The following is a 72,089-nucleotide window of genomic DNA, read 5'->3' on the forward strand; positions in this document are numbered from 1 at the left end:
GATTGGTGGACACGCATATTTATGAATGTCAAACAATCATGAAACACAGAAGATATTATGGTGATTATATCATACAACTAGTTTCAAAATATTTTCTCGAAAAAAATGTTGCACGCCAAGATAGTTTAATCAATATGTCTACGATAAGCATTTCCTTTTGTATAGAATACGTTTTACGAATCAATATAAATATTATATAAATTCATAAATTAACTGTACAAAGGACATGTACCATATAATATGAGCTTTAGTTTAGAGCAAAATATTATTAGGCTAGCTGCCCTATTGTTTATATTTAACAGACTATTATATAGATATGTAAATTTTATGTGGATTGATATTATTTTTGGATATGTACTAATATAATTGTTTCGGGATATTTATAAAGATATGCGTTGTTTACGTATTTCAAAAGACTCAGTCAACTGTTTTTAGAAGAAACATGATGTAATTTGGATCGAAAGGAATGGTCAGAAATGGCCTTGGAAAAATATATCCACAGACGAGTGTTTTAAAAGAAAGCAATGAAAAATTAACTTTAAATTTTTATTGTTAAGACAACGCGTAATTATGCTGCCGATTTTTATAGAAAAAAGGTCTGCCTTTAAATTGTTAAGAAAAAGCAATTATCAAAATCATGAATATTGACTGAAGATAATATTACAATATTGTCAGTTAATAATAGGTTTGGTTGACATTTAAATGAGTTCTACTATAGACAAACGTTCAGGAAAAATACATTATTCTTACATACAAATAAAAATTTAACTTTTTAATCACAAAATACAAGTTGCTGTTAAATCATCACAGATAGTTATAGGCCTAATGCAAAATTGCAATATGCATAAATTTATAACTTTCTTCCAGATTAACTGTCCAGTTTTTATAAAGATTAAAATGTTTGAAAATCATTTACCTTTAAAAGATAACAAAATCGCATGTACATTTTGTACAACAGTCCTTCTACTTCGATGATTCTGGCCAGTTAATTAGCAGTATTCATGAGTTACAATTTATTGTGTCAGGTTATGCCAGACGTTTACAAAGAAGCCACCTTAAACCATACAAATTGGGACGCCTGACTATCGCCTCTTTACTGTTAATAATATTATTTAACATGTAAACTAGTAGCCACTTGCATTCATTAGTTCTTTCATCGGAAAATGTATATATTTAACAATGCATATATGTAACAACACATATATATTACAAAGACCATCCAAAAAATACAAACACAATGCATTGTGATAAAGGATTATTGAACCAATAAAACATTTCTTTAAACAATTGTAACCAATGTATTCAGATTTTTAAAGCTGCATGTGGCTTTTAAATTTTTTACACAATAATTGTATTATTTAATATAAAGAAATAGGACTATGAGACATCATTTTAACTGAAACATGTGATTGCTTTTTGTGTTCATGTACTATCTTTACAAACAACATTCTTGTTTAAACTTTTAAAATTCAAAGTTTATAACATTGTTTACATTAACTTTTGAAATTACGATGACGAATTTAGTTTCTGTTAGCAGAGAATACTTAATATTATAAAAGCAATGTTTAAAAAAATTTCAAACAGGTAATGCAATTGCGCCATATGTTCATCAATTTAAAATACATACATAGGGTGAATTACGCCAGGAAATTAAATAACACATTAACAATCCTAGGATGACACAGTTTCAATGAGATAGTACAAAAATTCGCAATAAAATATTTTTTAACATTTCCAAACATAAACACTGTTAATATTTTTAAATTAGTCGTGCGTTAATGCTATAAAATTAACTTAAAAGTACTTAATATGTGAGGGTTTGTTCATAAAATCATTCTTCTTATACTTCATTGAGGTGTTTTTAATGACAATACTCTAAATAAATTTTGAAGTTACATTTGATGAATTACCGACTACGTATTTATGCTGTCTTGTAGAGTAAGTGGTCGGTATCTAGTAAAATTAAATACTTTTACATGATATTAATTTTAATATCTAATGTTATTTCAAAATATACTTTATTCACGTAATAAATATATTCAATAAAACAATTATTTACGATTATAAGGATTACAGGGTGTTTTCGATAATTGGTTGCAACGTGCACATATAATCAACTCTACTATTAAACAGTCAAAATCACTTGATCAAGTCTTGCTCACGTCTAATATGAAAAACATTTATGCATGATTCTACGGTTTTCTGTATATAACACTGACATTTTAAAACTATGTTTCATAAAATTGTTTTCAAAGTTTCTTTTCGTAACAATCAGTCAGTATATCCTCGAATTCTACTGGAAAAGTTCTTCTTTCTGTTGATACAAGAACTTAGATAATATAATACGGTCTTTGAATGATAAAGGTAATATAAGTTAAGCGTTTACTCATGCAAACTAAATTTTATCTCTCACTTTTATCCTCACACTTAAAAAACATACAAATAAAAAATATTCTTGATTTTAAGTTCAAACCTTTCTCCATTTTCAAAGTTTAATTTAAATGAATAATAAATATGTATAAAAATTAACATTGCATAAAATTTCAAAACTCATTTTTAAAGAAATAAAACGCTGTGTGTAAGATGATGTTTGTTGAATTTGTGTTTGATAATTTACAAATGTTATTTTCAGACAGTTAGACCTATGTACCTAATGTGTTTTTTCTATTAGAACTTTAATGATATGATTAAGTTTTTGTGGAATATTGTACAAAGAATTTGTAAATTTTATTTAACTTTCATTAAAAATATTTTATTTCCATTTTATTTTATGTCATATTTATAAGGCAAACCCACACTTTAGTGCCTTTAACTATTACGAAACTTAAAAATACTCAGTAGATAAAACTAATATAAAACAATGTGATAATGTATCTTTTCATTTTATAGAAGTGACTTTCTTATCTATCAAATATAATAATACAAACACTTATTTATAAAACATATGAATAATAAAATAATTTTAAAATATGTTTGTATTTCTGTAGTTATTTTCTCTTACCGTTCGTGTTTACGATTTTTCATTGTAATGGTTTAGAACACTTTTACTCAACTTCCAGTTGTACTTGGTAGAGTACATGGAAATATTCTATTTTTTATCACAACAGACATTGTTTCTAAAATACAGCTAACATAATTAATACTTTTAACTTTCATATAGTTTACGCATGACATCTGCTATGAGAATCACTTATGATACAAATATAACATATTCAACATATACTTATTTATTTCCATAACAATAATTTGTCTTTCTATATGGCATTTCAGCATGGTTATTAAACCAACACTAATATTTAAAAAGCCACTAGTCTTTTTTAAAAATATATAGCTTCCCAGAACTACTTAAAATTATTGTCACATTAGTTTATGGAATTTTCGAAGTAATTATTGTTTATTATTCAAACGTTTTCTCATGTTATCATTTACAAACAAAATTATTATTTTATATTGAATTTGGTTTTGTATCTTTGTTGAAAAGAAGGCAATATAATGTTGATTTATTCATTGAAAAATTAAAGTATCTTCAATTTCGAATACTCTTAAAATTTCATAGCTCAAAACTAACCTTTATCGTAACTTTATTTGACCTATTTTAGCTACACTTAAAAGGTTAGTAAACAAAAATCTTCCTCTTTTTTACGGTAAAAGTGAAAGCTGAGACATCATATCATACATGTATGGAAAATTTTACTAAATATATTTGGAAGCTAAAAATAAAATATATATAAAATCACCAAATGTTTTACGTACAGTACCTTAGAGACAGTATATTAAAGCATTTTAAGATTCGGAATCAAGTTTGAAGGGTTAAATTCAAAATAGTACTCACCAGAACATAAGAAAAATGAATTCCAAATAGACTAGTTTTAAGTATGCATGTTCAGAGTATTCGTATGTAGATTACTTGACTAGACATAATTATAGCTATGACTAATGATGGCACTTTCTGACCACTTGTACGGTATGTATTGCTTTCATATTAGTATGATACACCTAGTCCGAACTAAGTCCTATATCTCACTGCTTAAAATATCAGGGCTTCAGGAGCTGTGCATAAATCACTTCAAATTTTGCATGAGCTCTTAATTCGTTACAGTAAGGTGCAAGTAAAACAAGCATTTACGCGTCTAAGGCTTTGTGTGACTTTTAGACGTCATTGATTTAGGATGCTGTTATTTTATTTAATATTTATAAAATATATTTTTGTGCATTTCAGTGCATAGGATGGCAACACAATTATTTCTAGGAATGGATTTTGAGTTTTAAAATCTCTTGATCGCAATGTAAAACAAATAATGATTTTATTATTATAAAACGGTTAAATTTTCGATTTCCAATTTTCAATTTCTTTTACTGATATCTTGACACATAACTTCATTTGTTAAGTTAGTTATTTAGGCTTATAATGATATCATTTGCTCTAGATATGCGGTGAATAAATATTTAAACCTTTAAAATTCATTTATAAAAATATGTTAACAAAAGTTTTTTGCACCTTGGCAGTAACAGTGTAGTCCAATTTCAGTGCAAACAAGGGACAAAGCGCGGATAACGAAGATGGGAGTTGTTTGTACAATTCTGTTTAAGATTCAGTCACAATTCGCTGCGCATCGCGCAAGAAGATCGTAGCAATTTATGGACGGCCCCTTCACAGAATACAGACGGCCCTTTGTATTAGGCCTACGAACTAATTTATAAACCAGTTCCATTCACTCTAGTATGTACATGGAACACTGAGAAAAAATAGCAGCGAAAGAGTTAATAGACGAGAGCAGCAACAGAATTTATATACCAAGAATAGAAAAATTAACGGTTGTGGTGAAGTCAGTTTGGATGGCGCCTGCAAAAGGCTAGATGCTGTACCTACATTAACTGTCTTGGAGAAAGGTGGGTACAAGAATTTAGCTTCTTTGACTGTTTAATTTTCTCAGTGAATATAAATGGATAATTTCATTCAGACACTTTGTTTTACAATGGCGTGTTCAGCATGTATTCCGGTCAGACCTATCCGCGGGAAGCGGAGGGGCCTTGCTCATCGCTGACCACAACATCGCGACCAAGACAAGCACCTTGCTGTCGACGAGAACATCGGCGCGGCGAGATGTTGCTGCGGCCTGCCGGGCCCCGCCGACGCGCGGCTACTGGCCCAGAGCGGAGCCGCAGGAGCCCGCCCACTAGGTGTCGTCGTCGTCCACGCCCCCGCTGGGGCAGCACAGCCCCTCGCTGCCGTCCTCGCGGATGCAGAACAGCAGCTTCTCGGCGGCCGTCACCTCGTGCGGCACGATGCCGTGGAACTCGCGCAGGTCGTCGGTGGGGAACCACGCCTTGTCGTTGTCGTCGATGATGACGAAGCCGCAGGCCCTGCGAACACCGGGGCACACGCACTCTCAGCCCCGCCATCACTGCCTCCACTCCCAGCGTCGACCAGCCACGAGTGGAGGGACAGCATCGATCACACCCCAGACGGGAAAAAAAATAACATTCCTCAAAAAGAATCTTTCTTAAGATCTGAGAAAGGGCTACACTATTTATTGGATGTGTGAAAATTAATGTAGTGCCAAATTAACATGCGAAATTATACGTTTTTATTGATTATAAGTACATGGTGGAAGTTGGGAGAGAAACCCTCATTGGCCAAATCAGCATGGAGTGATTTGGTATTCTTAGTCACAGAGCGCACAGACAGAGAGGGCGCTTGCTATAGGCCATCAAACGATTTCAATAGCGAACCAAAGTATAATAAGTCTAATTGAAGTCACTTGAAAGCTCAAATAAAGCCTTAGCTTACAAGCCATACATGAGTCAAATTAAAGTTTCTGCTAGGTTTGTTTTGGCTTTGAAGTTAAAAATCTTAAATCAAGGTAGAACTTCAAGATTTTCAGTGAGCCTAAATCAGATGACTATAAAAACTAAATGCTCTGCAACCTCGAATAAAGGTTGAAACGGTACGCCTGCCCAGTGAAGCTCGAGAGGGCAGGCCTAGTCGCTCCGGAGCCGGCAGGACGCGGCACGCACCTGCAGAGCGCCACCACCGGGATCCAAAGCACGGAGATGAGCACGAGGAAGGCTATGAGCACGAGCGCCCACACCGGCCACTCGTGGCGCTCCGTCTCGCCCTTGCTGGCCACCCAGGCGGGGTAGCCACTGCCCTCCATCGCGATCTCCACGAAGCTGGCCACCAGGATGGAGATCATCGCCAGCGGGGACAGGTACTTCCAGCAGATGAGCCAGTACAGGCCGGGCCTCTTGCCCGTCATCAGCTCGATGTCGTCGGCGAACCTGCGCACACCGTGCTGCGGTCAGCCGCTGTCCAGACCGCGTGCACCTCTCCCTCCATGTTGTGCAAGTCACTAGCACGCAACTCTCCATTCCCTCATGTTGGCTTTACTACAACTAGCCCATTCTAATAATCTTAGCTACTTCAATTATTTTACCATTAGTTAAATAAAATTTTCCTTCAATTAATTCACTGATACACCTTGGATTCTGTACTTCTCCTATCTGCTACTCGTTTCATTACAAACCTGCCCATAGAATTTCCAGCATTCGTCTTTGTCACATTTCAATAGCTTCTGTTCTTTTCTGATAATTGATTTGTTTATATTTTATTTTGGTGAAGAACTATAATCCATATAATTCTAAAAAAGATTTTATAATTCCAAGGTTTATGTTGGATTCTCTTTCTGTCAACTGACTTCAAATACTTTCGATTCATTATTTGTAAGGAATTATCTGAAATTATTTGTGTATTTAATCTATTAATCTCTAATGGGATTTTAACATCTTGTGAAATTTGGTAATAAGTCCTTTTTTATTTACTAATTTTTGGTTAATGTCTACAGAAATGTTAGATCTCGAAGTGATGTGTTTGAGTTCCATGTGATTAATTAAACTTTGGAATATGAGTAGTATATAATAGTTCCTCCTGCTATTGGTGCTGGTGCAAGGAGCGAGGAGCGAGTCAACGACTGACTGACCTGACGTCACGGTGGCCTTATTGGATAACCTTGACATTTTGATCTTGACCCCGGCGGCCATTTTGATCCGCCATTTTGTTTTCAGCTATATTGGTTTCTAGAACATTCCACCATCTTGGAATAGATACCCCCAATTTGCAACGGTATTCTTCACCTAATCGAGCGCATTACATATGTACTCAATGGCGTTGAGGTAAACCAGCCGAGAGATGTAGGCATAACATCTGCAATGAAACATTACCTTTCGCTGACGCCGAATGAACTATCTGCTGCAAAGATGGCTGGTTGGGGTCTCGAGGATGATTAAAAGATACCTGTTTATGCCGAAGGAAGATTCGAAGTTTGTATTTCTCTGTCCATGCTTCTTGGATTTGCTGAAAACTACAAACTAATCATTTATTCGAATGAAGAGCTCGTACTTCTTTTAACCAATACGCACATTAACGGTATTGTTGTTGCTGCATAAAACCCACAGGATGTCTCGCTAACACTACAGTCTATCGATTGGATGCTGCTTCACGTCAAAGTGAGTTAGATCGAACGTATAAAGATGCTGAAGACCGTAGAGGATGGAAAATCATTGACGTGCCATTCCGATCCTGAAGCATGGGAACGTATCCTGGCTCACCTGAAAGTTAGCGTATTAACTGAATAGTAAAGTCCAGCTTCGCTACAGAAAAACCCAAATACATCATGGTCTGGCTTCAGACTGGAAGACATCTCAATACAGGAGTTAACCACTCCATGTTCGTTAGCTGTCAAATATGTAATGTAAAAATATTTTTAAACAGCGAAAGATACCCGTATGTGGACATGAACACGGGCTTTGAAAACGGTTTATTTCTTCTCGCATATCAAACGTATGCAGAGTTTCAGCAAGCACACTATGGCCGCGGATAGTAGCCGATACTGAGTCCCGACAGTTTCAAGAACAATGCTCCGTTAATGGTTTTTGATGTTTCCAAACAGGACTTTCGAATAAATTCAAACATCATCGATTGTAGAATCGAGATATTAACTAGCAGAAATATTCCACGAAACACTTATGCTTTTTGTCTGATATTTCACCATCGACTTGCATTGTACAACTGCCGTAAACTATCTTGTGAAAATTCTCTTATAAATATTAGTGGAATTGGGAGATTAATTTAGTTACAGCCGAGCATTGCTAGCGTCAAGATGTACTGCAACATGCAAGGTTTTCAGAGGCAAAACGGATTCGTTCTAAAGGAGATTTCCGTCACGTACGATGATGACAGCAGGACTCGAACCCGAACCTTCCGGCCTCCGTATCCCTGGAAATTAATGGACAAAAAGTAAACCCTCTAATGGATGGCTATGCATATACTACCATGGCCTGGAGTGGAACGAAGATAAAGTTCAGTACCACCAAGTGAAAAACACTCTAGATGATTTGCTACTGCAAAATCTGTGTGGCGTCATTTATGTCACCGGACCTTAGCAAAAGAAATGGCTGAGTGAGTTGTGCAATGGAGCCATTAAAATTGTAGACCTGCAGAACGACTATGGCTATCCCTCCCTGCGCAAGCGTAGTGCAATGTATGGATAGCGTCCACACAACAAGTTTGAAAAAGTGTGTGCCTGTACAAACTCGCGACTAATGCGGAAATGGCACGCGCAGTGTGAGTAGAGCTTGAATATATAAAAAGTGTGCAACCATTTGTGCCTTCAGTTGTCGTCCGACCTGCAATTTGTACGTGATCGTAAGACCTAGCTTCAGCAGTGTCAAAAACAGCTACTGGGATGAAGTATATCTACGTACATATACGGAAACCTGTGATGGAGGCGTTCAGAACTGGCGGTTTTCACACGTTCCTGTGAGAATACGAACCGACTCCTGCTAGATTGCTGCGAACCTGGAAACTGTGCTGTATATCACACGAGACCACACACGATCCTTCCAGCCAGCATCGAAGAGGTAGTCGCTTTGTCTGCACATGCAACACCAAACTTGGACGTGTTGCTAACTGTTGCGACCTGCGATGCATCTACGCAGACGCCCAAACGACCTGCATCTTCGTCGTAGTTAAGTTAGCGATCCTCTCCTTATAAGCACCGAGTGAAAGCCAAGTCGCAGCCGTGGCCACAGACATAGTCGTCCATTTCTCACCAAAGCAGTCGTCGTCGAAAAAGATGACCAGTTGGATACCTGTGTACCTGAGCTTGAGACCAGCGAACCAGTTGGAACCGAAATCAATGACACAGTACCCAGAGTCGACGACTATGTTTGTTCTCGTAATAGAGTAACAATTATGTAATAAATTTTTTAAATGTAATGTTGTTTTTTCTCAAACCTTTCATATTTTGGTAATTTTAATTAAAGTATATTTTATTGCATTAAGCAAGTATCGAACAAAATATGAATATCGATTTAATAAATCATTATTTTAAATAGTGAATATTTTTATGATTTTTGGAATTTTTCCCAAATTTATAACTTCAAATTTACAGAATTCCAACATGGCAGTCAAGACGGTTGGCAAGATGACGGACACCACGTTAATAAGTACTACGGCACTCTATCGGGCAAAAATTAAACTAATATTGCGACAGTGCCCTCTAGCAGACGAAAATGACATGGCGACATCCACCAGATATCAACAATATGGCGGACACACGATGGCTGCCATGATGTCATACTGCCTTGGCATTAGTGGTGGAAGGTCAGTCTGCCGGTGGCTTCTGTGGAGGAAGGATCCGTCACAATTTTTAATCGAATGAACTCGTAGATTTGAACCAAGGACTATGGATTTGTATTAAAATTATTCAAATTAATTTTTTATGAATTTTAAAAATTTTTCCTGTTAAAATCGGATAAAAATTATGGAATTTTAAGATGGCGACCGTACCTAAAATTAAATGTTACAGAGTGGGGAGTTTGATTTCAAGATGGCGATTTTTATATTAATATTTTATTATTTAAATGTTTTAGTAATTTTTGATTTTTTCCCGATTTTCTATATTAAAATTATAGTATTTCATGATGGTGGCCATAACGAAAATTGCAACAATATAGATTAGGGTGTTCTATTCCAAGATGGCGGAATTTTTTATAAACCAAATTTATGGAAAACAAGATGGTGGGATCTAAGATGGCAGAAAAACTAAATGGTGGATCCAAAATGGATGCTGGGGCCAAGGTCAAATGCCAAGGTCAAAGGTCAAGGTCATGTTTGACTGGCAGTTGGTTATTGACCTGCTCCTCGCTTCTCGCAGCTCCACCAGTATCAGGAGGAAATAATGTGTTTTCTTTTTCTTTTTTGGTTGTTCTTTAGACTGTGAGAGAGGAAATTATGTGTTGGAGTTTGTGAACTGTGACATCAGTTAGAAGTTGGGATGCTAACCTCTTCAAGCCGTACACGTAAGCCACTCCCAGGCACTCGAAGAGAGCGATGATCAGCAGAGGAAAGTTGCCGCTGAAGTTGTCGAACAGGACGAACACATAGCTGCCAGCGCCGTGAGCAAACGCCATGGATATCGCGCAGCATATGAGGCAGAGCACACCTGTAGGGGAACAGGACACACATTCAGACTTATGACTGACTGGGACAAGCAATGTGTAGTGTATGGAGTCGCTGAATTTTAACTAAATATAGCGATCATTCTTTGATCTTTGGTACATGAGAACTATGAAGTCTGGATATGATTTAGACACTTATTTGTGAGAAAATTCACCAATTTAAACCGATCCTCTTGATTTGAAAATGATAGTTGTATAATGACAGAAAATTTTCATGTTTTTATCAAGCAAATGTAAGATTGTTTTAGTCCCAAAGTTGGTCCTTTATTTTTCTGGTGTACATATGTGGGAAAAATTTTGAAAAGGCTGGAATTTTGCATTTAAATTTATGGACAAAATTTTCTCCTAGATTTTGAAAGAAGATTTAAAATGTATAATTTAATTATAAATTCAAAATTATTTAAGTTAATTAATAAGAAAAAACTTAAAATTTGTGAAGCTGTAACTCTATATCAATGTCCAACCAGAATGTTGTTTAGTCCTTCTCAGGCTGAAAATTCTTGCACAAAGGCATACACATTTTTCGCAGAATCCAAATATTTTCACAAATTCGAGAACTATCGTATGCTCACCTGTAAGGATCTCCTTGCGCAGGTTGGGAAACAGCTTCATGTCGACGATGGAGGTGACGACACCTTCGAGCGTGCCGAACTGCGAGTCGATACCGAGCGTGAACAGCATCAGGAAGAAGAGGATGGACCAGAACTGCGCGCCGGGAAACTGGTTGATGGCCTCCGTGAAGATGATGAAGGCCAGCCCCGTGCCCGAGGCCGTCTGCGGAGTGACGCTCACATGTCAACTATGTCCATGCATAGTCACTTGTTCTTTAGTTTATACGTATCTAAAGACTAGAGGCAATGGCGTATTCGTTAGGTGGCAGGGTAGGGTGTGAATAATTATAACGTTTTCCTGAATACATCTTACTGTCTTATGTAAACTGTATAAGTATTGTATGAATGGAGTATAATGCATCAGGTATCTCCTGGAGTCAAGTTCCGGAAGACTTAACCAATAAATTTTAGTTCGGCCTTACATCTGCTCGAGGTGTCTGGTGGTGACTAGTGGTGACTATCTGTTCTGGACAAAGATCGGGTGTTCAGTTCTGGTGGATGTCTAGACAGTAGGGGCTTCTCTGAAGGTTTAATGTGCTGTTTAAAACCTCCCTTCCCACAGTTTTGAAAATAAACTATGTAAAGAGCCAAAACCAAGACTCGAGATGGGTCTACTGCGATGCCATTGTGCACCTCCAACAGTTTCTTGTTCGAGGCTAGACAGGGGACGCCTTAGACAGATGTATTGCGAGGATTTGAGGAAGCTATGGCTATCATGTCTCTGGAAGATAATGATAATGGCAAACACTGAGATATTTTTTTTATAAATGTAAAGCACTGTGAGAGTTTGCATTGGAATGCCATATCTCAGATTTCAACCACTTATGAGTGACTCGGACCCAAATCGTGGCCACTACAACATTTATTCACAGCAATGGCGAATCCAGAATGAGGCTCAGGGAGGGGTCAAATAATTTTTCTAATAAATTTTAGTTTATTTAGAATTGAAATACCGAACAGTAAGTTTAGTATGGTCTTAATTAGCTTGTTGCTCTATTTAACAGTGGGTTGGAAGCTGAATAATAGTTTTGTACATCTTATTTAGTCGTGTGCATTTGATTTCTGGTTCATAAACGATCTATTATATATAGCACTGCAGTAAAATAATACTTTAGTAATTTTGGTAAACTATGATTAGGAAAATCAGAAATTATTCAGGGTTCATGGGGGGGAGGGGGCATACAGCATCCATAAAGAATAAATTAAGAAGGATTCAGTAAAACCTTGCAATAACGAACTGGCTATAATTGTACACATATCATACATGTAAGCTTTTGCAGTACTGAGTGCTGAAGAAGATGTGCACGGTTAAGACACACACAATGTTTTACATGGAATGATTACACAAATAGGCCTAAGGACATGGGACTTCAGATGTCAAGTGGCCTTTAAACCACTTTCTTCAGACTCAGTTTTCATAAATTAATTAATACCAAGTGTTGTTCCCAAAACTTCTACCCTTGCCTCATGAGCATGAAACCTTAGCAATCTCGGCCACCGATGACCTCTAGGACGTACATAGTTCTTTATGTATATATTAGGTATGTAGGTAGCGAGTTTTTAGTCGCATCGTCCACGAAGTCGCTAGAGACTGACACAACATTGCAAGTCAGGGACGTTGTGGAGGAAATCGGCCAGGCAAAGAACTATCCCAAAATTTTCCTGGCGTAATTTTTGGAAACCATGGAAAACTGAAATCAGAATAGGGTGAAAATGATTCGAAACCATGCCCTAACGACTGCCAGCCCAACAACATTATACCGGTCAGTGGGCCATCAGATTTAACATTACTCGTCATATCCAAGATTTATCTCGCTATAGTGACGTGTCATAGTGAGCTCACGTTGTCCAGCTCCTTCTGCAGATCGCACTCGGGGATGGCGGGCATGACGATGGTCTCCAAGGAGCCGTAGGTGGTCGTCACGACGACGGTGCTGCCCTCCGGTGGCAGCGGTGTCGGCTCCGCCGCGCTGCCGAATATGGACGCCAGCGTTGCGTTCCGCTCCTCCAGGCAGCGATCGTAGATCATGGTGGCCTTGAATCCTGCGCACGGAACCAAACACCCAATCACTCCCCAGGAGCCAGTTGCTGAACGAGCGCTGCTAGTTGGGGATGTCTAGTTTTTTGTCGCGAGCTGACGACCAAAGCTGAACAGGGCAGGCTATAGGCGGGATGATTTTAAAGCGAATTATTTTTAGCAATGTTACATACCTCCTACAATTCTTTGCCCCTCTTTTTTTTCGTGAATGTAGCTGATATAATGAGAACTCATTTTAAATAAGAATACTTTAAAATGAGATACGAAACTTTATATAGCTTTATATATATTTTTTGCTTTATTTGGCTTTATATATCGTCAATAGAGAGACTGTTAAAGACAGAGCAATTGATTGTCATAAGTGATTGTTTGATTAAAATGTTTGATAGAAATCTATTTCGGAATGTTATTCACATATTCTTGAGGCAATGGACTTTCATGATGATGGTGGGCTACACACCACTTGAATACTGACTTGGTGCTCACCAAGTTGAGTCATGCCCTGTTTTTGAGACTGAATGCCCACCGACGATGGAGTCTAGAACTATAGTTTTAAATTTTTACTAGAAATGTGTGGCCACCTGGCCACATTAGTTATTTAATAGTTGGTAACTCTGACTGCCATAATATCTTTTTTACTTTAAAACTTTTGTTATTTTTTGAAATCTATTTTTAAAAATGCATTATCTATTTATTGTTTTTATGTTCTTTTGTTTGTATGTAAATTGTATTTAGTTTAATACTTTAGTGTTTAATTGATGATTTCTCGTGGAATCGATTGCGTTTTATGCCGGCCGTCTGCTGGGGCGCGACGATCGCTGGTCTGACGTCACGAGGCCGATAGCGGCCGAAGCGAGGACTAGTTCGCCGACTGCCGGCGCGAGGCGCTACGTCCACGACCGAGACACTTCCACACGGGGATGGACGACACCACGGCACGCAACAAACGCATCGAGGCGATACGTTTGTGTCTGGCACGCAGGGCGTGCGAATTCCTACTCCACAAAAACTCTGTTTGTAAAGCTTCGGCCTATGATAGCGTGTATGGCCAGAGCTAGAAGTTTGTTTTGAATTCAAACTTTTCGTACAAGAAACAGTGCTAAAATTTATGCCGTATATATTTTTTGGATTATGACACTAATACATGTTTGTGCAAACTATTTTTACGTAAGCGTGAGTATTGCCCCATGTCCGTTAACTACGTGACGCATTTACTGTCATAGTTTTTGTATGGGCACTGGAAATGAAGTACATTTGGTTGTAAGTATTTTCCGAGAAAAAGATTTTTTTTTTGATAACGAACTTTCTGTTGAGTTTTAAATACGTAGTTCATTCGCCGGCGTATTTTTAACGGACTTGATTGGAACAGTGGCGAGGCTCTGAGCCACTCCTAACACCCGTTACGACTGCATGATATCAACGAATTTTTTTACGTTAAGAAATATGGCCCCATCAGGACATTGTTTTTGCAAACGAGTTTTTATAAAGACTTAAAAATGTTTTTAAAATAGGTAGGCTTCTTGTGTATAAACTAGGCCTTTCTCAGGTATATAAGAAAGATTTTCACGAGAAGTACAATTTATTATGTACGTATTTTCTCACCTTATTATTTTATGATTTTTTCGAAAATTTATATTAAGTGTTCATGGTTCATGGTAGTATGTACCTGGCTGAGAAATATTGGTGCTGAGTAAAATAATGGCCCTCAGTGTGTTGGTAAATAGGAAATTTAGAGCCACCAATTCCTCCAAGGTGTTTTATATTATATTTCTATTTTTTTATAATATTTAGTAATTGGTATTTACGGAACCGTAGTTTAAGTAACTTCCAAAATCAAGCATGCGCTTGTTTGTAGACAATGTTAAATTTTGTATTACAGTTGATTTTCATGTCAGTAAAATTCATATATTAATTCTTGCGCGTTTTTCTTGTTTTTTTCGCCGAACTGCCAAAGCGAAGCCTTAATTTTTTGTACGCTGCTTTTGGAACTAACCTTCTTTTCCTCGACACCTCACGAGCGGGCAAATTTCGTGAAAAATGGTAATTTGATGTTTTTGCCAGTTTTGGTAACACTTTCCCAGAGGGCGTCCGGGGCGTGGTTCCTTTTGTTTGGTAGGAAAGGAGAGCGTCAAGTGGAACACGTCTTCTCTGAGATACAGCAGCTGATGAACTGCAGTCCTAACCAGTGTTGCCAGATTGTAAATGTCAATGTCTCGTACCAAGGAACGAAAATTCTCGTACGACACACGAAAAATCTCGTACACAATGGTATTGTAAAAGCAAAAGTTTAAATGTGTTTCTACAATATTTTTATATTCTTGACATTTGAGTTACAATCCTAACAAATCTAAACTAAACAATTATCACAATCCTATGATTACATAAGTAAAATATTATTAACAACAGTTTTCACAACAATACAATTATTCCTGCCATTCACTCTTTTTGCAATTTTTTTCCGTAAAAAATATCCAGTTTTTTTTATTTTCGTTAATTTAACATACAAAAATACTCTAAATTGTGTGTTAGGGGTTGTGCATTTAACAATAATACAATAATAAAAAACAAACACTATCTTTTAGTCGGCGTCGTCTGTGTTGCCAGCCAAAAAAAAAGTCAACACTGTTGGGCAGGAACTTCACTTAATGGTATTAAGTTACACAAGAAATGTTATAAACTTGTTTTGACAAAACGATACAATAAAACTAATATATCTTACTAGAACCCGGGTAAAAAAAAACCAACATTGATAGTGATCTTCAAAATTCTCGTACAAAAGCGTACGAGATCCAACTTTACCTCGTACAACGTACACAAGTTCTAAATTCACGTACAAATACGAGAATTCTCGTACGCCTGGCAACACTGGTCCTAACTGGTCGTAACGACAGCTCGGTGCGCGCGACTCACCGATGATGGAGAAGACCACGATGCCGGCGAACATGGAGGTGAAGCAGTTGGTGAGCGACACCATGATGGCGTCGCGGTAGCAGTTGTTGTTCACGGGGTTGTAGGAGGAGAAGGCGATGAGGCCGCCGAACGCCAGTCCCAGGCTGAAGAAGATCTGCGTGCCCGCCTCCAGCCACACCACCGGGTCGGCCAGCATCCACCACTGCGCATGCGCACCGCCCAGAGTGAGCGTGTTACCTTCGACCCGCGCTGTCACGTCACTCACCGCCGGTCCACGCACAGTGAGAGATCCTTAACCCAGCAGGTTCGGGGCTACGGCCTGCCGGGTGGAAGACCTGGCACTACACACAACATTGCGCGTTCCAGCGATTATGAATATTTTTTTAAATATATTTTAAGATAAATTGTATCAGTCAAGAAGGAATTAAAACAAAATATATTGTCTTACTGTTTTTTTTTTTTTTTCAGTTGAAACCGGTGCAAACAATGCTATGTTTCAGTTCAGTGTATTTGCTGGCAGGACTTTGTAGTTTTCCAAATTATCAGGTCAGCTAGAATTCACTATACACATTTTAAAAAAGACAAAAATAATGAATAAATGCTTGAATTGTATTTTAGCATTTTGGCGGGTGTCACTTACTGGCTAACGTTTTATTCCCTTTTTTTAAATCTAAATTTCTGAGATTTATCTCTTACGTTTCCTTTTACTAGTGTTTATTTGATACATGCTGTAATTTTAATTAATTTATTTGGTTTGATATTTAGTTTAAAATTTATCGTAAGAACCTGTCAGGTTGGCAACACGAGTGTTTAGTTCCAAAACAAACCATAAACTCTGAGACTTTGATTTGATTTTAATTTAAATTATTATTTACTGTATAAGTTTTATGTATTTTTGTATTTTATTTTAAGTGCACCGTAAAACAGACTTGTTGGGCGTGGTGTGTTGTTAAGGAACTAAAGCAGCGAGTAACGTCTTTGCGCGCGAACAGCGCGGTGGGCGTGGCCCGCGGCAGGAAGACAGTCGCCGGTCGGACGCGGACCTCGTGTGACGAGATCACGTGACTAGGACGGCCCGCAAATGTACAAGGAATCTATCGGGAGTGTAATGCGAACTGTCGCGATCTGGAGTGCTTTTATGTGTTTATGGCAGAAAACAAAACGATAAATTTACGAGCGAACGAAGCATTATTTTAACGGGCGTGCTACCTGACATCTAAGCGATTTTACGAATCCCAAGCTTGCTTGTAACGACTGCGGTTTTCGTCGTTAGTGACCTGGTATTAAGTCACGCTCCGAGATTCGTCATTGTTGGCAAGGCATTGCCGGGCACTTCTGCAGATAAAATTGCTTGGAGCGATTTTACGACCCTGTCTGATGCATCATCGACGGCCTGCACTTCAGACACGCTAGGAAGTCTCGGTCCAGTCCCTATAAGAATTTCGCAAGAATTTTACATCGATATTACGCCCTGAAGTTAATGTGAGTTTCACTGCGACATATTTATTCAGAAAAAATTGTCTCGGAGAGTGAGTAACTGTGTCGTCAGCCCCAGTAAAGTGCGAAGCATAAACAAATGATATTTTACCTTTTTTAAATTGGCCTAGCTAGCACACATTTTGAACTTGTTTTATTGCAGCCCACACCGATAAAGTGAATTTAGGACTTTTTTTAACAATAAAAAAGTTACGTCGTACAAATTTTGAGACACACAAATATATTATAGAATTTTTTTATTGTTTTAAATAACTTCTACCTTTTGATGTTAATTAATTCATTTGTTTAGGAGGTCATTTGATAACATATAGCATGCTACACTTTTTTCTTGGAGAGCCGTGCACGCGGTCATTTAGTGATTTATGACGATCGTAATATATATATATATATATATATATATATATATATATATATATATATATATAGGTGTTTAATTTGAGTATGTAGTTTGGTATATTCAAGTTGTGACATTTTTAAAGCTGAACCCAACTACGAGCCATGCAGCCACGGGAAAAGATATGCATTTGTCTTGATTTGGAGATTTACTCGCATTAAATGCGCCCGCAAGTTAACGATGGTTTTTTTTAATTCCAGCTAACACTCACGGAAATATTAGTGAGTATTGTGTTGATACTTTTTCTGATATTTTTTGAAGGGGGGGGGGGTTGGTTTTCGCGACCTTTATTAATATGAGCAGCTGTGGTAAATGTGGCAAATTGAGTTTAATTTGTTCAATTATTTTTATCTGGAATGTTAGTGATGCCACGTTTGAATCCTAGCAAGTCGTTCGGAAAGTCACTACCCTTTGTCAACATGAGGGTAAGTGACAACATCTCGTCTATGTCAGAGTCATTACATACGATGAGTAAAGAAGGTATGAGGATGGAGAAGCGACGGAATCAACTATAGGGAGGAGGGATGTTTGAGGATTGGAGATCACCGAGAAAAACCCATAGTGTCATGGCAATTTACGGCACGTTTGGCCCCGGGTTGGAATGAACCTGCATGGAATTGAACTCAGGACCATTAGTCCATGAGTCAGGAGTTCATACCAGACCAAACGGCCTGATACCATAATCATAGTCGAGATTTATTAAACTTTTACTTTTGTTTTAGATTAGATACTAGAATATCAAGAAACCTAATAGGCGATTCTATACGCCATGATAGGCTTTGAGTTTTAATATGAAATCTCCATAGTTTATCAGGGTAGGATACATTATAATGCAAGTTGAAGAAAGTATTAAAAAATACTTGACACATGTTTTTTTATTTGAGGACCCCATAAGTACAAGCATTCAAGTGCCTCGTCATCGATGGGACTTCCAGCAGCAGCCTATATTTTTATAATGCAACGTTGCAAGCAGCAAAGGTTTGTCATATCATTAAAAAAAACAGACACATAGACATACATATAGGTTAATTTGGTGTTTCCACATAGTAAGGAAGTCCCCCTTACAATACAGCCTTAATGAAAGGATCCTTAAATTTCAAGGCCGAATTCAAAGAGAAACTAGGAGTGAAAGCATTTCCGAATTCTTTTGACGATAATATGACCTGGTGTGTTACTATATATATATATATATATATATATATATATATATATATATATAGGCAATAATTGTTTTGCATTTACAAACTTTCCACACTTATTTTTAGGCATTTATATATTTTTACAAATAAAAGTAGTCATTTGACAGTCATAAATCTACATAACGAAGTCTTAGACAGTAGTCGACTGACTAAGAAACAGCCTATCGTCATGTTTTTCCTAAAAAAAAATAGCACCACTATCCCCTCGAAGGCCACAAGGGTGCATTAAAGCAACCGAGCGTCTCGAGATTTGACGAGAGGCTGTGAGAATCCTTGCAGCTGTTCGGAATGTCGACAAGATTACTGACATCTTTCAAGATCCTCTATTATTAAAGTATCCATTAGGCAAAAAAGTTATTTAAGGAGGTATTCTGAAACCTTATAAAGTTTATTAAATGCTATTCACAGCCAGGCCCAACATTAGGATGTCCAGATGTTATGGGCAGAGCCCAAAGCCCTTATTGCCCCAGACAGGTGGCCCTGGGAGACGAGAACTCTCCCGTCCGGGCGCGGGCGCCCTGACCTTGGGCGTGAAGAGGTGCAGCAGGCCGTCCGACATGCCCTTCAGGGTCACTCCCCTGAAGAAGAATATGATGAGCACGATGTACGGGAATGTGGCAGTCACGTACACCACCTGCAACAAAGTGGCCATCTTGTACACCACCTGAAACAACACCGGCGAGACATGTCTTCCCGGTAGCAAACACTACGTCCGATACCTGATACATACAACTATAAGGCTTCAAACATTTTCGCAGTAGCTTAAGAAGTTTATGTTTTAACGAAATAATATCACAGTTATCGTCGTTGCGGTGTCCAGAATAGTACCTGTTTTGTCACATCAACTGATTTCGCCTGTGCGTCTCTGTGTTGTCCAAATTATCTGTTTAATATTATCTTTGGGTTAGTACTTTTGTCACTGTGTTGCTCAATGTCATTTTTGCGTTTATTTACTGTCATTGTTGCTATTGTCTCGTTGTTTGCCGCCGCACCCGTCTCTGATGTTATAATTGTGACTAATTCCTTCCATGGAATTTTCTGAGCTGTTTATGTTTAAATTTTTGTACATCGGCTGATTTTGGCTTGTTTACTGTGTGTTTGCATGTTCATTTCTTTTTATATTCATATGTTATGTCCGTTATTGAGGTTTTCTTATAACTTACAAGATAAACGGCAATGACGTATGTCCGAAATAACATTTTAATCAATATCCCTCGTTGCAAGAACCATTCAAAGAACGCTTCTCTTATAACAGTTTGACCAAGCATGAACAATCATATTCCTTTTTACATAAACTTAATTGGATTAATCACAATGACAGTTATTTTTTTTTATGTACTGTTAGTATAACATTAAAATTCTGTAGTCTATCAATGTACTGTTAGTATACCATTAACATATTGTATACTAGAAATGTACTGTTAGTATACCATAAACATTTTGTATGCTATAAATAGACTTTTAGTATACCACCAACATTCGGTATACTAGAGATTTACAGTTAGTGTACTATTAACTTCCTGTATACCAGAAGTCACAGGAGAAGAACGGCCCGTGCTATTTCGTAGACTGGCCGAGATTATAGGGACAATGAAAGGTTTTAATCACATTTTCCTGCTGGTGTCAGGTACTGTTGTGGTAGTGGCTTGTGCAGAGAAGCGCTGGGCTTCAAGGCGGGGTAAGTAGGGAGGTGTCAGATGTGCGCAGCTTTATACAGCACGTAGTGTGGCCAACAGCTGTTGGATGTCTCGACCATCTTGGCTACCAGTTCTTGTAAGTGTGCTCGTGTCTTCCTCTTTTCTTGTGTCTCCAAGACACTTCCCATGATTTCAGCCCAAATTATAATTTTTTTTTGTTCTGACATTGTTAAATAAACGGATAATTCCATTTTTTGTGAATGTATTTTCTAGAATAATCAATTAAAAATTTAGTCTGTGTTACTTGATTATTTGTATTTTTTATTTATAAAATCATACTATGTTTACTTGTATTCATTCATGAAGAATATTGTTATTAATATTTGTAACAGCTTCGGGCTCAAAAGGAAACAATGCCTTTATACTCCGAGTAAAGAAAACCAAACCAGGAAAAGGGTACGGTAAGATGTAAGATTTTATAATGAGCTAAACAAATATTATTGAAGCTATCAAATATGATCAGTTTTTATGGTGCATTTTGTTCTTAATATATTTACAAAATGTTTTAACCATGCATTACACTATAATTAAACTTTATTTTTTTCTAAACTCCAAACAGCTGACAAGTAATTGGTGAAGTGCAGCCGACATTGCAGAAGTAATTTAGCTAATGGATGAAACCGAGATGAGAATAGAAGACTTGGATTGTGTTGGGAGGCGGATCGAAGCTGTGTTAGAAGAGGTTCATTTTGGCAATGGTTTGCATGTTTTGATTTCGAGTAAACAATACTGTTACGCAGTTCTGCTAATATAATTTGCTGTTTGCTTTATAACAAGCCGTTAATTAAATGTGTGTAAAATATATATGTGATCCAATATTGTTAATTATATTTTTCTGTTCACAGACCTAATGGAAACTTGCTGTAATCATCAAAATAAGAAATCAGAAGGTTGTCATATCTGATCATGCGTGTATTGAAGGATGTGATGTTATTACAAGTTTTGTTAATAAAAGCGCTTTTGTTTCACGAACTTTAGAACCACTTTCTGAGATTCTAACCCTTGTCCTCCCGCCCTTCCGGACTGGAGGTAACAATACTTAATATCTCTCTCAAATTAAATGCGCTTTTGACTTTATGATATTGCATTCACTGGAGTCCTGAGGGGGAGGGTGGAATGAGATGTGTTATGTAATGTGGGGAGCTTTATAAGTGGGTTTCCATTGCTGTTTAGTTACTTCATGGAAATGTTTGTATTACCATTAACAACCTGCATGTCTGTCATGGCTAGGAATTGTCTCCATTAAAGACATAACATTTTTTTTCACATCAGATGTATCACTAGTGCTGCATTTAATGTATGGACATTCAGGGCGTTAGTCGTAACAAATATGGCTCATTAATTTAATAGTAATTTTATGATTTAACTCTAGTTTAACTCATAATCATCACGTTATCTGAAAAAAGTTAAAATATTTGTTTAGCCATTTTGTCACAAACAAAATCGTAACTCTGTCGTTTAGTTGCTAAGCTGTCATTGAGCGGCCTGGAGGTTGAATGTCATGTAGTAGTTAGTGTCTCAAAGACACCAGCTTACCTTGCCCGACGACGCTATGCCCTTGATCATGCACATGTAGACGAGCACCCAGGCGATGACGAGTGCCAGTGCGATCTTCCAGTTGAAGGCGATGGGGGAGCCGATGTCCTCGGAGACCATGAGCGTGGTGCGGTACCAGAAGTACTGCGTGGGCGTGCTGGCCTGCGCACGCGGGTCCCAGCCCCCATTGACACGCGCGCCTGGCTCGAGTCGAGCCGACTGACTCCTTGTGAGCCCACAGAGCTTGCTGTGCCGAACTTGAATTATACTTTCATTCGTGTTTTCGATTTAAAAAATTTGCCTGAATGAAGCTCAATCTTATGCAACAATCTTTGGCGAATCATAAATGTTGGCACAAGGCTTGAAACAAGTCTGCGTCACAATTGACTTAGCAAATAATTCTGCCTGAGGTCACTCTGAAAACTGACTAAAATTGCAAAAAGTTATATGCAGGAATGCACTTGTCAGTAATACCCAAAAGCATTTTATACTGAGAATGAAGTATAACTTGATCGGATGGATGGTACTGTGTTTAAAGTGAACAATATAACATAATAATTTTCACTAAGATACACTTTTTAAAATTTTAAATTAAGAATGCGAACAGTATTGTTATTAGATATTTAATCAATTTTACTAACGCTAAATGTGGTTCTTGAACATATTTCGCCTGCCAATTTTTACATCACTTCTCTGTTCTTGGTTTCATCTTACTGATATTAAAATTATTTTATTAAAATACATTGATCTAATTATTTTGAAGCATTTTGTAGAGCCAACATATATTTGTTTAGTTATTAAAAACTCACCACACACTCTGGCTCCACTGCATATGATCCGTTTTCAAAATAAACATTTGGACACTTCGCCCATGGCAGTTCTGACTGAAAACTCTGAAAATAAAACAATACGAAAATAACACACTAGAAGTTTATTTGGGTGTAAAAAAAATTTATTTTATTTTTATGTATTCAAATTTTTATATTATGTTTTGTAATTCTGTAACAAAATTACTAAAAATACATGAAAATATATGTTTATATTTACAGCAGGGAACACAAGAGCATTTTAGTTGCGAAAATTCAGCCAATCAAAAGAAACCATCAGATCATATGTCTTATAGCTCCTAATCGATGAAATTGTGAAACTGATCACAGACTATTGCTGTGGTTGAATCGTAAAAAGTGTTAAGTCAATAGTAGAGTGCATATATATATATATATATATATATATATATATATATGCTACATAGAAAAATATTTTTCTCTATGAAATATGAAATTTAATGTTACCTATACATGATTGTTTATTTTCAAGGATTTGTTTAGTTTATTTTGACTAGTTGAATACATGTTTTAAATCTGTGATTTTAATAAAGTGGTTCAAAATAATTTATAACTATGTGGTTATTTAAAGAAAACCGTTTCAAGCAAAGCATAACTTTTGATTTTGTTTGATGTGAAAATTGAAGTTTGGTCGAGGTGAATAAACAAAAAAAAATTAGAAAAAGAACAGTCTGTATTGAACCATCTGAACCATCCTTGCAGCAAGAAGCTTTTCTACAAATGTGAATAGTTTAATATATAGTTATTAAAGGATGTGTGTTTGATTTGTTGATATTGTTTAAACTCTAATACTGTTATTCAAACCGTTGCATGTAAAGACTTAAAGATTTGACTTTATGATCTTAGAGTTTCTCACACATTTTATTTACTCACTTTTTGAGTTTAATTTAATCATGAATTTAAAGTTATTTAATCATAGAGGTCTAGCTCTTAAAACACTGAGATCAATTCCTGTACTTGCATATATTTGGTAGTGAATTAAATTTCCTACTAAGTCATTATTTTGAATATGACATTTTGAAGAATTATCGGATTTAATTAGTTTCTCTTGAGCTGATAGAATTGAGCAACGGTTAGGATCGTTAGTAACAAACTTAACTATATTTGAACCAAAAATGTATTTGTTCATATTTTCTAATGGTGAATTGTACTTGAACATTGATGCAAGGTACTGTACGTTGTTCTCGTAATATGATAAAGAAAATGTTTATCATTAAATTCAGTTTAATTTATTTGAGATTATTTTTCATTCTGTTATTTCATGTCACCCTTTTCGAGCTTACTTAAAAATGATATGTCAATTTCAAGAATTATTTTGTTAAAATTGATTTAATTACTATTTTAGGAGAAAACACTATCTATAGTTTTACCAATCATTATGATTGAAACGTCACATTAAAAAAATTAATTGTGTCATTACAATTTGTATTGTATAAGACGTGAAACTTTCAAAAATTCACACTGATATATATAGATATATATAATAAACACAAATATATATAGCACGTTTGGGTTTATGGGAAACATGCCACGATATATGTCACCAGTGTAAGCAAAAAGCAGTTTTTTATACATAGGTTGTTTGTAATATTTGAGTCCAAGTATGGAATTTAAGATATTTCCCAGTGGTACACAACTTGTTTTTACCAATGTTGTGTTTCGGTGGATATATTTTCTGATTGCGAAAATGAGATGAAGTTAAAAATTTAAAATGCTATTTTAATGTACAGGTTATGTTTAGTTATGGTTATGTTTACATGAAACAATATGTCGGTTTTCCATTGGGTTTTTCCAGCTTACATACTTGATCCTTACTGGTTAAGTGGCTTTGTCACATGTTTGTAGGCACAGTAGATTTTTGCCTCGCCCACGCTTCGCCACTGTATCGACTGCATGTAGCCTGGAAAGCTAGTAGAGGTGGATAGGGCTCGGTAAGATCTCAGGCACTTTGGGTTTTCTGAGGGGTCTTAGAGATGTGATAAACGGATAGGATGGGGTTCTCATTTGAGTCAACCACAGGTATGCTGAATGGGATAAGGGAGATGGTTGCAATGATAATAAGATGGGTTGCCCCAGCCTCTTGTATCAGGTCTTTGCATAAACACCTCCGGTCGCGATAGAATGGTGTATCCATTTCCCAGGGCCAGGTGGCCACGCACATCCATTCTGCCTCTAGTGGGGAGTATAAACTCGTCCGGCAGGGGATCATGATTGGCATTGTTATAAATGATGTGAATGATGCCCTGCGAGGCACGCCACACCTGCACGAAGTAGAAGAGGCACCACGCGATGATCGTGTTGTAGTAGAGCGCCACGTTGAAGGACACGACGGCGCTGCTGATGCCGATGCCGCCCAGGTAGGGCGACACCTGGTTCCACACGCCGATGGCGCCCTTGCGCAGCCGCTGGCCGATCGCCAGCTCCAGGTAGAAGATGGGGATGCCCTCGATGGCCAGCATCACGAAGTAGGGGATCAGGAAGGCGCCTGTGAACACATTCCAGCTGTCCACGTGCCTCGGTGGACATCGGAAGGGGAACACAGTGGACATGCAGTGGGTAGCGAAACAAAAAATTGTATCGAAGCGTGTAAGGTGATGAACTAAAAATTTAGCACTGAAACGGACCTATAGCAACATCCACTAGAAACATACAAATAACTAGCACCTAGACAATGGCTGACATGTTTGAAATTTGCTGTAGACAGGTAGGCTGTTAGTGTCGGGGTCTCACATTGGTCAGCACGCGCCGTGTGTGAATGCTGTATCCCCTACCATGGATTTACCGGTTTCCCAGGCTGATTTGACTTTGCGTGGTTTGACATTGTGTTTCCCAGTAGCTAGAAGAAGGGACTGCACAACACCCAGTCCTGAACCCAGAAGTAAATTTTGCCAAAAATAAAAATCCACGATCTGATCGGAAATCGAGCCCAAAACACTTGGTTCACCAACTAGATGCTTTTACCGTTGAGATAACAGGTTGCACTTTTCCACACAACTCAGAACACAAGCTGCGCAGTAACACATTTGATTCCTTAAGGGGCCCGTCTAAGCGGGGTGTATGTGTGTTAATGAGCGGAATAATGAGCGCGAAACTCGCTGGTGCTTCTAGCGCGGTGTCACCTCAAAGCGTAAGGCTGTGAACTGATGCGCAGTCTTCTCGTCGTCCAAAGAACAGCTGTGTATTTGAGTGGTGACTGTAATATTATATGGCATAGATATAAAGTTAAAGGCGTAATGCAATTCCCTTTAAGTGCTTTCAAGGACGTGTACCGGTTATTTTACGCCTAAAAATTACTTCGAACACACCCCTTTTGAGCTATTTAACACTTCTAAAAATACAATTTAAAAATTTAATCCGGAATCAAAACATACTTTTGGACCCTCAGCGAATTCTTAAATGTTTTTCGTAAATAGACCACTCGTATATTTTGAGTAGTTTGGAAATCGCAGCGTTTTCCCTGAAGCTCTGCGCACCGTATTTGTGCCCAGGCAGACGGCGCCCTTGAAACTAAACCAGTATTTGTCAAAACAGAATATAAAAAAAACATTGCAGTGGATGAGAGTAGTATGATTTAGTATGTTCGGGGACAATGTTATTCTTATGGGACTATGGCTCGGTGGCTTACTCAGTTGTAGCTTACCAATCGTTAGGAATCAGCCGTGTTCGGGCGTGTCAGCCGCTCGTTGACTATGATCAGGACCTAGGTGGCCATCTTAGATGACGCCACATCTGCCATCTTGCAGTCCAATATTTCTGAAAATCTGTAATTATTTAGCTAGAAATTCAGAAAAAAATTCTAAAAATCCTCAAAAAAAATGCTTGTGTATATAATTATTATTGATTATATTGATTTTTGTATTTGTTTCGATCCTTGACTGATGCAAAAAAATATCTTTTTTCAGGCCAAAAAAAATTTCAATAAAATATAGTTATAAATCTTTAAAAAATGCTTAAATGCCTCATCCACCAGCCATCAGTAAGCTACCAATGCCATCTTGATAGCCATCTTGGAAATTCAATTTATTAACCTAAAAAGTCGAGACAAATTCCAAATATCATCAAAAAATCGTTTTTTAAATAATGATAAAAACGATTAATATCCGTCATTATTTTGTTTCTTACTATATGCAAAAAAATACATAATTAAATCAAAACTACTAAAAAGAAGTGACTGTTTCGAGAAATAAAACAACAAAATTACAAATAAAAATGTATTGTGTAGTTTCAATAAGAACAAAAAAAATACTAGCATATCTCGAGTCCTGCTAATTTTTAGAAACCGAAGCAAGCAAGCATGTCTTGCAATCTGTTTTCAGGCCATATCTAAATGACAGACGATTAAACTGGCACGTCCAAACAGTGGCCAGGCACATCCAGTCGGTGCCCAGTCACAACCAGTTGGTTGTCTAGGAAAGTCAGATTAGTTGGACAAACACATCAGTCGGTTGATCAGGCTAACATGTCAAGTTTATGGCTAGGTACGCTCAGTCGGTAGCCAGACACTCTATTAAATAGCCAGAAACGCAAGTCCATTGCATAGCAAGACGCATCCCGTTGGTAGTTAGGCATGTATATTCAGTAGCCAGATAAGTAATCGGCGGTCAGATACATTCAATTTGTAGACAACATGTCTAGTTTAAAGCTAGGCAAGTCCAATCAGCTACCCGACACGATCAGTTTTTGGCTAGACACATCAAGTTAATAGCAAGGTACTACCAGTCTGTGGCCAAGCACATCTATTCAGTGGACAAGAACGCAGCACGTCCTGTAGGTGGCAAGTCGCATCCAGTTGGTGAACAGACACGTATTCGGCGGTCAAGCACATCCAGTAGGAGGCTACGTACGCCCATTCGATGGCCAGGCTCATAATCGGCGGCCAGGTACATTCAGTTTGTGATCAGCAAGGCATGTCCAGTCAGCGACCAGACACTTCCAACTGTTTACAAGACACATCAAATTGGTGGCATGATACTTCTAGTCGGTGGCCAGGCCTGTCTATTCAGTAACCAAGAACGCATGTCCAGTAGGTGGAAAACTCATCCAGTTGGTATCTAAGGATGTACATATTCAGTAGCCAGGCACGTAATCAGCAGACAGGTTCATTGAGTTCATGGCCTACATGTCCAGTTATCAGCTAGAGATGATCAGTCAGCGACCAGGCACGACCCGTTGTTGGCTATACACAGCCAGTTGTTGGACCGGTACGTTTCGATGGTCAGTCACATCCAGTAGATGGCAAGAGCATCCAGTAGGTAGCCAGTCATGTATTCGGCGGTCAGGCGCATCCAGTAGGTGGCCAGGCGCGCCCATTCTGTAGTTAGGCATGTCAATTCATCGACAGGCACGACCAATAGGTGGCAAGGCTCGCCCATCCTGTAGCCTGGCATGTCTATTCATTGGTAGACACATATTTAGTGTTCAGGCACAATCAGTAGGTGGCAAGGCACGTTCATTTGTTGGTTAGGAACTTCCAGTCTGTGGTCAGGCTACACGATCTGTTGGTGCCAGGCACGTATATTAGTGACCAGTAACGCACGTCCAGTAGGCGGCAAGGCGCATCCAGTTGGTGACCAGGCATTTTAACGATGTCAGGCACGTACAGTAGGTGTCAATGCATATCCAGTCGGTTGCCAGGCATGTATATTCAATAGTCAGGCATGTATTTAGTTGTCAGACACCTTCATTTTGTTGTCTATACAAGTCCTGTTAGAGGTTTCAGTCTGTGTTCAGGCTAACACGATTTTTTGGTGGCCAGGTACATACAGTATAGATGTTGTTTAGACACCTCCCGTCTGTGTCCAAGAACGTCAGATAGGTTGGATGGACACATCAGTTGGTTGGTCAGACTAACAAGACATATCCAATTGGTGGCCAGCCGCATCAATTTGTCGGCTAGACACCTCAATTCCGTGGCCAACCACGTCGGGATAGGTTGGACAGACATGTCCATTTGGTGGTCAGGCACACACAGTCAGTAGCCAGAGGTGTAATATTTCTTTACATGATTGGCCTCGTGGTTCAGAGATACCTGGTATATAAGCCTGACATTGAACATGGCCTATTAAAAATGTTCGCAGAGTATCGATGGAAAATACCACTTGATTCCGAGACACTTGCCCTATACATCTGACACTGTACATGACTTGTTTGAAAGGTATAACAAGTATCGAAATATTACACCTCTTGGCTACTAACTGTATATGCCGGACCACCGAATGGACATGTCTGTCCAACCTATCTGATGTGGCTGGCTACAGAATGGAGGTGTCTAACCAACAACTGGACGTGTGTGTCTACCGAATGGATGTGTCTCGTTAGTCTGACCAACCAACAAATATGTCTGTTCAACCTATCTGACGTACCTGGCCACCGACTGGAGGTGCTAAACAACAACTGCATGTGCCTGGCCACCAACAGATCGTGTTAGCCTAACCAAAGACTGGAAGTTCCTAACCACCAATTAGATGCGCCTCGCCATCTTACTGGTCGTGCGTTCCTGGCCACTGAATTGACGTGTCTGACCACCGACTGACGATCCTTGCCACCAACTTGATGGTTCTAGCCAAACACTGGTCGTACCTGGTCTCACCTGGTCGCTGACTGGACACTGGACATTTCGGCAATAAACTGAATGTACCTGGCTGCTGATTACGTAATTGTCTACTGAATATATATGTACATGCCTAGCTGCAGACTATATGCATCTTGCTACCTACTTGACGTGTGTACCTGGTCACTGAATAAACATGTCTGGCCACTGACTGGACGTACCTTAACACCAACTTGATGTGTCTAGCCAACAACTGTTTATGTCTGGTCGCTGTTTGTACATGCCTAACTGATAAATGGACATACTGGCCACAAAATGAATGTATTTGACCTTCAATTACATTCCTGGCTACTTAATAGATATGCCTAGCTACCATGTGGTTTTCGTCTTACCACTTGCTGGATTTGCCTGACCACCGAATACCTACTGGCTGTGACTTGCCACTTACTGAAAGCGCAGTCCTATCCACCTAACAGATGTGCCTAGCCACCGACTGGGCGTACCTTGCCACCATCTTGATGTGTCTAGCAGACAAATAGTCGTGTCTGATCGTTGACTGGACATGTCGGCCACAAACTGAATGTACCTGACTACCGATTACGTGCCTGGCTACTGAATAGACATACTTGACCACCGACTGGGCGCACCTTGTCACCTACTGGACGTACCTGACCACCTAATACATGCCTGGCCACCAACTGGACGTATCTTTCCACCAAATTGATGTTTTAGCTAACAACTGGACGTGCCTGGTCGCTGACTTTACATGCCTATGATAACTGGACATGTCGGCCAAAAGCTGAATGTCCCTAGCAGCCGATTATGTGCCTGGCTACTGAATATTTATGCCTTACCACCGAATGGTTGTGCCTTGCCACCTACTAGACTAGACTGGCCACCAACTGGATGCGGCTTGCTGCCTACTGGACTGGCTTAAGGGTCTTGCGTCCCACAGGGTTTCCCGTCAACCTTGTGGGATGAAGAGCGGACCTATGAAGTGTCGGAGTTGTAGTCGGCTCTAGTATCTGAGTGAAGCTCTCAGCAAGATCCAAAAATGGCGTGCGATGCGAATATATAGCCTCTCCCGCTTACGGCAACCCATAGCCTTCTCGTGGCGCCAGTGTTTAAACAAATATGGGAAATGCCGGGGGTGCCCACTCCTCAGACTTCCTCGATACGTCGGAACGGGAATTCTGGTGGATTAGTAAGCTGTGGGCAGGTGACTACGACTTGCTCCTGCAGAAAGTCCACCGGGGGGTTTTGGACCCCCAAACCCTAGGTGGTGTCTCAAAGCATTGGATTCAACGTGAAGAATCCAGGATGCATATGGAATAGCGAAGGGCGGTAGCATGGCGGGGTATCGCTCCCTGTCCGGGCACCCGGGCTCTGGCAAAGCTGTAACCTTCGGGCGGGGGATATGCTGATATTGAAGTACCCAAGGACATCCAAGTCCGGATTAGGGGGTGCTCTCCCACTATGAGGCTGCTTGGGAAAGCACTATACCTGAAGATGAAGGGTGCCATGGGACTGATCCTTTACTGTGATAGTTCCCTGCTGAGATTTCCTCTAATGGCTCAGGATCAGGATTGGAGTAGGAAACGTGGTGGTAGTGGTCCTCTTATGCTTGGAGAACACTCCGAAGGGTCCTCGCCCTGTTGACGAGTGGAAGTGTTGAGCTACTTAAGCTCGGTTACTAGCCTGCTGAGCTAGTAGAGGTTGGATAGGCCTCAGCTGGATCACGAGTAACTGGGTGACCGAGGGGTCCCAGGGATGTGAGAGGTATGGTTCTGTGTCGTTGCTACTCAGATCCCTCAGAGGGGGCTGGCTCTGTTGAAGGTCTGGGGGTGGACGGCGGAGCTGGGGGTGTTTCGGTGGGGCCGAAGTTGGGATGGGTCTCCTCAACCTCTCGACCTAGCCGGGCGCTCTCCAGTAAAATGCCGCGATTGGAAATGGCGAATCTATTTCCCGGTTCTAGGAACCCATGTTAGGCTCTAGTAACAGTGTCTGGCATGTAAAAGACCCATCTTTCTCCTAACCAGGACTATGCCCTAACGGAATTACCTGCCTGGGGGAGTATTGATGCAAATTTTGAGGTGTGACCCTAATGTACATGCCTACTGGACATGCGTTACCTGGCCACTGAATAGACATGCCTGGCCACCGACTGTATGGACCTTGCTATCAACATGATGTGTTTAGCCAACAACTGGTCGTGCCCGGTCACTAATTGGACATGCCTAGATGATAAATGGACAATAGACATTCCAACTGTATGCATCTTACCACCTACTAGAAGTACGTTCCTGGCTACTGAATTGATGTGTCTTGCTACCGACTGGGCGTGCCTTGCCAACAAATTGACGAGTTAGCCTGACTAACCAACTGATGTGTTTTTCCAAACTATCTGACGTTCTTAGACAACCAAATGGATGTGATTGGACACTGATTGGACGTGCCTAGTTAATCGTCTGTTATGTAGATATGTCGTGAAAACAGAAGTCAAGGCATGCAAAGGACATGATTAGCCTTCCAAAAAGATTGCTATAATCGAGAAATGCTAGTAATTTGCTTGTTTTATTTTATTCTTGTTAAAATTACAATATAAATTTTTATTTGTGATTTTTTGTTTTATTTCTCGAACCAGTCTTTTTTAGTAATTTTGTTTTAATTAACTTTTTGCATCAATTAAGGTTAGTTATAAGGACGGATACCAATCAATTTAATCATTATTTTAACCAACGAATTTTTTGTTTATTTTTGGATTTTTTCCCGATTTTCTAGGTAAATAAATTTAATTTCCAATATGGCTATCAATATGGCATCGGTGGTTGGCTGACGGCTGGTGGATGAGGAATTTAAGCAGTTGTTTTTTAGATTACTCGCCATATTTATTGAAATAATATTTTTAAATGAATATTTGTTTTGGATCAGTGAAGGATCGAAGGACGAAAATCAATATAATCAATAATTATATTAATCAGAGAATTATTTAAAGGATTTTTATAACTTTTAAGAATTTCTAGCTAAATAATTACAGATATTCAAAAATTATTTTTTCAAAGATGTCGGATGTGTCATCGTTCAAGATGGCCACCTTGGTCTTGAACGAGTGGTGGGCACGCCCGAACATGGCCGTTTTCTGTGGATTGATAAACCACAACTGAGTAAGCCACCAAGCCATAGTCCCATAATATTAACATGTGCCCGAACATATCAAATCATACTACTGTCGAGAAGTTACAACGATTTTAAGATTATTAAAGCTCATATTTTTGTTTGACTGATTTTCAGTGCATTAATTATTTGATAAATCATTACTGGCACATTAAATATATAGTGCATCAAATTACACATTTTTATTTGGTGAGTTAAATTAAGGTGTTTGTTTAGTAGTGTGAGAATAAAGTACCAATGAAAATGTAATACTTAACAGTAGCTGGAAAAGTCGTGATAACATGGCATGCACAGAAGACAGTCAGTCGTTAGTCTTTGCGACTAAGAATGCACTCACCACCACCATTCTTCTGCGCGAGGTAGGGGAACCTCCAGACGTTGCCGAGCCCCACAGCATAGCCCACCGTGGCCAGCAGGAAGGTGAGCTTGCTGTCCCAGGACTCCCTCTCCTCCTCTCCACCTTCGGGGCGGAACACCTGCTTGCCCTCGCCCGAGCCCAGCTTGCTGCCGCCGCCCTTACCCTGCACGAGACACTCAGGGTTACTTTAGTTTCTTCTCGAGTGAATAAAATATGGATGTACATCAGAAATGAAAATGCACACATCAATAATCCACTTTATCGTTAAAACTAAATATTCAATAATTCACCTGAACAATAATACAAACAAAAAATATTCAAAGTACACAATGTAATTTGATACTGAAGGTTTATAATTCTATCAAACATTTTGACGAAAAACCACCTAAGAGCCTATAGTTTTCTGACTCTCTACTTTATATATAATCCCCCTCCCATCATCGCCATATCGAGCGCCCAAAACCTGAGCATTGCAAATTGTTATCCTATTAGTAGTCATATTCTCAACTTAACCTATGGCTGTAGAGGAGGTTCACTTAAAAGCAATAAGACAATTCAACATACAATCACTTTAATACAATGTGACATGGATTATCGATGAACATGAAAGTCACTTGGAGAGAGATGGGTGTTATTTTAGACACACATGGTGATCCCTCTACTCTCCTAAATCATTATGCTTCAACGTCGCCCCGGCAGGGCGTTTCCGATGTGCGACTGGCGGAAAACATGGTACAACGAGTGTATAGATTATTGCCCGAGCGAGAATCGATCATAGGTTATTTGTGCTTTGTAACACAGACGCATAATAATTAAAGGGAACCACTTGTCAGTCAGCATATAAATGCGATTTATTAAACTCTAAACCATTAAAATTATTTTATTCAACGTGGCCTCGACCTAACCTTGGTTTGAAACACGTCTCCACCAGAACCAGCTCTGGTAAAGGTCATCTTCCATTGAGACAGTTCTCACTTTGTTTTGTTCCGTGGCCAGAAGCATGTCTCGCCGCGCAGCCATCGCCATTGACTCGTCTGATCTAACTTCATGCATGGCATTAATGTGTATATCCTCGTTTATTTGGCCTCTCGGCCAGCTCCACATGGCCTCTTTCACGTAATGGCTTCTTAATTAATATTTTGTAAACTTTTGCATTCTGATCGCGGGTACATAAAACCAAACCCAGGCGCTAACCTAGCAGGCATTGTCTTTAAGACCTATTTCCATTTCGCCTGCACAGAGCCACTAATTGCAGTGAATCATGCACGATGTCTTTATTTAAGTTATTAAGGGCTGAGGAATATCGGTGGCCACATTTACTTGAACCACGTGGCACGTAACCTAATTTATAACCTAGATGGCCTCTATTTTCTGTTTATCATAACCTCTGGCCTGAACGGCCTCTAGTGTAATTTTGTTTCGCGGTAATATATCTAGGGTGCCAGGGAAAAAGAGTATAAGTCACGTTTTGGGGAAAATGAGATAAGTCAGCAGGCTACTCATAGGAAGGTTCCGCACATGTGGTCTAAGTAGTATAAGTCAGCACTGCAAAACGTCTAATGTGTTGCTTTTGATCTCAGGAGTATAAGTCAATTGACGTGTATACAGTTTGAGAAAAACAGTATAAGTCAACTTATACTATCCGTGCCAAAGTGAAATAGTAGTACAAGTCAACTTATGCTATTTATGCCAAACTGAAATAAGAGTGCAAGTCAACTTATACTATCTTTGCCAAACTAAAAAAAAAAAAACAGAAATATCGCCAAATTATACAGCTGAATTTAATGTAAACATGTTTTTTCACTGGGACAATTTTTTTTGTTAGCTTTAAGTAGATTGGAAAAAACATACAAACAATTAAAAATAAAACAGTGGTAGAAAGATTTAAAACTCAATATGGCATCAGATTATCCAACTTATTAAAAACTCACACGAATTAACTTCTATGTATTGCAATATGAATGGACTATTCCACTCTCTATGCATAGCTTCAAACTCTATGGATATGTAAGATCTACTCAACACTTCAGGCTTGTATAATGTTCTGTTGTTATACTGTTTATTTCATTGCAATGACATAGGACAATTTGAAAAGTACAGTTAATAATATTGAAGATGTCTACAAGATCAATGAAGATACTGAAACTTGCCAAGAAGTCATTAACAGAAGGCAAAAAAAAACAGGTAACTAGTTAATGCTGTTGTATCTTACATGATGAGAGGGGGGGATAATTTCTAGCATACCTACATTAACTACACGAATATGTTTTGTGTTCTAGTTAATGAAGAAATTCGGACCAAAAAAAGAGCACATAACCTAGATGAACCAAACGTTTCTGTTTCTACTGACGAAAAAGGTAACTTATTAATGTAGTTGTGTCTAATTTATATCGCGTGGAGGATAGTATCTAACATACATTAATCGTGTGAATTGTTATTGTGTTTCAGTTAATAAAGAAATTCGGACAAAAACAGAGCTTATAACTTAGACGAACGCAATGTTTACGCAATGTTATTGTGACAACTGGCTAAACATGTGATTTATTAATGTACCTTGCTGTTGTGTCTGAGGTGTGGGGGAAGGTTATATTTATAATACATTAATTGCGTGAATAATTATCGTGTTTCAGTTCTTGAAGAAATTTTGCCAATAAAGAGAGTACATAACCTTGATGAACGAGATGTTTCTGAGCCTACTGACGAAATAGGTAACGTATTAATGTAGCTCTTGTGTTTAAGGTATGGAGTAGAGGATAATATTTAGTATACATTAAATGCGTGAATTGTTTTTGTGTTTCAGGCCATGAAGAAAGTTGGGAATCAGAAAACATACAAAACCATGGCAAACCAGCTAGTTCTATGTCTGATGTACCACATTACATAACTAAGGAGAATAGTGACAGTAATATGAGTGGCGATGACAGTGACATTGATAAAGACTATGAACCAGAAGAAAGTGAATCAAGTGAAGACGAAAGCACAAATATGTGTAAGTTAACAAATTTTGCGATACCTTTAACAAAGAAAAATACAGTTGCCACTGAAAAGGAGCGTGCCAGTGCTTCTCCATGGACTGGTTCACATTCTCGAAAAGCCAGGGCAGAAAGGAAATCCAAACGAAACACGGGGCGAACGTACACCACAGCAAAAGGTAAGGAAGTTGCAGCTAGAACTCCAAAACCCATATGCATGTGTCGCATGAAATGTAAGGAAAAACTTGACAAAATTATAGACGAACAGCATACAGTCAGGGAGAAAATTTTTAACGAATACTGGGCACTTGGAGATCGGAACAAAAGAGTACCTAGCCTATGTAGTCAGCCTAGTTGATTCAAAGACACCAGCAAACACAAGGAAGAGAACTGTGGATCCAGACAAGGAAAAATTCAGGATGGTAACACATATATTCCATTTTCGAGTAAATGGAGAACGGTTTAGAGTTTGTAGGAGATGTTTCATGAAGACCCTCGATGAATCTCAGATGTTCATTACACTTGCTTTAATGAATCATCATGGAAATGTTTCTGGATTATCATATGATGATAAGAGAGGAAAGACACCACCAAGTAACAAACATTCTCTGGAGAAACTACAAGAAATCAAAGATCATATTTCATCATTTCCTCACTATAAATCACATTACACACGCAGAGAAAGTAGCAGAATATTTTTGCCATCTTACCTAAACTTACAAGTTATGTATAACCTGTATTGTGAAGGTAAGGAAAGGCCAGTTTCCAGAGGAATATACGAAAGGGAATTCCATAAGATGAACCTCTCTTTTAAACAGCCAAAGGTAGACACATGCCACAAATGTGATGTTCTCCAAGCCAAATCGAAATTTGCAGCGAACAACACAGAAAAGGATGACATTGATGAAGTTTTAGCGGCTCATCATGCGGAGGCAGACAAAGCATATCTTGAAAAATACAAAGATAAGAAATGTTCTTCTTTAGATGAATCCATGCTATGTTATACATTTGACTTACAGCAATGTCTTCCGACACCATATTTAAACACTTCAGTGTCATTTTATAAACGGTCTCTATGGACATACAACTTGACTATGCATGAAACAAGTACAGGACGCGTGGCATGCTATATGTGGCATGAGGCAGAGGGTGCTCGTGGTGGAAATCAGATAGCAACACGTGTTTTCAAAGAACTGGTATCACTTCCTTCAAATGTAAAAAACGTGACTTTGTACTCTGACACATGCGGAGGACAGAATAAAAATTCACATGTAGCTGCAATGTTTCTATTTGTCATGCAGGAAAACAAGAACTTGAACAGTGTTGATCATAAATTCTTGGTAAGTGGCCACAGTCACATGGAGTGTGATGTTGATCATGGAATGATAGAAAAACAATAAAAGAAGATGCAAGTTCCTGTCACACATCCACATGACTGGTATCAGCTAGTACGTTCTGTTGGCAAGAAAAATAAATTTACAGTTGTAGAACTGTCACATACTGACTTCTTGGATTTTGCAGACTTGCTTAAAGATACCTTGCAACTTCGAAAGAAAGACACAGAAGGGAATCAAGTCAACTGGCACAATGTTAGATGGGTTGGATTCACAAAGGAATATGGTACAGTGTTGTACAAGAACAGTCTTGAGGAGGATGAGCCATTTAAGGCATTAAGCTTCATTCGTAGAGGGAAAGAAGGTGTTTATCTGAAGCCTAAAAATTGCTACAATGGCCCTCTTGCAATTACAAAAGCAAAGAAGAAGGACCTACTGGAATTACTACCACTCATTCCACCGGTATTCCATAACTTTTATAAAGAACTAAAAACCAATGATGCTGCGAAAGACAACTATCCTGACATAGATGAATTTCCCGGGGAGTAGTAAATGTTAACGTGTGTTGAATAATATATGAAATGTTTATCGGGTAGAACATTTATTGTTACTAAAAAACAGTTGTTTCCTATGAATAATATGTCTTGTGGCATGGTACGTGTATTTTTATTGTGCATATTATTGTTGGTAAAAGTAGTATAAGTCGTGCTCTGAACATGGTCCAAACAGTACAAGTCACATTTCTATTAGAATATGTAACTGTAAACATATATATTGCAGGTACAATCATGTGGCCTATAAACAATGCTATTAATACAGTTAGTAATGCTATTGTTATAAATTTAACCAAAATAATCAATAAAACTTGTTTCCTGAAAAATGTGTATTTTTGACTTATACTCTTTTTCCCTGGCACCCTAGATATATGGTGCAAGATCGCATAGGGTTCGCGCGAGCAAGTTGCTCTCTGCATATGACACATATGAACAAAAGCGCCATACTACCACTGTTTCCGGGTAACCACCCACGTTACCCTTAATGTAATTTTAGACCCAGGTAGCCACCAGGGTAATACTTTTTCATTGCGGAATGTAATGTGAAAGGTAGCACAGTATCCGTGCTAAAAGGCTTCCCTTCACATGCGACATACATAACTAAAGGGACACAAGTCCAACACCCTGCCGTCGGTCTTAACCTCAGTGACCCTCATAGTCACACCCACACGGGCATGTGTAATGAGCCCCGACTCTCATAAGAATATATGTTTTATTTAATGTTATTAGTAGCATCCTTGAGGGCTGATACCCTGGGGTCCTTAGAGTCGCGAGCCCTACTACGTACCAGCCTTTACATAGTAAGATATAGCCCTGATATTCAGCAGCGATCTACCTGTGAGCTATCTTGCAGTCGCATCAAACCTACGTTAGTTGGTACCTTGGCAGAACATCAAAGCTATCACTCCACCCAGTAGAATGTAGTAGGATGTCAAAATGTGCCCAACAAGGATTATACACACATATGTCATGCATGAAGTCAGATCAAACGAGACAATGGTGATTGCCGCGCGGCGAGACACGCTTCTGGCCACGGAACAAGCCGAGTGTGAACTGCCTCAACGGGGGATGACCTCCACCAGAGCTGTCTGGTGGGGACGTGTTTTCAAACTAAGGTTAGGTCGAGACGGCGTTGATGAAACTAATGTTAATGGTTTACAGTATAGTAAATCGCATATAATTATTAATAATTATGTGACAATGACACAAAGTACAAATACCCTGTGGTCGATTCTCGCTCTGGTGATGATCGATAAACTCGCTGCGCCATTCCGCGTGTGCTCCGCCACTCGCACATCGCATAGCCCTGCGGGTGGCGACGAGGCTAATGGCCTGCGCGAGTTGAGAGTGCCCCACAGGTCCTTGTAAATACTGTAAAGAATGCTTTTTACAACAAGTAAAAACTAATATTATTTAAACTTATAATTTATGTTTTATTGAAGTTATGTTAATTTTTTTAAGCCGAAGACATTAAACTTTGCGAATGATTTAGAGTTAATTAAAAATTAACCATTAAAAAACAATACCAGATTGGGTCATAGTGTTTTGAACAAAAATGGATAAATCCATGTCAATAAAGATTATGGTTACATCATTAAATATTGTTAAGTTTACAGAAAACTAAGGATCACAGGCTCTCGCGACCATTGTATGGAGTTGCTTGGATTTTGGGTTGCAGTCAAGCAACTTACAGAAAACTGTAAATTTGGTGCGAGACTGTTTTGTAAGTTTCGCGCTCAAATCTCCTTGATCTCGAACCCTATAAAAATATTGATATTCGATCGACAGCTTATTGATGTATTAAGGCTTATCGCCTCGTCGACATCGGGGTGTTGAGGTTGGAGCACATCGGAATGCATGGACGAGGAAAGCAGGATAATCCAGAGAACTCACTAGCTCATAGCAACGTCCACCACTTTTGTCTCATGCGAAACATTCTGGTCCGACCCAGCGGAGATTGAACCAGAGTTGCCTTGGAGGGAAGCGTATGACTGTTCTCAACCACCGCAGATGAATCCATGAAACTATGTCACAATTTGGAGAAATTTAAAAAGCAGCCATCCCACTACTTGCCTGAAGTGATTCCGGGAAACCGCGAATAAACCAAATATGGCGGGCCGGGTCTTTACGAATGCTAGTCAAATCTTTTACTACTGACGGGATCACCACCCAGCCTCGCCGTGGCGCAGAAATACCTTCATAATTGACGACGTCCTCCATCCACTCTGTGGGCTGAGCTATCAGAGAGAGTTATATCGTTTCATTATGTATGCTTCGATAAAAAGTCAAATCGAGTATTATCTTTACAATTTAATGTATTGTTTGTACTGAAAGGTTATCATTTGATTGTTGTGGTTGGTGGCAACTACAATCTTAGATGTTCCGTCTTTTATTAACATTGTGTTGCGGCGTAGTCTAAAAATATACACTACTTATTTGTAAAGGGGCAATTAATGGCCCTGCTTCCTGAGATTTTCGAGAGTCCTTGACGACGAAAGCCCCCAGTAGTAATGTGGAAAATATGCTTAATTCTTTATTGGCTAATACCTTCTTAAAATACTTTTTAGCCTAAAGGATCATTAGTGAATCGCCGATTGGAACTTTTCGTGAAAGGACTAATCGCTCACGTGCATCCACCTGGTCGTTGAGGGTTTGAGGCGCCATCTTCTAGTGGAAATGTAACAATAGTCTGTTTCTTTCCCAACAAACTGTTGTCGATACCATTTTATGCTGCAAAACAATTTTTACCGCAAATAAATGATTACCGAAGAAAACTATTTTTCTGTTGATACACTAGGTTGTGTAAGGGTAAAAAACATTTTAAAATATTTTCACACCTATTTCTCCTTTTATTCAGCCTTGAATTGAAGTATCCTTTGGGTAAGTCTGTATGGTTAAAGGACGCATCCTTACTATTTAAAAACCAGCGATTGTTTCCAAAAATTAAGAATTTCAGTCACTGAGCGATACTAAGGTATTGAACCCTCTCTTCCGCTTTGTAACTGTTGTATATAAATAAATAATCTGTTAAAGAATAAAATCGTAATTCAAACATGGGGACCTAAAAAAAAAAAATTTTTTCTATGTACGAGCGTGCATGTGATATGTGTTACGCACTATTTAAATAAAATACTTACAATGCCATTCAAATATTTCTGTCAGTGCCCTTTCTCTTATAAGCTGCTAAAATCTGTGTCACGGTACTTTTCTTAAATTTTAAAGTTAGTAAGTAACCAGGAGTACCGATTTCCCAAATGTCACTTTCAAAGAAAAGCTTGATGTTTATTTACGAACTGTGACAGTCACATCACGGAGTAGTTCACAAACATTGTTGAAAAAACATCAGTGACAGAAGGATATGTAGATCGTTGGTACTGCTTTTGTGAGAGCCCTCAAATTTGAGACAAGTAAGGTACATGACACAGACTACAACCTCGCTGGGTGTGCACCGAGCGATGGTTCCAAATTACGGGCAGTGCTTCTCTCCGAAAAGTTGACGGACTACCAGTCGCAGAGGCACGGGATCGCCCTTGACCATGAAGAGAGTGTACCTTGACCACAGTGACAGTCTTCTGGTCGGGTTTCCTGACGAGAGCTCGCTCTGCCCCCAGGTGTTCGAGGGCCATCTTGCCGTCGGCCCGCCGTCTCGGGGCGCGCGTCTTCTCGCTCGTTGACATTGCCGCTGCTCCCGAGGACTGGCAGTCGCGGCCAGTGGCCGGCGAGGCTATGCTGGAGGGCGCCCCGCGCGGGCTGCTAACTCCCGGCCAATTACCGACCTATAGTCATCGCGGGCTGACGCACCAACTCTGTCTTGACCTTTAACGAGATTTCTACGGTATGTCGCAGAGGCACGGGATCGCCCTTGACCATGAAGAGGCTGTACCTACCTTTGTTTTTTTCTTTCGAAAAATTCTTCGTTCAAAATATATTTCACGCTGAGTGATTTTCCTAGTTTTCCCTTCCTCGCCGTGAATAAATGCTAATAATTACTGATATACTGAGGCTAAGACAAACCCGAAAGCACCATTTGAAATAGCTTTACTGTCAGGCAATTTTGCTGTCGATTGTGTGGGTCACTTAAAACTGTTGTAAATTTTAGTTGTAAAAATCGAAAATTTCGAAAGTCAGATCTGTGACGAATATTGTACATTTACTGGATTAAGTAACATAAATTGCGCACAAGTCAACAAAATTCACAAAAAAACAATACATTGGATACCCAGTTATGAAGGGGGGGGGGAAGTTGTACGGGCAGGGTTGCAAAATGATGATTGAATGTTTGTAAACGTGATTCAAACGTGATTAAAAATAACATTCATTATGTTTATTAAATCAATGCGAAACTATTTTTAAGTCGAAAAAAACCCACCCTTGCTTATGATTTTTAATTTACTGAAAAATAACTACTTGAAAAATAAAACAGCAAAAAAATTCGAGCAAAATTTTCTAAAGAAAACCACGTGAGAAACGAGAGAGTTCACGGGATTGAATGGTGTTCATTTTTCATAAAACCACTGGCAAGTTTCTCGCTACGCCGCCCGGCTGCTGAAGACACCCAGACATTGAGCCTGGTTGTTCAGTCAGTTTCTGATCCCCGCGAGCTCGGCCAGTGCCCCCCGGGTAGTGCGCGGACCTCGCAGCTGGTTCCCGGTGGACCGAGCCCGGACTGTGTTCGCCGGTGAGGACGTGGCGGGCGTTTCCCCGTCGCTGCTCCAGCTCATCACCCGTCCCTGAGGACCCCGGGGCAACACGCATTCGTCCACACATTATACGTTGCAAACAAGTGTTGTGCAATACCTACTATGTGCCCGTAGTCACTTACGGAGCAGACACAAGAGAGATGCTGGGGATATCAGAGCAATAGGGATGAAGTCTATGAGGAGCGTGTTGGCTGTTACGAGGCGAGACAGGATGAGGAATGAGACGATACAAGAAATAGCAGGAGTACAGGACTTGAATAGGGTCACGAAAGAAGCAAGAATGAGATGGTATGTTCAGATGCAGAGAATGGGAAAAAGAGAGGCAGCCTAGGAAAATGATGGAGTTGAAATACATAGGCAGAAGGCCTCGAGAAAGACTAAGGGGGAGGTGGGAAGAGGATAGTTAAAGGAGTGCATGAGAGAGAAGAATGAAACAGAGTGAAGGAGGATGAATAGTGGTGTGAAAAGGAAATATTGAGGAACTGACTTTGTTGACCCGACCGCAGGCTGCAGAGGTTGACGATAATTATCCCATCATCCATTAATTAATTTATCTTATTCATTAATTATGTATGTCATCGACCATGTGTAGAGTAATATTTCACTATGGAGCATGAGTTTGGAAAGTGTCATCACAGAGTGACAAATTGAACGCTCAAAGTACGATATTCAAAGTCCGACTCGAGTATAAAATAAATGCAAAAACAGGCGGCAAATTGTTTTGATAAATAAATATGTGTAGGTTATCGAATCATTGTGCAAAAGTTTATATGTTTCTCCGGTTAATTTAAAGTTATTATCATCTTTATGATTATGGAATAACAAGTGTACCTATATTAGTTATACAAGCTAGTCCTTTTTGTTTCTATTGGTATGCCTGGCAAGATTTTATTTCTGAAGAAACACTAACAAGGATAAAATATTAATAAATGTACCCAATGTTTTATTATTGTAAAAATATTATAACTAATACATCTTTATTAAAAATGGGTAATTTGATATTTTATTAATAATTTACTCACATTAAAAATTATTTTAATTAGTTTCAGAACAACGTGCCGTTCAATTAAATAATTTACTTTGTAGCATTGAAAATATTGGCAACTTGTTTCCAAAGACTAATTCGCAAGGTCGAGCGAACTGCACCGCGCTCCACGTGACTGTGACGTCACGGCCTCCCCCCAGCCCAGGTGCGACCTCGCAGCGCTGCCGACTCGCGGGAACAATTATCGAGCTCGTTAGCGCCGGCTGTGAGCGGCCCGGCGGTGACGTCTGTGGTCACGTGCCCCCCCCCCCTTTATTTCAACAGCAGCCACTCCCGGGGCCCGTCATCTGGGGATGGTACCGGGTATGTTCCAATTATATCAACTAACACGCGACATTCTGTATTCATGGATTTTTCCTAAGTAATATATAAAGTATTTATATTCTTTTTATATATTATAGTGCTTAAATTTCAATTTTTTATGTTATTTCTCTCTCTCTTAATTGCGTTTTTCATTTTTTATACCAAGGTATGTTGAAACACGACAAATTGTAGGCCATATTAATACTTGTTGATTTCGTGTCTAAATTAATAAATAAAGTAATCTGCCCCCTCCTTCGAATAGTATTCAGGCATACTTCGCCAATAAAAACCCCCGTTCTATATCGGATGGATGAAATACGGTGGCATATGTCTCACTCTGACTAAAACTCGCTTCTTAGAATGTGCAGGCAAAAGTTTCAAACATGGGATCATAACCCGGCACCACTGAGGCTTCAGGACCACAAGGCTTCGAGATGGCCACGCACAGTGCAGTTTAAGATGGCGGAGTACGATTTATTTTCACCCGTACTCCCAAATTTATGTAATAAATTTCTAGTTTGTAATATTCCCAAAAGATTCCAAGGTTCAAAAATCAATTTCTTAATTTTTTTGCAGCTGTCACTGCGCAGCCATCAGGTGTAGGATTTTAAAATGTCGAAAAGTCAAGTACAAAAATAGTTAAGTTCGAAAACGACCACATATTTCAAGAAGTTGTTGAAACGATTTCCCTGTGCTTGATCCACCCATAAAATGCAAGGCAATTACGTTACTGGCAGTAATGGCTGAATATATCAAGTGGGTGGATGACGATTGAGGCGACGGGGAATCTAAAACTACAGTTGACTTGCGATCGTCTGGTTGTGCCAGAGTTTATTTGGATTCTGACCCTGGTAGGAAATCAGGAAGATCCACTGCGACATTCGATAATGGGATCCCAACAAACATTAATAGTCACATATCTGGTAGAACGCAGGAATCGGGTGTTTTTAATTATTATTGCAATAATGAATTTTGGTTTAAAAAAAATTATGGGCATACGTTGATTCTGGTTTTTATTTACGTCATAGGGAAACCTTAGGAAACGGACCAAGAGATGAATACAGAAACACTCAGAAAAATACAAACCAAAATCACCCTATGGCGAAAGTTAAGTGCACAGACATCAGAGAGGATTCAGTGGAAGGAATAAGTCAGACTACTGTTACAGCACAGACTAAAACATAATTTATTGAGCTTTGAGTAGGTGGTCAATTGATTTAGGGGCAGCTATAATCTTAAAGGTCAAGTCGCCTTATACCTCTGTGCATGACAGTATGACGTACAACCCTTGGGGGACCCCGTATGAATTACAGTGAAACTTCGTGTTCAGCATGTATGCGAGACACCCAGGACATTGGCTGAAGTTCAGTTAATGTTTGCATTGTGAAAACAGTTCAAAGGCTTGCATTAAAGGAAGTGCCGGAGTTTAACGACGGAAATCCGCTGAAGCATGGTCAAGCACCACGGTGTTGCAGTATGGCGATGATGAGGTAGAAAGTCACATAAACTACGTCATGGAACGCCACCTATATCCTGACAATTCCTAACTACACGGTGAGGATAAAAGCCGGGACGGATGTGACTGACCTTGGTGTTGGGGCTGGTGTCGTCGAAGGCGATGTTGGTGGCGCCGTAACCCTGCGAGCTGCCGTTCTCGACGACTAGCCGGCCACGTAGCTCCTTCATCTCCAGGCGGTCCAGCGAGCGCTGCGGGTTGAGGTTCTGCGAGCTCTGGCGGCGAACCAGGTGCGCCGTGTTGGCCATGGCGCGCCCCTTGGGGCTCCCGCTCACAGGCGCAGCATCACCCCGGCCCCTTCTGTGACACACGTGACGGGCCTTTATTACTGCCTTGCATCCTGCCCTTCTGGCAGTACACACATCCGTCCATTCTTACAGCCCGTACACCAAACCGTCCATTCTCCCAACCAACTATCAGCCTGTACACCCACAACCATCTGACAACTTATAACCCCATCAATCCATTCTTCCATTAATCTGGCATCTCGTACACCAAAGTCATCCATTTCTCCAGTCATCTGTCCTTCCATACACTAATCCGTCTATTCTTCCATTCATCTGTCATCCATTATACCCATTGTGTCGCCAATTAGTATTTTTGGCACAATTCTAAATTTGAATTTTTGAAAAATTATGTCACCAGTCATTTTTTTGCTGCAAGAACTTAAACTTTTTCCGCCTCCTGTACACTCCCGTTTAATCTTTGTCAAACCTGTCTCCCCAATCGTTCCCAGCATAAATATAACTTTGCCTACCATCTAATGACCCAGCATATGCTATCATCTTATCCCCGCTTTGGCGCACGTACGTCGCCTGTAATTCCTCTCCGAGCCGTGACAAGAAGTGCTATGGCATACAAGCTATTAGAGAAGTTAGTTCCTGAGAGCCATCCTTACACGAGCGATTTCAGATACACCCATGGCTCGTCTTAACTTACGTTTCGGCACGTCGCTGGCTTAATTTCCCACAACAGAGCAGTTCCACCCCACCACCCCCTCTCCAGCCTTTCCTGGGAACACTGCCCAGAGCAGTGACCGGTCCTTAACCCCAGCCTGTCTAAAGGTCTGGACACGAGCGTTCGAATGTACTGCCTCTGACCTCTAGTGGCAGAGTTGCGAATTATTTCCCCTGAGTGTTTGAACGCCTGCTAAACGCCTGTCCCCTTGCGCCTCACGCAACAAACAGTGCCCCGTAGTTCATTTTCAAGCCACTAGAGTGCTGCACCAGTCCCCTCCATAAGCCCAATGATTAGAAGTAGCCTCGTGTGAGTCTATCTCTCCTTGTTTCGAACACCCCTCAGTAGGTCGCGCTGACATCGGCCAGTACCACTAACTTCGAGATATCGAAGATAGTATTTCTCGACCACTCCCTCGGAAATCTTCGGAACCTTTCGGTCCAGAAGCCGAAGAATTTCCTCTTCCTTTGATTGACGTCTTTTAATTACGAGTCGCTGCCGCCCCAAACTTACTTCGCGCTGCGATAGCAGACTGAACACACCGCATAGCCGGCGAGCCGCACATCAAGACTTCACTCCGATCGTCGTTTAAAGATGTAATCAGCTAGAAAAAGGATGTGATCCCTACAACTTTAATAATTATTAATTAGTCAGTCTGCATACCTCGTAGAAGTAGTCATGCTTCATCCATAATACTTCATTATATTTTCTATTTTTTGAATTATGGAAACATCCGCGACAACCGCGTTTTTGCGAGCTCCACACCCTGGCTGATGCTGGAAGCTAACTCCCTGTATAGTGAGTTTTGACAAACCTTATCTCCCCCAATCACCTTTGTTAGTAGGCATTTTCTGCCTATTTTGCTAACTGTCTGTGAACCAGTTCTGAACATGTTTGTTTCGGACTTCTTCTCAGACAGGGTCCAAGGGCCGGACGTGGACCTAAGACCACACCACCCTCGAGTCCTTCCTCCAGCAAGCAGGACGACTAAGGCGCCATGATGCCTCGTTATCAGCTCAACTTCGACCAACAAACGTCAAACATCCAGTCCTTCAGTTTTTTTATATCTTCAGAATAACATTAAATCACGACATTGAAAAGATCGGAACACCAGAGATTTTTTGGGAGCTTTAATCGCTCTAAGTGTACTGGGATTGTAAATATTTAACCGGTTTATTGTTGCTGATTTTATTTTAATTATGTCAAATGATTAATGGTAATTTTCTAATTAGGGCCGGCCCATTATTTAGATGTCATTTTTAATCCATGTTAATATAATTGCATAATCTTTAAAAACACATGTCAATCAATTTATCAAATATTATTTTAATTTGAAAGTAACCAAACGTTAAAAAAAAACATGGAGGTACTTATATATAGACGAAATCATTATTTTGCCTTTTGAAACTAAAAAATCCACCAGTTACACAAGTCACAAAGAGAAAGTGAAGTGTGACATAATCATAGCAGAGCTTAGGTTTACTGTTCACTCTGTCATTACTGATGCGTAACACCATCCATCCATCTGCTTTCATGTACACTCATCCGTCCCTCTCTCAGCTTGTAACCCGCCATCCATTCCTCTTTCCATCTATCTCTATTTCCATTATATTTCGTACAACCATCCGTACATTTTTTCATCCATATTTCCACCCATACACCCTTCTGTCAGCTGTCAAACCATCCATCCATTCTTCCAGCCATCTAAGCAACTGTACATATATCCATCCATCCATCTGTCTGCCCCATACACCCATACATCCCTCTGTCAGATTCTAGAAGCATCCATTCTTTCTCCTTTCCATTCATCTGTTTTTACACCCATCCCATAAATCAATCCATTCATTCTCCCATCCTACTGTCAGCCCATACACCCATCCGTCTATTCTTCCATCCATCTGTCTGCTCATTCACCCATACGTTCAGTATTCTCTCCATATATTCGTACACCCAGCCATCTGTATGTGCATTGTACGTACTTATAATAATCCGCCCATTATTTCCTCAATCCATACAAGCATATGTCTATCCATACACTCTTCCTTCCATCTTTACTCGTCAAGCCCTTTAATACATCAATTCATCCAGACCATTATTCCATTAATTATTCCACCAGTTCGTCTACCCATTTATCTACTCATCTTGCAATCTATCCGTCAATCCATTCATTCATTCGTCCATCTATTCATCCATACTCCTTCCATCATCCTTTTCGTCCGATAATCTGTCCGTCCGCCCATCCATTCGTCCGTTCGTACATTAATCCATTCGTTCGTCCCATCTTCTCGTCCATCCGTCCAGTCATTTTAATGCACTTTTTAATTAGTTTTTCATCTTTTGAATTTATGTATTCGTGCAGTTATGCACGCATAAATGCTTATGTTACACATAGCTACACTTATACACATGTATATATTCTTGCACTCCTAATTTTATGGTAATGTTTCTGGATATGTTATGGAAATTATTAAACTCTATAAATGATGTTTGAGAAACTGATATAAATATGATACATCTCATACATTTAATTATGAAAAAGTAAAATGCTTTTATAATTGTATGGTAAAATGTACATTTTAATAACTTCCAACACAAGTTAATGAACATAACCAATAATTCGCAGTGTATACACAACATGCAGCACACACTTATTTATAAAAATTCAACGGTTGCTTAGTTTCTTGTGATCGCTGTGTACCGTAGGTGAGATTACTTTTGTAATTCAAAGGAATCTTATTGGTATATGGCTTCACGTGCCCGAGCATGTATTCTTACACGAATACATCAGACACGAATATAAAATAATACACGCATATACGATTCTTATAAATACATAACAACATTCATACTTTATTGAAGATATTAGTTACTAAATGAAAGCATACAATTCGCATCCACTTATGTGCATACATTCGCACCTGCCTCTGGTACTCATACAAACGTGCATACTTTATTTAATACATGCGGAAAGATTACATTTAGGCGTGTTAAAATTTTAATGCATGTTTGCACACGTAAAAGAAAGTACGCTTAAATAAAAACATGAGTAAATTCATAAATGCATACACATACCTGTGTACATATGTGTCCAGTCAACACATATTAATGTGCATATAACTATGAATAATGTACACATGCGCCTAAGCGCGTGTTTTAAAAGCTGAATTGAAGTTCATTAAAGGTATTTATGGTTGAAAAAAATATCAATTATATTTACCAGACAATATTAATTTTATTTTAAAAAAATGTTTTTTTTCTGTATAGAATAATATATATGACATTAGTTTTTTAAAAAGAATATTTTATTCCATTAAAAAGACAAACCTAAGCAGTTAGAAAAAATAAAAATAACTTTTGGTAAAAGTTCTTATTGAATATGAATATACTTTAGTTTTGATGTAAGTTGTCTTTAACAACGCTAATAAAATAACAAAAAAAAAACAGTTTTCAGAAATCCTGCGCGAGTGAAACGACAAGTGCCAACCCTAGAAGAACTAATTAAACTAAGATAAATCTCTTTACTCGTCTACCCGGCGTCATTAGAAAAAAAGCACCCCTGATTACGGCTGAATGTCGCAGGAGCAGCCGCTCCTAATGAGGTTGTTACAACGAGAGCAGCAAAATCTTAAGTGGTGCCACGTGCTGGAAGAAACTCATTTAGACTTATTTTTCTAAATCATCCATTTTGTTTTACTTAGTTTAACCTATGTAAACAAATAAACATAAAAGGAATTCAATCCTTGCTTTATTTAGAGTTTTCCAATGATTCTTCACACTCCTCCCTTTTCCCACCTCAGATCCTGTATGCTTTTTTTTTTCTGCATTAGATGTCATAAGTAAGAGATTTTTTTTCAGTACTAACATGTATGGAAGTTGCCAAAAGTGGAAGAGGTTTTCGCTGGGTATTTTCTGTTTCCCCCACCTCCTATGCTCCGCAATCTGCTGACGTGTCTCTCAGGTGGGACGAAGTGGCGCAGTGCTGGAGCAATGCACTCGCGTCCCCGGGAACTCCCGTCCCAGACCCTGTGTATTCTTATTCGGGACTTACGTCGTGTTCCGAAATCAATCCGAGCGAATACTGGGATGGGTTGTTTACTGAAGGTTAAGGATTATTTCTTTAGTCTCCTCCAACTGTAATTTTGAGTGCACAGCCTCCAATGCACTCGCTGTCAGCGGGAATCTGAGAAATAAAAAAAGAAGAGGTCTGTATTGCGGGTTGCCGTTGGATTTGCCGCAAATTATTTTTTAAAATATTTAGAAGGTACAAGATATCTCGGCATACAATCATTCTGCTTTGCAGAAATTCGTGTTATTTTCTACTACCAAAATATAACCCACGCACGTTTAGACAAACAAGTTTATGTCATTTATCCATTGGCTGCTGCCAGACATTCCATTCAAATTGATTATGGTTGGATATTATGTATTTTTATATTTCCTTATTTATTTGTGCTAAACGAAACAATTCTTATGTACATTTTAGCCTGGCTCCAAATAATTACGCCAATGTTGTAGGCGTCCGCCAGTTAAGTTAGAAACCGTATTTTGTCGCGTGTTGTGTTAGATCCTTGTCCGAGTAGCCACTTCGTTCGAAAAATCGCGTTATCTTATTTCGCGTTATCTTATATCGCGTAAATAAGCAGTAATTGAAGGTGTATCTCCGTTGTAATTACACACGTTAGCGTGTGGCTGCATGCTGACGGGAAAATAGCTCTAATTGCCACGTAGTTAGCGGTGTTTATACCGCCTTGAAATATACGCTCTTAAATTTTGGTAGCTAACTGGTTACAAATCATTGAAAGATATTCGTAAAATTGGGAATATGTTCTTAAATTTACGCTTACTGACCTAACTAACTTGGAGCATAATTTCAGATTATTAACAAAACATATTAAAAAGCTGTTTAGTCTGCTCCAAAAACACTTCTTTCTCCATGTGCTCGTTTGCCTGTTCACAACGAGATACAGGACTGTGTGAAGTCGGACAATGTTTTAGTTCCCGCTCTATTCAGTTGTATGGAGCTAAAAATAACTATTCATATATTCAGGGAGATTTCTTCGTTGAAACGTCCGTCATCATAGCACGATGGTTGAGGGGTCAGATAATACGTATCCCACTCCCCAACACTAAGTCGGTGAGAATAACAAATGGAAGACAACGTGATTTAAGGGATTAATTTCCTTAATTATGTTTAAATTATATTTGTTATTGATAATGATTCACAATTTCAAGATAATGATTATACAAAGCTTTTATTCCCGGCAGGGAAAAACGAATTTGTAGGAATTTCCGTGAGTCGGTGATGATTTTCCTCGGGGTACTCCCGTCCCACCTCGCCCGTACGTTCCGTCACCGTACATCCTCATCTTGTACACCTTTCCCCCTCATTGATCCTTAATGAACGCAATTTCAGTGAGGAATTAAACCGTGATTAATTCGATCATTCATTCGATCAGCTGATTCCAACCAAGGTGAGGAGTTACAGCTCGTTTCCAAAGGGGTTTGGGGGGGGGGGGTTAGATGCGATAGACCCTCCCGAGCCCTCATTTTGTTTGGTGGAATAATTATCTTTAATTATTTATGTAAATAAAATCATGTGTTTAAACTTTACTTTCCTCAAATGTTGTATGTGAAAGACTTCTGAACTACTGTTTAATTGCCGATGTCCCACGAAAGCTGACGAGGGACCACTACCCTCGCCAAACCCATTGGCAACTAGCGCCACCTGTCAGCCGCTCACTGGCCTTCGAAACGGCCAGATCATGGCAACTGCCACTCGAGTATGCACAGACAAATGGACGATACTAAGTGAAGGTCATCACAGATCCGCGCAACGAATTCTCGCCGATCAATATGTTTGGCAAGGACAGGCACTGCAAGAGTGGTCTCCAAAGCCATGGTCATGAATTATTGAGCAACTTAATGCCTAAAGTCTTATCGACATGGAGGTCACTGCAGCCGGGGGAAGATGAAACAGGAGCGCCACCTCACTGGTGGTCCAGTCCGGATGCCCCAAAGGCAGGTGAGTGATCTGAGCCTGAATCACCAAGACATTGCCCAGGAGGCGAGCGCCAGAGGAACATGTCACTCCAGTCACGTGACAGTACCCGGAAGAGATGCTACCCTCACACCGCTCCCAAGAGTGCAGTTGTTTAGCCAGCCTTGTGAGGATTCCTTGCGTAGAGACCTCGCTTTAGGCTAGAGAGAGACAGGTGTCGTCTGGAACCGTAAAACTCTTTCAGTGCCTGCGTCCATGGTTAGAATCGTGTGAAATTCTGGTTTGTCATCACATTTCAAACCCGTGAAATTTCATGCATTCTTTAAAATGCAAGAGCTAAAAGTAGTTAGAAAATCTGGTGGTGAATTATTCAAGTCGTGAGTCCTCGGAACGGTAGTTTGAAGTCATTCTCCATGTCTTCCTACCCTTCTTTAACTTTTTTTACCTCCCAATAGCTAGAACATATTATTTATGCTATATTATGTTCACCTATTATTATATCTGTCTGTGATGGCATTTCTTTACTCATCTACTTTCCCCCATCCATAGCTATGTGAAGTAGCTTTCAATGTTTTAAAAACACACAGGCTTCTGCCCTAGACATCACGTTCTTTAACGTTTCGGTTGATTACCCTGTCAACCAATCGAATTTCCAACAACGGTGTCTTTGACATCACGTTTTAAACACTTGTTTTCTGGGGTATCAACTGCCCAAATTTCACTTCCACAGAGCTACACTCTGCACAACACATTCAACAGGATGTTCCAGTGAAGTGTTGCTAACGGGATTGCTCTGCGGACCCGAACCCCAGCAACGTCTTCAAATGCCAGACAGTTTGCTCCTTGGAGAGCTCTCTCGCGCTTCCTTCCCTTGGCTCGCATGCGCTGGTCCGGACAATGGAACTCCTGTTCCGCTCCGACCATCGCGGTCCCCATTACCTCGTGTGTCCCCCCCCCCCCATCAGGCAGATCTCCCGAGGCCCTGCAGACCAGGACGCTGGAGTGCCCATCGATACAGGCGCGTCTACAGTGGGGATATCGGCGCGGGGAGGGGGAAATCAATTTCAGAAGTAGTCCTTGGTATCCTCGTCTCCCTGCATATCGCCAGAGGACCAAGCCGAAGCAGAACGACATACGAACCACTGATGTGAAATTTCGAAGATTTATGAAACTAACTGAAGCAAGCATATGCGAAGGAAAACATATTGAATTGTGTCATTTTTCAGAGTTTGCTATCCTGCAAATAATATGTATGAATGTAATTTTACACGGAGGAGTGTTCAATTGTACAAAATACAATACAAAACATAAATATTACTTATTTTAACTTATTTGCTACATCTCGCTTGATGTTATCCAAAATTCCTTGCAGATACCTGTCAATGGAGATTTGCTTAAACTGTGGTCTGAAAATTTCCATGCATGCAACATGTAAGCTCCAAGTGAAAACATTAATTTACAACGAAGCATCGAGAGTATGAGCAGCCAACTTTCAAATGCAGACATAAATCACTTGATCAAAATACGAAGAAAAGTCTTCATTAAAACTCATACTACGAAATAAACATGAATGGATATATTTTTAAAAATAATTAGTAGTTGAGTTCTGGGTACGTATAAATAAGTAACTCTGGTTTCGAATGCTTGCTCCTCGTAGTCTCAATCGACTCAACTAGAAGCTTCCAGGCTCTCGGGGCGCCCAGTCCGCCGACGAACAGTCGGGAAGCGAGCGGGATTGCCAGGTGGATGGCTGCTGAGAGACACCGCCAGACTCCACTAATGCCAGAGTGGGTTGAAGAGGGAGGAGGGGGCTACTTGCTGGTCGATTACCTCCGGCGCCGGCGGAGGCCACGACGGGGAAAGATCATGGAGGAGGGTCAAGAGAGGCTCCGGAGCCAGAGGAGATGTTCTCCTTAGCAACTACCCCGCCCGACGCTTATTGATACAAGCCAGGGGGTGACCACGCACGCATTTCTGCATGGATACTGCGTGATCCGGTAACTACACTGCTGATTATCACTGGAAGTGTGCTGAAAGATTCACGTGGTTCTTTCTAAACAACAATGCTTTAGCACGTGTACCTAAAGATTGCCAAATTGTTGTCTCTTTCAGGCCATAAAAATACAGTAGTCCATAAAAGAATGTCTCAGTTATAAATTTTAATAGTATCAATTGTAAGCATTGTAGAGTGTTGGTTCAAAGTCACAATTAAAGAGTCACTCAAACAGTTTTAGATAAGCGCATGCGCAAATACTGCTTTGTTGTTTTCTCGCTTGCAGCGCCACCTACGCAAAATGGCAACACCTGAGCGTAATTTCCCCAATTAGTGGAGGGTGAAACTGTAATCTTTATTTTGCAACAGGATGGAGCCCCTTCCCATTGTAATCTCTTTGAACGAGAGTGGTTGATCTTCGAAGTCCCTGACCGTTGGATTGGTCGTAATGGTCGAGACGACAGAGCTCTTTTTCGTTGGCCTCCAGTTCACCTGACATAACGCCATGCTATTTTTGTCCTTTGTGGCTTTAACTCCGAATGAACACCCGCTTTTTGACAATCCCCCCTTTCCCTACCCAACCACGCCGTGTTGGATATTTTGAGTTTTGATGATTTCATATTTTCATGAAGAATTTTGTCTCAAATGTGAACTATAGAACTTTAATTTTCTTTGTTACCCAGGTGTGTATAAACATACCATCAACTTTTTTGAACATAACACAAATAGTAAAAGTGTTAATTAATCAAACTTACCTCACTTTCTACACATGACAGATACAATGCAACATAGCCTACACCAGGCAATAACACTTTAAAGAAAACATAACATGTAACTCTTAAAAGGTGGAACTTAATGATGCGAAAATGTATAAACCCAACACAGGGTCGCGAAGCATAACCCGGGGGTACGGGGGTAGAGCAAGAGCGCCCTGGCCTAGGAATTAAACAGCCCTCATTGCTTGCACATAGGTCTAGACCACCTAGAGACCCTTGGGCCGCATATTCGGCTGCCTCCTCCCCCCTTCTTGGATCCTACAGGTTTTCGCCCTTGTGTGAGTGCGGAAATCTAAGAAAACAGTAACCAAGAGAAAACATTTGGACAGACTTATAAAGCATTTATCAGGGTTAATTTTCACGACTTTTTGGGTAGTCAACTTTAAACACTTGTCACTTTATAACCGTGTAGCAAGTCGCAAATACGCCCATATTATTTTCCAGATTTCACAAACATGTTCAAACAATTATTTTAATATATATTGATATTGTATAGAGAGGGTGTGATTCAGTTAGTTTGTAATAAGAATGCTATAGAACTACTGGACGGAATTTAAAAAAAAATTCACTCTGGTAAAGCTAAATTATTCCAGATGTTCGTAGGCTGCATTTTATTTTTATAAAATGTATTTTAGTAAGATATAGCAATATTTCTAAGTAAAACTGAAAGACAAAATAAATATATATATATTTTTGGACAACGTTGAGTTAACCTATACAGATATAAGAAAATAATTAAAAGTCAGCAATAAAAGGGAACTTGGCATTTAATTCAGATACATGGATTTAGTAGTGGCACTCAAATGAACTACGCGTGCGGAACCAGGTTGGGCTGTTCGACTTTAATGAAATTCTAAGTGTTCTGCTGTATACTACAACAACACACGTATGCAGTGTTATGACCAACAAATGATTGTAATCCAATTACTAGTTACCTTATCAAGACACGCACGTCACGCCCCTCTCATTTAAATATTATTCTGAATTTAATCAGCTTATTATCTTCATTCCTTGCTCCTAGAGTAGTTTCTAATTGATATATAAGATGATATTAAATATTAAAATATAGATGTATACTAAAAGTCTTAAATATTTTATGGTTGCTTTAAGATAACTTGAAAGTATACTCGTATTTGGGGGGCATTGTGAGGTTGTCAATTTTTATTCCAATAAATTGTCCCGTTACGATGACATCGCAATCGAGTGTCCCTCCCATTAAAATTTGCACTTTACGTTATGGTTGCATCACGACATTGACATTTGAACTTGGCCTTTCACCTTGACCCCGGCCGCCATCTTAGAATCCGCCATTTTTGATTATGACACAATATCTGCCATCTTTTATTCAAAATCTTTTTTTCTGCTGGAGGTCACGGAGTCTTTAATGCAGCACGGACTGCCTCGTCGACTCTAGCTGCTGTCTCACTGACTCCTGTTGCTGCTTTATCGACTTCGGTCACTGGTTCTCTGGCCCCAGGCGCAGTAACACAAGTATCCAACTAGTCATATGTGACATTGCTCTCGATGATGACTACTGTAGTGGGACATGGGCGACGACGTCTGAGGTCACGGCTGCGACAGGACTTCGATTCGGTGTTTATTGGGGCAGGATCTACGAGGTTGACTTCAGGTACATATGTTTAGGATGCAGGGACGCTGTTAGATCAAAGACGAGTTGGCCATCTATGTAGATACATCGAAGTTCGTAAGAAGTTGCAACTTCTTGGCCTGTACAAATTGGTGTTGCATGTTCAGACGAAACAACTACGTCTTCGATATTGGTTGCCATCGAAACAGAAGACCTGCTGTGCGGGGTTACTCAACAGGATTTACGCTTACTTAATATCTGTTACAAGCATAACAGATATCAGTCTCCTAATTACCTTGCCTTCAGTTAGGACATAAGGGTACGATCGACTGGAAACAATGAAATACGACGTGTAAAATATAACAAGAAATACCCGGAGGAAACCAACAAAAGACTTGCCAGGAATAACTAGGAGCACGCGGAAAAAATCAACACAAGTATGGAGAACTCAACGATGTCAAAATCGTCGACAATGATAAACAAAATAGAGATTAATGATAAAGCCATTCGAGTCATTGAGACCAGTTCAAGCAAAATGAAATTGAAATCAGTTGGAGCAGTTGCAATCATAGTAGCCAGTTGGAGACAAATGCAATAGGAGCAACAGAAGCTATTTGGAGCAGTTGTAGCCAGTTGTATCAATGAGCTATTGTAGCTAGATGGAGCCAAATCCTATCTTATTCTGTCTATCGTATCATATTGTATCCTGCCAATTTCATCCTATCTTAGCCTTTTGAATTGATTGTATGTGTCCAAATGTGTGGCATAGATTGTGAATATGTCTATGAAGGTGTGTCCAAACGTGAATCGTAAATGGCGAATGTTTGCCCTTTTATATGAATACGGGCCCAATACGGGCCCAAATGTGTGTCTTAGATGACGAATGTGTGTCCTTTTTGTGTCCCTATTGAATGTATTTCCAAATGTGTGTAATAGATGAATGTGCATAGTCAAATATTTAGTCAGGACTGATTATTTAATGATTCAGAACCTCTTCCTGGGGCTATAATAAGCATAAAGCATGCTAAGTTCGTTTTTCTATATGGTTGTAATAGGTTATAGCCATACTATATGTCTTGCTTGGAATATGTCATGGCTTTTGTGAAGGTATAACATGTTTCGAAAAATAAGGTCTCGTGGTTCGAATACGCTTGATCTATTGCTTGTATTTAGCAGTCTTGTAGTTATAAGGTGCACTGAATATTGCATCCATGGTAGGCATGGTGATATTGTGTAATATATTTATTCAGCCGGGCAGAAGTCTTGTGTAGAGTAATTTTTCGTAGTGATGACGGTTAATAAACACAACGAAAGGTAATGGGAAAAAAATTAAATAATGATTTTAAGTTTAAATTACTCTTAGCACTGACGAGGGTTTGAACCAAGAATGAAAACTGATCAAATAAACATATATATTAAAAGTTATATTTTAAAAACTTTTTTGATATTTTTTTGTATTTTTTTGTTAATATTTCAGATTTTCGAGATGGCGCCAATATTACATCAGCTTCATACTGGCGGCTGGTTGATAGGGAATATTTTTTTTAGTTAAATAAATATTTGTAAGCTTGAAAATTACCTTTTAGCATGAGCCAAGTACCGAAGCAACGACAGAAATCGATGGAATCAATCACTATATTAAAAGGTACATTTTAAATTATTTTTTTAATGTTTTCTTTTTTTAGGATCATAATTACAGATGTATAGTATGGTGGTCAAAATGGCTGGCAATATGGCGGATACTGTGACATTCTGGTGGTTAACACGACTGACTGTACTCTAGCAGGTATCAATTAAACCAAGATGGCGGTAGTGCACTCTAGCAGATGTGTGCAATACGTGACACTAGTGCTCCTAGTAGCAATCATTGAAAACAAAGATATCGGCCACGCTCTCTAGCAGGTACAACTAATATTCCTTCATAAAAAATACAAGTCCTTGTATTTGTTAGTTTTATAGACACTTTATTTAATTATTAGTCTTGTATATGTATAGATGACTGTGTGGTCAAAGGCGTATGTTTTCTATACCAGAGTTCCGAGATGTCATGGTTCGAATTACCTCATTTCCAATTTATTGTGTATAAAAATTAAATTAAACTGGTTTATAAGGGTCATAACAATCCTGGTACTTAATGAAACATTGGCCGTAGGAGCACGTATTCACCTTTGTATGTATGTGACTTTTATGCACTCTGGGAACAAACAGCATAATCCAAACTGATAAAATCGAGCAAAAAACCAAGATGGTGGCTGTGACATCAGTAGCTACCTCCATCAGAAAAAAACAAGACGGTAGCTTGTGATGTCAGAATCAAATATGAGGGACATTATGTCCTAATCCAAAATGGCTTAATACAAGATGGTGACTGGGGCCAAGATCAAAGGCCGAGATAAAAAGTCACGGTCGCGATGCAACAATAACGAAAAGTGAAACGTTCGGGAATGATGCATTCGATTCTAAGATGCTCGCCATGATATCACAATCCAATATGGTCGCCGTGACGTCACAATACAAGATGGTGGCCGTGTCGGCAGAATACAAGATGGCGGTCATGTCTTCAGAGTCCAAGATGGCCGCTGTGAAGATTCAAATACAAGATGGTGGTTGGTTCCTCTCGACTCCTCCTGGCTAATCCTGTCCTCGTACGTACATTTCTATACCACGTATATATATTTTGGCCAGGGTATTTCCGCTACCAAAATCCTAAACGTGCGCGTATGACAGGCAGTCAGCTGTTCGTGGGGTGAATGGGCGGTCTGTGGAGCCCTTGGAGGCGCTGGAGGCGCGCGGTGGTGCTGCCTCCAGCTAACAGCGCCTCCAGCGACCCTCCAGCGACCTCTGCCCTCGTCGCGCGAGGGGAGCTTATCGACCCGGCCAGCCGCCCCTCCTCTCCTCGGCGCGGTGACGTCACAGCTAGCATGAGTCCTCCCCCACTCCCCCTTAACCCCCCGGTAGGGCAACTGACCCAGAAACATGCCCACTCAGCTTTCGTTTAAAAGAGAAATCTGCACAGGCCGGATATTTCATCAAATATAAATCTAACTTCGTAAGTGCTACTGACAGATAACTATCATTTATGTTCCATGTTGGGACGGAACTAACTGAAGCCATGAGGTGAGAGCGATTCGCAGCGCGATTGGCATGAAGCCAGGAACAAACCGTGTAACGGTAACGTCAGCCAAGTTTGCCACGTTAAAGAAATATGTGACCTGTTCTGATTACAAAAGAAAAAAATTGATTTTACCAGTAATCATTAAGAACATAATATTACAATCACCACCTAAATTCTCTACACAAAAATCGCTATAGAGAAATTCTGTGACGCCGATTATCTTAAAACACTTTGTATTCAGTATTGCAATGCTTTTTTTGCTGTCAACCAAAAATGCCAGTTTAAAAGTTTAACAAAAATATTATTTTTATAAAAATTATTTTTTGTGGAGAATTTAACAGTCTCCACAATTGTAAATAATTCAATGGTTGCAACTTCCCACTAGACATTCCTTGACATTTTGCAGACAATATGTTTGTTAATGTTAATGATAATGAACTGGGATGCACAAGTCCAGCTTAAAAACAAAATTTTCACTTAAAAAATATAAATTTTATATACGTAATTATACTTGTTTGGAGGGTTTTTAAAATTCTTTATATCATACATTATAAATAAACTTAAAAAAACGTGTTATGGCATTTTTATAAAAACGCCTCTTTAACGATGTTTTTTTTTTTTAATGTGATCCTGGTACAAAACAGATGCTCTTTTCATGTTTTAATTACGAGTTCCTATTTATTTGCAAGCCGAAATGTGAAAGGTCTTTGCTGGCATCTCTGCATCGGAGTGCAAGGTAGGTAGAGTCAAAAATTAAAATTCTATGTTACAACCAATTCAGACTCGTACTAGGAAGCGAAAACTTCAGAACCGACTTTATTCATTTCAGTAATTAATTTTCAACCTACATTTTTTCTTTGCAATTATTTCCTCTCGGCTGCACGCTTTCCTACTTCTTCTTCTTCTCCGCCTGTAGAAATTATTTTGGATTAAATTTACGATTGAGTTTTCTACCAGAACATTCAAGGTAAATAATCCTCATGGCTGGCATAAGATTGCAGACAGGTTTAAAGAAGAAAGATGAAAATTCGTCAAGATAAGGCAAACTTAATAAATATTACATATAATATAAAAAATATTATTTTTTTTTTTTGCAATGGGTGAATAATGAAAATGTGTGCTTCAAATTATGTGCCTGGAGTTTTTGAATGTAAATGTAATGGTCAGTTGAAAGGTAATACTCCCGCCTCTTCCCTCTGCACCAGCACTCTCGCCCAGCATCGGGGATACGGGTTCTACTTCCAGCGCGGATATTCCTCAAGTGGCAAACGTGGCGGACGTTGCCTGAGCCCGGTGTGCTTATCTCGGGGTGATACCGTTATCTTCACCAGTTCTGCCGTAGCTTCTCTATCCTCGTCACTTCTCCCTCTTCACCTCTGGCGACATCGATGTTTACGAGATATTAAGGGGAGAGGAGAGAACTAGATATAGGACCCGCCAGACACCATCTTGTCTTGAACAGTTTTTTAGGCCATAACAGATGTCTGTCGTTTGATGAATAGCCGGTAGTGTGTGGAATACATCGGGTGCAAAAACTTCACAACAAGCAATTTGATTTTTTTTTCTCTTGCAATTGGACTATCTGTTGTTTTAAGGCCTATATATATACGATTCTGAGCCAATAACAACACTTCTAGTCACTGAGCAGGAAGTACGTTACAACAACAGTTTCTTCAGGATATGAAGAGTCTGGTAATTTCCAATCCCGATTCCCTGACCTTCCGATAGCCGATTTGAACGATCGGAAATATCTGAAAGTTTTTCAAGACACTATCGGAGCTTCAACCAAGATAAAGCGTCGCTCATTGCTAAATTCATTTTGATAATAAATTATAATATTTGCTCGTTATTCTCTCATGGCATGTGATTAATATTACCCCGTGAAATTTTCCCGCATGACTGCCATTATTTTATTGTAACAGTTCATTGTAACTTTATGTTTTCTCTTTTTGTTGTGTATAACATCTTGGCTCTCGGTATAGTACACGGCATTTGGAAATCGTATGGAATGGAAATTTTTTACTACGGTGCTGATATCTGTGGCAAATGCCGTGAGCCAAAGTTCACACAGCCAAAGGGAAACTTTATAGTATTAACTGTTTATTAAATTTTAACAAGATGGGCAGTATTTTAATAACAAGGTTACATCCTGTAAAGGAGCGTAACAAACTTAATAAAAACCGAGTGGTTTCAAACCAGTAATATTTATTAACAATTTGATATTCGAATATTATTACAGAGTTCACAGTTGACAGCATGTGTAAACATTATGACTTCACCTCGAGAGTTCTTTTCTATGCCTCGTCTACTGTGAGAACACAGAATACAAGGAGGTTAAGTACCAAAAAGGGATGTAAATATATATATATATAATACACTCACTACAGGCTGATAAATAAAACTGTTAGAGCCTTGAAAAACATTACCCAATTCTAAAACAATTATTTATTTCAAAATATGGCTCATTAAGGAAACTGAGCAAAGCTGATATTAAGATTAACAGCCCAATGGAAATCATTTTAAAATGGGGCTCCAATAAACTTCTTAAAACTGAACACATCTATCAAGGAGGAGCCAGAAAATACTACACTACTATGCACTTTAGAATAACGAGCACATTTTAATATGTACGTAATCAATAGCAATAATTAAATATTTCACTAACACTGATAATAATAGACTGTGGCAATGTAAAACCTAGGTTTTAGAAAATGATGTCTTCTAAACACCACCGCGACAAGGGTGGTTGTACAAGAAGCGAAACTCGCCAGTCTTGAGGATGATGCGTCTTACTCTTCCAGACGACAAAGACCTTGAGGGGGTAGTATAGTATTCACGGGCTGGGCAGCGTGACGTCAGCAGCGATGGCGGTTGCTCGGCGGAGCTCGGGTCGCTTCTCCTCCCTCGGCTCGAAGCCGGGGGTTGTGCGTCCCTCCGGCTACAAACTTCTACACCCAGAATGTTCTTAGCTGAGCTTGCCACGAGCAGGGCTGACTTCCGGTCCACGTGGCGTCATACGCACCAGACTCTTCTCTAGTAGCCTGGTTCACGCTTAACTGGTGGTATAACTATCAGGCGTGTTGGCGGCGGCCCGTCGGTGTATTGCTGGGAGGCGTGACGACAGGGGTAAACCAAAGCAAAAAAGGGAAGATACACGTCTCCGTAACGTGACTCGGGGGGGGGGGGTGAGTGAACCCTACCCATAACAAAATTCGTTTGCGAAAATCAGGCCCAAAACCGGGGTTTAGTATTTTTTTCAAGTCGTTTTCCCTTTTTATTAGAGCCGTTTCAACCTTATATATATAATATAAAATATGATGTTGGTATGTATGACGTTGATAAACTCCGACACAGTTTGACCGATCGCCATGAAAGTTAGTATACACAGATATTTGAATACGGGGAATATTTTCGTGGTATCAATTTTGCTATAACTCGCCACTAGATGACGCTGCAGTGCATCAACTTCTAAACATTTTAACTGATCGCCATGGGTAAACAGAAGATTATAGGTCATAGACATACAAACAGGAATTGTGTGTCATTTATATTTGTCCACCACACAATTATATAGCGCGATCACCCTGTGTTCAGGCCGGGCAACGCCGGTTATTGCAGCTAGTTACATATACAATGTATAGTTTAAAAATTCTGTCCGCTAATAAAACGTTTTAATAGTCGACGTTGCTTCTCCGCGGGTGCGGCGGCTGCGGAATTTACGTGTAATAAATGTGAATGAAAACACTATTTGCTCTTATATTTATCGCGCTCGGCATTATTTTGAAGAATATTAAATTAAATTTAGTGTCCGTGTTTCGTACTATAAGTATATATGTAACACACTCACACGCGAATTTGCTCGTTACCTAGGTTATATGTCAAATCTCTCACAATTTTTTTTGTTGTTCTGGTGAAGTCATGTAGCAAGATTAAAAAAAATATATATTAATATTTATAAATGGTTAAAAGAAAAAGATAATATTTTTTTATCGAAATAAGGACCCATTTTCGTTCCCGCGAATAAACTCCTCCTTCCCCATCGGAACAGAAACTGCAGCCCTCCTCGTTCTGCCGGCGATGAGCGATGGCATAACCGACATCGCGAGGGCGAGAAGCCGGCACGTGGGAAATCCGTTATTATTGCTTCGCTCCTTGCCCCTCCCCCCGCGAGCCAGTCCCTGACCGGGCGTATCGACCAGTGGGCGGGCATGCTCAGCGTGCAAACAATCTCTCGCGGAGGTAAGGTTTGGTGCCGTGACCAGCATGCATCGTGTTGCTAAAAAAATATATAAAAGACGAGGAAAGATGTAACAGAATAACCCGCGTAACTTTGCCACGTAATTGGTTTCTTTTTTATTTTTTATTTTTGTCTAAGGCCAATTTTATTCACGTTTGCTTTTGAATTATTTTTTTTTCGTTCGCGTTTTCCGTAACGCCGGCGTTGTCGAACTAACTGGGCCAGATAAGACTTCCCATTCGCAGAAGCAACGTGTTTCCAGGCGCCTGGGCTTGTGAGCCGGAACACTCGTAGCTTTGATGCGCAGCGCTTCAGCGCTTCCTAACAGCCGTTGTATTGTGTGGTACTTTTGATGTGTACAAATCTTAGCTCTCGGTGTACGGCATTTGGTAACAGTAATTTTTTTGAAAATGGAACGGAATTCGATGGTGTACCCACGTGCAGCAACATAAACCCGTAAATAGTCATTTTCGTAAACATTAGGGTACTAACCGTAACATATTGGTGTGCCGAACGAAAATTTATGATAGTGAAACTACCCTGGAATATATTTGGTAAACTTAAATAGTAATAGTTAAAAGTAATCCTAAGTTTTACAAAAAAATTGTAAGAAAACTGGCATTGTAATGTAATAATACACATTCTCATTTTGATTTCCAAACAGTCTTAGTAGTACAGGGGTATACCACGCGCTTGGTAACCACAAGGAAAATGTTTTAATAACATGTGTTTAATCAGTTTAATACGATTAAGGCTTGTTTGTAGGAAGTATTTAAGACTTAATTTAGTCAGTTAAGCGAAAACAAATATACAAACATTTACTTAGTATTATAATATGCGTTTTAAAATGTTTCAGGTAAATATTTTAGTAATTCCACAGCAGTATAACTTCTAATGTGATGGAAACTTAATAGTATTAACTGGTCTAAAGCCGGGGTTCTTTAGAAGTTGTTTCTAATAGTTTAAAATGTCCAGTTGTTTCGTGCTGCCCTGTTATTGGGATTTGATGGTGGCAATCAACGTTTACGATTCAGGCAGCGAATTCTAGCTTTGGGCACAGAAAGTATGTGTGTGATTCGCATCCAGAAATCTTTGGTATTTGGAAAGATAATATTGTATTTATCATTTTATTTAACACGCTAGGCATTATTTTTAAGAATAACGCGTTACATTTCGTGTCCAAGTTTCGTATTTTGAGTTTATTTGCAACACGGACAACATGAGAACGCTTGAATTTGCTCGTTACCGGGGTTAGGTGTTCACACATACTGGCGCGTACTGAAAGACTACGATCCACCGCGCACACGCAGGGTTGCCAACCCTGTATGTATCTCCTTCCGAGATCACCGTCACAGCTTCACTTGCTTTGCAACGTCATTTTCTAGACGCACGCCATTGCTGGTGTACAGTTGACGTCACAGCGAAGCCACAATTCGCCTGTGCGTCGCTGTGTTGCGTTGTCTAGATTATCTGTTTAGTTCCATCGATGGGTTCGTATACGACTCACTGTGCTGTCCCAAGTTGTACTTTGTCTGAATTTACTATTCTTTCCCAAACTCTCTCGTCTTTGTCAGCCCACTGTGTTCTTCTCTACTGTGATATTTTTCTGACTAATTCCTTCCACGGATCTATCTGTGCTCTCTACGCATTTGACTTCTGACGTCTGCTGATTTTTGGGTTATTTTCTGTGTGTTTATGTTTTCATATTTTCGTCCGTTTTTGAGTTTTCTCAATGAGAGATCTACAGTACCAATGGCGAATGTCCAAAAAAAGTGGTTTTAATCAATATTTCCCATTACGAAAATCTTTTAAAGAACGTTGCACTTGCTTGTTTTTTTACGTGTGCATATTGACTGTGAAGTGCTTTTGCTTAGGTTTTTCATTATTAATTAAGTTTTAGAGGACTATTGGATCCGTCACGCATGACAAACTCAACTCGACTGTGATGAATAGTTTGGTTTGAGGCTACGGCCAGACGAGCGTTATTTGAAACAATGTTGAGCGCGACAAATAAAGCTAGCGTTAAAAGTCGCAGCGCATGGCCAAACACGAGCGTCAAATGTCGCGTGAAAAACTGCGTGAAATGTTGCAAGTGAAACGATACACGGCCACACGTGCAACAAATAGCGCCCGCTGCAGCCAGTTGATTGTAGTGTTCCCACTATGGATGTCGTGGAGGAAGCTGCAGTAGTAGCAGCACTTGTACATCGAACGCAGAAATAACACAGTAAATTTTTTAAAAGGATTCTACATGTATTTGGACAGTAAAATAACAATTGTAGTCATGCCCAAAAATTAATATTAAACACCAATGACTACCCAGGGGAAACTTTTTGTAGGAGATAGTCGCTGTTAACCTCAGGAATTATATTAAATTACATATTATCCTTCAGTGACAGACACAAAAGGGGGTGAAGAGAATTATCACCCCCGCCCCAAAATTATGAAAAACTTTGCGAGATTTCGGTGATACAAGGTAAGATATTGCAAAACCCACAACACAGAAAGTAAAAAAATGTAGAGAATGACAATGTTAGAGTCCAAACCCCTTTCATGATCATGGTTCCACCGTATTTTCTGTTGCGCCGTTATGTTTTGAAAGTTGAACTAAGATCAATGGTATCTTGGATCGACACAGTGCGAGCAGACATTTCCGGAAATTGTACGGATTTATTGAATCTTATTATTGTATTCAGACGTAAATATTAAATAAGTATTCACAAAATTTCAGATTATATATCATAATGTAAGAAAAATACTGCATTTTCCAATGTTAGAATCAATTCATACAGGAAATATCTATATTCTATATGTTTGAAATTCTCGGTTTTTTTTTTTTAGTTTTATAGTTTGATAAAGCTTTTTAGTTTGTTATAATTTTGTTTTATATTAAACAGAGGTATTTTGAAAAACTATATTTATGTATATGATTGCTCCGTTTTGTAATAACTTTTACGTACTAGTATGTGTTTTCAGTAGTTATAAAAATGAACAGAGGTAAGGCAGCGGCTGCATTAGCTGTAATCTTGTAGCGATCGCATTAAACATCTTCTCATTGTTTCACAATCCAGCCCGCCAGTAGAATGTTCGTAGACACTGCTGCCGCCTGTTGCCGCAGATTGCAAATGTATTAACTTAAGTTCACGCAGGTGAAGATAGTATAGTTCCAGAATGTGTTGGCGCGACGTTTAGAGGAATGAACCCTTGATCATTCTTGAGCTAAGATCAAAGAGCAGATTGGCGCAACTGACCACTACACAGCTGGCACGCAGGGCTAAGAGTCATGCGGATATTGTCTTCTGCAGCTAGCAGGTGGCCGATTCCCTGGGTGAGCTCCAGCAGTGTCGCCAACTGGAGAGCACTGAAGCACGAGCCGCCGGCCGGGAGCAACAGGAGTGTTTACCCGTGAGTAGAAGGAACAATGAGGTTCTGGCACAGTATAGAGCCTCATTAGCGTGGCGTCCTCGAAGCTCTCTTCAGTGCGATAAGCGTGCAACTCGCCAGCTTTCTCTTTACAAATATTGTGTTCCATCTCTTTATTTTATTTTTTTAAATATATAGTCCTAGTATGGACGGGTTAAAGTTGCACAGTAGTGGAAGTCACTTTACCAACCTATAATAAATTCAAGAACAAATTTGTTGTGATATTATCATTATATAATGATATTATTATAGGGATGTCTCCTAGATACAAATTTAACATAGAGGCTTAATTTGGTTTAAATGTGTAAAATTGTTGGAAAAAAGCCTTCACCGTTCTAACTTTAACCCATCCATATAAAAAGGGTGCAAAGTAACTTATTTTACAGACTAATATGGGACTTGCTATGACAAAATATAAATAAAAAAGTAATAAACTTAGTGTCCTACAGCGATCCGTAAATACGTTAGCTCCAAGAAGTGATGTAAACATGAGGCAGGAAAGCAGTTGTATATGCATATAATTCAACTATTTTTATCATCCTTTATCACTGCTAAGTTTCGATCCCCCATTTTTCTCAGTTACAATCATGACGATGCAGTATGATTATTGTTATTATTCTTTTTTCTGATGAGATGTACTCCAAAATAATTTCACTAGTTGGTTCTATTCGATTCTTTCTCCTGGATTAACATCTTACTTATTTGTATCTGAGAACTTCAGTTCTTTCCATCAGCTTCTTTCTTGCCATTTTTCACTCAGGCCCACCTTCGATTACATCGATAAGTAAACTCGTCGCATACCAAGTCAAGATGGCTTTCCATCATGGAGTCGCCTGTGGAATGTTTCTTTGCTCCTCGAATATCCTCGGTACCTCTTCGTTACTCATCCGATCCATCTATCTTCAATTTATCTCTTCTTATCCAATATCATATTTCAAAACTCGCCAGGTACCTCAGTTTTTTTTCGTGATGCCTTTGTAATTTTTCTAGTTACCATATTCAAAGTAGCCGATACATAATATTACGTAACTACTTACTTGGATTCAGCCAGAAAGTGCAATTGAAATGTCGTTGATACGGAATAATAGTAATGTTTGATAATGGCAGCCTTGTTGACTTCACTCTAAATAATATATAACATAGAGGTCTACTTTTTTTACATGCTTTATATTAGCTTCACCTGTATGTTTGTCTGTCCGTCTGTAACTCTTTCGACTAAGTTTTCTTTTCTTGCAAAGCACATACTTTTACCAGTTTCAATTGTTCCTTCCTCTGTGCTAGCCTTTCAGCTTGCTTAAATATTTTTATTATTACATGCTTTATATTAGCTTCACCTGTATGTTTGTCTGTCCGTCTGTAACTCTTTCGACTAAGAGTGAGTGACTTATCACTGTAAAATGTCCCACCAATTTCATTATGTTCGTTAGCCGGGCGGTCTAAGGCGCGCGACTTCTGTGACGTCAGCTTTCGGATTCAGCGATCGTGGGTTCTACTCCCGGCCACGCCAAATAAATTTTTTTTTCCGGTAAATTCTAAGATTATATCCATACATCTAACTGTAAATGATTCGGAGAGACTTTACCATTTCTTTGTGACGTTGCAACTCCAAATAGTTATCTCAGATGGTAATAGGTAGTGTCGGTAACTCATTTCCCTATGATAATTATACATAAATATAGTTTAAAAAACTAAAAAAACATGCTTTTAAAGAATATCAAACTAAAAAGTTAAAAATAAATATAGTTTAAAAAACTAAAAAAAACATGCTTTTAAAGAATATCAAACTAAAAAGTTAAAAATAAATATAGTTTAAAAAACTAAAGTAACATGCTTTTAAAGATTATCAAACTAAAAAGTAAAAAATAATTTTAAAATTTAATTTATGACAATAGTATATAAGCAATACTAGTATAAATGAGAAAAAAGCATGGGGCGCTTAATATAAAAAAAATATGGCACAAAGCGCCTCAAGCTTTTTTCTCATTTATACTAGTATTGCTTATATACTATTGTCATAAATTAAATTTTAAAATTATTTTTTACTTTTTAGTTTGATAATCTTTAAAAGCATGTTTCTTTAGTTTTTTAAACTATATTTATTTTCTTTTGCCAATGTAAATCAAGTATTCACATTAGTTGTGATGTCCTGCTGTAAAAAATAAAACAGTTACTAGTAATGCTGATTAAATAGTATCACTGTGCATAATTTAAAGACAATATTGATATAATGATAATTTTATATTATTGCCATTTTTAGGTCCCAATACTTTCTATTACTTCTTCGATTTAAATTTTGTGTATTGTTTTGCAATCCCCAAGTCGTCACTTTTAATTATATAAATAGTGTGATTTTTATTAATTTGCAAATATAAATACAATTGTTATAGCTAGTTGGGCAAGAACAATTTAATACAGATCTTTTTTCAGAATCTCTCTAAAAGAATAGAATAATGTTTCATCTAACTGTAAAAAAAAGTGTTAAAGTGTTCTTTAAGACCTATTACATGTGCAGACGCGGACTTCACTTTTGTAGTTAGCTTTACAAGCCAGTTGTCAGTGATTCACTTGACGTGCCACACATTTATTGGTCGTTGATAAGCGGAAGAGAAATAAAAAGTTCATGGACTGCCAACTTCACCGAATTCCAAACAAATCTTCAACTCACTTATACATTCGAAGTCGCACACTCTATTGTTATCCAGTGCAGGAAACAGGCTGAAGACACTTTGTCCAAAGTTTAGATAAAAGGAAAGTGGTACGATCGAAAGACACCATCTTGGTCAAAGGTACTCCAAAACTATAATCGACTCTGAATCACTTGAGTGAAAACTCGATCCTAATGAATTAATATACGTGACGCATTTGCTTCATGGCTCCCGAAAGGACTTTCAGATGAACTCTACACTGTCTCAGTAATAATGCATATATGGAGTGGGGACAAATGAGTATTCTGAGAAACTTTGCGACTGAACGGCATCGTCCATCTTGTTTGTTCATGAAAGCCTCTGGGTTTAACTTGAACGAGACCCAAACCCGGCTCACGAGGTCACGAGATGGGTAACCTATCTATCCCCTTCCCTTCCTCTGTCACCACTTACCATTTCCTCACCGGGACTTCCAACCACAAACCACAACCCCTCGTGTCTAAGCTGGCCGTTTTTGAACCAACAGGTGCCACTGGGACCAGCCAAGAGGCGTTTGCTTGGTAAGAATTAACTATAGGACATTCCGTGTGCTAAACTGATGAATTTGGAAATCAACATTTGGGGAAAAAAAACTACATCTAACACCCTGAATTATATAATTATGGTTTTAAACCTAGTTATGTTATCAATGAACTAAGACAATCGTACCAATGCTTGCCATCATATTAAAAGTGAAATAATTTGAGAGTCCCTTGATTTTGCTATGTCTTGTGTTACACCAACAAGATTATAACTGATATAAAAAAGGGAATGTTTATTTTTGAAAACTTTGTCATGATCTGACATTATCAACCCATGGATACGAATCGTTAAGCCCCCCGAAGTGTGAGCAATAAGCAAGGCTCCCAGTGATGTTCATTTACACGCAAACTAACAACGAGAATAAACAATGAAGGTTTGCCGACTCGCCCGGAGTAACACAACAAGCCACTCTTGCCTGAAGCCAGAGCAGTTCGTGGCTCGAAGTGGGGTCCTAGGCGAGGCCAATCAGGGGGTCGCCGCGGAGGAACGTAGAGCATGGCGATGAGGGAGGGCGTATATCCATAGAACCCGCCCCTGCAGTGCCACCGTCTGACTCCTCCAATCGATGGAGCAGGGCCGTCTGGGGGATGTGAGGGGGGAGGGCTGGCTGCGGAATGGCTGCCGCGAGCAGCCACATACACGGGTGGTCGACGGAGGACGAGGAGAGGAAGCGAGGAATGATAACACAACCTCCTCCAATATCGACTACAACTTCGCGGTCACGCCTTTGTTTCCCTGTTTGCTTTGTCGGGAAACTGCCGTTGGGCACGAAGCCTCCACTCAACGCTGCAGGCACAGTGTTAGGCATTTGTAAAATTACAGGTTAAGGTTTTACTCACACGGCAATGAATGAGGGCACCTTAAAGATTATAGTGGACTCTGGATCAAACTGGATACCGGCTCTGTGCTCGTGAATGTTAGTCATGACGGGGTTTTGGGATCGAACCTGCAACCTTCGCCACATGAGTGATACCTCAGACATCGTCCTCGATCCTCTTAAGATTTTGGTAAAGACACAGGT

The 72,089-nt window shown here is 39.3% G+C and overlaps 1 protein-coding gene across 1 annotated transcript; it reads right to left on the bottom strand.

Moving 5' to 3' along the window:
- Nucleotides 1–5,177: 5,177 nt before the first annotated feature.
- On the bottom strand, nucleotides 5,178–46,002 carry LOC134530064 (sodium-dependent neutral amino acid transporter B(0)AT3). Its single transcript, XM_063364655.1, has 12 exons — nucleotides 45,826–46,002; nucleotides 33,310–33,487; nucleotides 25,510–25,733; nucleotides 23,213–23,296; nucleotides 22,404–22,565; nucleotides 19,694–19,804; nucleotides 16,081–16,282; nucleotides 12,976–13,175; nucleotides 11,094–11,295; nucleotides 10,346–10,505; nucleotides 6,019–6,282; nucleotides 5,178–5,364 (listed from the first exon to the last, which is right to left on the bottom strand). The coding sequence occupies exons 1-12, from the start codon at nucleotides 46,000–46,002 to the stop codon at nucleotides 5,178–5,180; spliced, it is 2,151 nt and encodes a 716-aa protein (XP_063220725.1).
- Between the last annotated feature and the right edge of the window lie 26,087 nt (nucleotides 46,003–72,089).

Source organism: Bacillus rossius, chromosome 1, assembly GCF_032445375.1.
Source record: "Bacillus rossius redtenbacheri isolate Brsri chromosome 1, Brsri_v3, whole genome shotgun sequence".
In the NCBI taxonomy this organism is placed as follows: Eukaryota; Metazoa; Arthropoda; class Insecta; order Phasmatodea; family Bacillidae; genus Bacillus; species Bacillus rossius.

What these genes read in the sequence shown, in the direction of transcription:
- LOC134530064 (XM_063364655.1), bottom strand. Translation starts at nt 46,002, where the DNA reads ATGGCCAACACGGCGCACCTGGTTCGCCGCCAGAGCTCGCAGAACCTC. An exon ending in TGCACCTCTTCACGCCCAAG is followed by an intron (nt 16,283 to 19,693) that starts GTCAGGGCGCCC and finishes GCGCATGCGCAG; the next exon opens with TGGTGGATGCTGGCCGACCC. An exon ending in CCGGTGGTGGCGCTCTGCAG is followed by an intron (nt 5,365 to 6,018) that starts GTGCGTGCCGCG and finishes CGGTGTTCGCAG; the next exon opens with GGCCTGCGGCTTCGTCATCA.